The sequence below is a fragment of the Myotis nattereri genome, assembly GCF_964212035.1.
Source record: "Myotis nattereri genome assembly, chromosome: 16".
NCBI classification, from domain to species: domain Eukaryota; kingdom Metazoa; phylum Chordata; class Mammalia; order Chiroptera; family Vespertilionidae; genus Myotis; species Myotis nattereri.
In genome coordinates, this window is record NC_138091.1 from 26,234,839 (window position 1) to 26,306,456 (window position 71,618).

General features: G+C 44.1%; 2 protein-coding genes across 6 annotated transcripts; both read right to left on the reverse strand.

Annotated features, from left to right (window-relative positions):
* Nucleotides 1–13,314: 13,314 nt before the first annotated feature.
* Nucleotides 13,315–22,273, reverse strand: COPRS (coordinator of PRMT5 and differentiation stimulator). 4 transcript variants are annotated; one of them, XR_013996984.1, is made up of 5 exons: nt 22,107–22,273; nt 18,732–18,798; nt 16,417–16,638; nt 15,224–15,460; nt 13,315–14,588 (listed from the first exon to the last, which is right to left on the reverse strand). XR_013996984.1 is itself a non-coding variant. In XM_081109985.1 (5 exons), the coding sequence occupies exons 1-5, from the start codon at nt 22,203–22,205 to the stop codon at nt 15,291–15,293; spliced, it is 609 nt and encodes a 202-aa protein (XP_080966111.1). In that variant the 5' UTR covers nt 22,206–22,273; the 3' UTR covers nt 14,617–15,290. The 4 variants fall into 4 exon arrangements, 2 of the variants coding, with proteins under 2 accessions (XP_080966111.1, XP_080966112.1); XR_013996985.1 differs by having other exon boundaries at nt 13,478–14,249; XM_081109985.1 differs by lacking the exon at nt 13,315–14,588 and adding an exon at nt 16,725–16,775 and having other exon boundaries at nt 14,617–15,460.
* A 2,177-nt stretch (nt 22,274–24,450) lies between these two features.
* On the reverse strand, nt 24,451–51,485 carry UTP6 (UTP6 small subunit processome component). Of its 2 annotated transcripts, XM_081109602.1 has the most exons (20): nt 51,275–51,485; nt 49,699–49,783; nt 46,557–46,598; nt 46,225–46,317; nt 44,197–44,244; nt 43,520–43,583; nt 41,707–41,825; nt 36,740–36,817; nt 35,715–35,796; nt 35,156–35,237; nt 33,875–34,059; nt 33,251–33,330; nt 32,816–32,893; nt 29,870–30,049; nt 28,662–28,742; nt 28,357–28,466; nt 27,520–27,586; nt 26,547–26,619; nt 25,441–25,623; nt 25,067–25,331 (listed from the first exon to the last, which is right to left on the reverse strand). In XM_081109602.1, exons 1-19 carry the CDS (start codon nt 51,364–51,366, stop codon nt 25,466–25,468), a joined length of 1,797 nt encoding a protein of 598 aa, XP_080965728.1. In that variant the 5' UTR covers nt 51,367–51,485; the 3' UTR covers nt 25,067–25,331; nt 25,441–25,465. The 2 variants fall into 2 exon arrangements, with proteins under 2 accessions (XP_080965727.1, XP_080965728.1); XM_081109601.1 differs by having other exon boundaries at nt 24,451–25,623.
* Nucleotides 51,486–71,618: the final 20,133 nt, after the last annotated feature.

Genomic DNA, 71,618 nt, shown 5'->3' on the forward strand with positions numbered 1-71,618 from the left:
TTAACACTCTGTGTTAGAAATGATATAGGGCAGTGGTCGGCAAACTCATTAGTCAACAGGGCCAAATATCAACAGTACAACGATTGAAATTTCTTTTGAGAGCCAAATTTTTTAAACTTAAACTATATAGGTAGGTACATTGTTATTAACTTAATTAGGGTACTCCTAAGGCTTAGGAAGAGCCACACTCAAGGGGCCAAAGAGCCGCATGTGGCTCGCGAGCCGCAGTTTGCTGACCGCGGGTATAGGGAAACAGGTACTTTTATGTTATTGAGTTTAAATCCGTACAACTCCTATGGAATGCAATCTGACAAAATCTATCAAAATTTAAAGTGTACTATTTTATTTTTTTAATGTTTTTATTGATTTTAGAGAGAGAGGGAGAGAGAGCATGCCTCCTACGGGGATTGACACAACATGTGCCCTGACCCAGAATTGAACCAACAACTTCTCAGTACATGGGCTGACACCCAACTAACTGAGCCACACCAGCCAGGGCTCAAGTGTACATTTTCAAATGCATCTGTTGACCGAGCACAATTTCACTGCTAGGGATTTATCCTCCAGATATTACTAACACGTGTGCACGAAGGGCAAGCCTGTTGCCTGACACACTGTCTACAGAAAAAAAAGAAAGGAATTGTCTTCCCTAGGAGTCTGGAAAACACATTATGGTACATGCATGCAATATATACTGTTAGCTGTTAAAAAGAGGAAAGACCATGTCAAAAGCACATGTGCTTCTGTGGGATGATTTCCAAGACATAGTAAGTGAAAAGGACAAGAGAGCAAGGTGCAAAACAATATGTCTGCTATTCTAGTATTGGTGTAGAAGAGCTTATTTATGTTTAATATGCACAGAAGTTCTCTGAATACATAAAATATTGACAGTGGCTCCTCTGGGGGGGAGACTGAGGTCAAGGGTTGGAACACCACCCTTCATTGTATATGCTGCACTATTTGAATTTTTTAAAATCATGAGTATGTGTTTTCTTTTAAAAAAAGGCCAATAAAAATAAAATGCATGGGCTATAAAAGCATTTATTTACAGTAATATGAATAAATACCCATATTATACTCTTAAGAGAAAAATGTAACTTTAAAATTGCTCAGACAGTACTATATTCACAATTACATAAGATGAAAAAAAAAGTGAAACATCTACCAAAATATTAACCTTGGGACTAAGAGTGGTTTGTCTTTCAATTTTTTCTGTCATTTCCAAAATGACTTTAATAATCACATTTTATCCTAGTGACAGAAAAAATAAGCTTCTGTTAAAATAAAAATTTTAAATTATATTAAATTATGTGCAGAAGGGGAGACAAGAAGTTAATACACCACTCAAGTTCTTTTCAGCTCCATGATTCTGCATTAATGAAATTTGTTACGGTTTCTGAACTCCTTTTTACTTTTTTCCGGCTTGGCAACTGATGCGATCAGGACAAGCCCAGGTCATAAATCAGCCGAGAGAAAACTGCATTCATCATACCCAACCCCAATGAATACGCTGTTGGATGAGCTTTATCAGACATTTCTGCATTGCAAATTGACACACCTTTTTGGAAAGCAGTCTGGCTGTACAATCTGATGCTATAAAAAGTGTTTATGCCCTATGACCCAGTTACTTGCCTTCCGGAATCCTAAGGGGAAAACCTGAAATACTGGAGAACTTTCTGCATAAAGGTCTTAATTAAGAGTGGTATGCGGTCATAAAAATTACAATTATGAGTAGCGCGCAGCGACCTGGGAAAATGTTTACGATGCAGTGCTAGGCAAAGGAAGACGAATACAGAGATGTGTGTGTCCCACAATCACAACCATTTAAATGCTGTGGGAAAAACCAACATGTTCACAGTGCTTGTGTTCAGGCGGTGGGATCTTAGGGGAGTTTTGGGGTTTCTTTTCTCCTTTTCTCTTCTCCAAAGTAATTTTTTAATTTATCTTTATTGTTGAAAGTATTACAGATGTCCCCTTTGTGTTTTTTCCCCATTGACCCCCTCCACCCCGTACCCGCTCCCAGGCCTTCACTGTGTCCATGGGTTAATCACTCCCCGCCCACTCCAACCCAACCCACCCACCCCCGCCTTCCCTCTGAAATTCCTCAGTCTGTTCCATGTTTCTACATCTCTGGTTCTATTTTATTCATCAGTTTGTTTTGTTCATTCAATTCCACATATGAGTGAGATCATGTGATACTTGTCTTTCTCTGACTGGCTTATTTCACTTAGCATCATACTCTCCAGGTCCATCCATGCTGTTGCAAATGGTAAGAGTTTCCAAAACATTTATAATACATTCCTTTTTAAAATAAGTGTATAAATACTTGAAAATCTGACACCTGGGCGGTTGTGCAGGAAATTATTACTTTCTATGTCAATATTTCCCTTTGGTGAAAGTAAGTCCCCTTCATCTCATGTAATAACAGTCACTGATACTTACTGAGCAATCATTTTGTGCCAAGCTCTTTACTTCCCTTATTTTAACGAAGCCAATGAAGGAGAAATTCCTATCACCATTTTGCAGAGGGGGAAAGCTGAGGCTCAAACAGGCTAAATGACCCAACTAAGAGGTGACAGCGTCGGGATTCGAAGCCAGATCCTTCTAGCTTCAAGCCCAGTTCTCTCCACCGTATCACAATGACTTCCCATGACAAGGAAAATCCAGACACTCTGAGCCTGGGAAGCTGGGCAACGTTTCTGGCACTGCCACTGTCAGAAAAGAAGCCTCTGGCGAGAAGGTGAATGCAATAGGAAGTGGGCTCCCAGAGCTGCCCGGGCTGGATGGGGTCAGCTCCGTGCACTCTCACACACCTGAGGCCCCGGCTGGATGAGCTAGCTGGCTCTGTGCTCAGAGATGTCCACGGGGCCTGGCCTACGGCCAGCACAGATGTCACGTCCTCCTGCCAGCGCTGACAGTGCTGGTGTTAACCTGCCAAAAGGCCTTTTTAAAAAAGCCATTAAAGCTCTCTTTAAGGATTCCTGGTTCTGGGGTGTGGGGCACAACACTGCCTCCAATGCCACCTGGCTTGGCAAGAGAAGGGGATATCTAACCACACTGACCCGCCCCCTCCCCCCGCCCGAGCCCCAGGGCCCCAGGGAACAAATCTGGAGCTACGGCTGAAGCTCTGTGCCGAGAGCTCCCAGAGGCTGCGCCAACAACACGAGCAACAGCTCAAACTCTCAGGAAAGCAGGAAGTCCAGGTCAGCCTGGCGGTGACCAAGCCAGAGACTCAGGCCAGAGGTCAAGTGAGACCTGAGTACAGCCAAGGGGCCCCTGAGATGTGGACACAGCTGAGTGGAAGACAAACCAGCACCAAAGAGAGCTTAGGATGTGAAGTGTTGGGGACCCCCACGCACTGTTGACAAGAGTGTCAATGGGCCCACGCCTTCAGGAAACATGTTGGCATTATCTGGTCCACACACAGTCCGTGACCCGGCAGTTCTACTCATCATCACGTTTACCTAGAGAAACCCTGCCACCTCGTGGGCCCCAGGTGTTCACAAAAACAAGAACTGCAGCCCTGGACCGTGCGGCTCAGTCGGTTGAGTGCTGCCCCATGCACCAAAAGGTCGCCAGTTTGATTCCTGGTCAGGGCACATGCCCGGGTTGCAGGCTCAATCTCTAATAGGGGATGTGCAGGAGGCAGCCGATCAATGATTCTTTCCCATCACTGATGTTTCTCTCTCTCTCCGAGGAAAAAAAAAACAAAAACAAAACAAAACAAAAAAACTGCCAACAGCCCAAACACTCATGGACATGAGAATGGATCAGAAAATATACCATCATTCGATGGAATACTATCTAGCCATGAAAATAAATAAGCTATAACTTCATGAAAGAATCCCATAAACACAATGTTGAATGGATAAAGCAAATCGCAATTTAATGTATACAGTGTGGTTTCACTTCATAGAAATCCAAAAACTCTCCAGACTAAACAGTGTATTGACCAGGAACATGCGCCTCTGTGGTAAAACTGTACAAGCCAGAGAATGAAGAACACAAAATTCAGGATGATGATTATTTAAAGGGGTGAGGAGGACGGGTGGGATTTGAAGGGAGCACGTGGGAGAGGAGAGTGAAAAGTACTGAAACGTTGGAAACATTGTCTTTGTTAAGTTAGGTGCTGGGTCCCAGGGTTTTATTTGTATTATTACTCTGACCCCATCCATGCATTATATACACTCCTATGTATATAAAAAATATTTCAACTTGGAAAAACACTTAAGAGAATCTGAGTGGGGGGCTGCTGCTTGCTCAGTGGAGGAGGCCCAGCAGCTGGCAGCCTGCCCAGCTCTGAGCAGCCCCTCTGATGCCAATGCCCAGGGAAAAGGGTAGGGGCACAGACTCCGCTTGGCCTAGAGAAAGGATATGTGACTTAGAGAGCACAGGTCTGAAGTCAGGGGGATGAATTCAGATCCCATCTTTGCCTTTGACCGACTGCATGACTCTGGGCAACTAATTAAAATTCTCTGAGATCAAATGGCTGGCATCTGTAAAATGAGCATAAACTAAGCCTCTAGGCTTTTATTACTGAAGCCTCAGCACCCGGCATCTTGTTTGACAGAGAGTGATAAATACACATCAAAGACCAAATTTTATCATAAAAAAAAAAATCAGATAAATTCCAACAGCAGGCCATCCTACAAAATACCTGACCAGTAACTCACTCCTCAAAACTGCCAAGGTCAACGAAAAAAAAGAAAAGTCACAAAAGGACAAATACTGTACGATTCCACTTCTATGAGGAACCTAGGATAGTCGAATTCCTAGAGAAAGTGGAGGCTATCAAGGCCTGGGGGAAGATCCTGAGCAATGGAACGTCCCACACTCCTGGGAAGTGAAAACTGGCACCACCTCGGAAACCCTTTGGTGGTAAAGCTCAGCATGTGCATCATCTATGACCCCGACATCCCCTTTCTAGGTCTACGTCTAACAGCAATCGGTGTTTTCACCAAAAGATATAAACAACAACGTTCAGCCCAGCCATGGGAGCTCCATGGTTGAGCATCGACCTATGAACCAGGAGGTCACGGTTCGACTCCTGGTCAGGGCACATGGCCGGGTTGCAGGCTCGATCCCCGATCGTGCAGGAGGCAGCCGAGCAATGATTCTCTCTCATCACTGATGTTTCTCTCTCTCCCTCTCCCTTCCTCTCTGAAATCAATAAAAATACTTTTTTTAAAAAGAACTTTCAGAGCAGCATTCTTTTTTTTATTTTTTAGCAGCATTCTTCATAATAACCTCAAACTGGACATAAGCCGTCAACAATAGATAAGTGGTGGTATATTCACACAATGACACACTATTCAGCAATGTAAATGAGCAAAGTTACTGCTATGTAGTAATGTGGATGGATGTCACGTTATAGAACATAACCTGCCTAGAGTATAAAGTCAGACGGAAAAACAATATAAATCATGTGGCCAACTTAAAGTTCAGAAACAGGTAAAACTGGTGTGCAAGCAAGACTTGCGTGCGGTTTTTCATAGCAGCAGCATTCGTGATAGCCCAGAGGTGGAGACAACCCAACGTCCATCAGCTGATGGATGGATGAAGAAACGTGGTATGGCAATACAATGGAAGGTCATTCAGCCATATAGAGGAATGAAGTTCTGATACGTGCTACCACGTGAATGAACCCTGAGAACATCATGATGCGTAAAAGATGTCAGGCACCAAAGGCCACATCCTGTCCGATTCCATCCGTCTGAAATATCCACAACAGGCAAGTCCACAGAAACAACAAGCAGACTGCTGATTGCCAGGGACCGAGGAGAAGGGGGATGGGGAGTGACTGCGAATGGGATGGGTTCCCTTTGCAGTGATGAAAATATTCTGGAGCCGGGTCATGGTTACGGTTGCACAACACTGTGCGCGTACTCAATGCCACTCAACTGTACGCTTTCAGACGCTTCAAATGAATTTTATGTGACATGTATTTTAGCATGATAAAGGCAAAAACATAAAACTAATTGGTGGTGTTGTCAGGACAGGGGTTACCCTGGAGTGTGGAGAGGGGTGAGTGGCTGGGCGGAGCACGGGCTTCTGGGGTGCTGGCGATACTCCCTTTCTTTGTCCACCTGGTGGCGGTTTCATGAGTGACTTCATTTTGTAAAGATTCACTGAACTAGGAGAGACAAGTATAGACAATTCTTACAGCGAGTTTTGCTACACGGTGCAGCTGTGAGAGTGGATAGGAGCTAGAGGGGGAAGTGAAATCTAGAGAGGGTTGTCTTTAGATGGGAGGAGTGATAGTGGTTTTCATGCACATGACAATGATCGGGTGGAGAGGGGGAAACAGGCAATGAAGAAGTAGGAGAGAATTGCTTGCGTGGTCCTTGAGTGAGGGAGAGGTGACGAGATGCCATGCGTGGGGGGAATCTGCAGTTCATCCGTCCACAGTAACAAGCAGGCAGCTGATCACATGGGTGTCAGTGCTGCTGGGCGGGTGGGTGGACAGTGGTTAGTCTGTGGAAGTTTGCTCCTGGTTTAGTACCAGGCTTCCTGTTCCGTTTCCCGATGAGCAATCTGAGATCCAGGGAGAAGAGAGGAGCGGAGCCTAGGTCTTCCCGACTCCAGGGGCACGACCCGAGCTGCCCAGGAGCCTCGAGTCCACCTCTGCACTGCACAAAAGAGCACTTTCCGTTCTTTACCCTGAAACAGCTTCTCCAGCTTTCGGGAGTAGCTCCCTAGGCTTCTAAGGATTCTGGGATTTGATGAGCAAGTCTGTCCCACCTCACCGATAACGCCTTTCACATAAAGGTCTTTAATTACGTCCCTCCTCAGCCTCTATCTTCCCAGGCTGAAGAATCCTCACTGGGGAGCCTGCCCTGATGGTAAAAGCCCTTCCTCACTCCACCATCTGGCTCTTTTCCAGCTCTATTGCGTCTTTCTTGGAATGCAGAGGCCATAGCAGCACAAACCATAGTGGCTTCCATTTTGAAAAGCGTTCTGCAGGGACAAGGGCCCCATTTATATATTCAAACTGATGGTCCGCAGGCTGCGTCTTGCCCAAGGTCACAGTGACAACAATAGAGCCCAGCAGAGGAGAGTTCCAACTGCCACGATCTCTGCCCCCACCCAACGGCCTGCCTGCGCAGGGCTCCAGATGGGCACACGCATCAGGCAGGGCACATTCCGCAGCAAGAGGCAGGGGAACAGTCACGTCAAACCGGCTTAAACCAACAAGGGGATTGGCTGAGTTAAATAACTGGAGGTCCCCACGCAGGCAGGCTTCCAGGTTGGCAGGCAGGAGTCCAACGATGTCATCATGGTCCCCATTTCATTGTCTTGCCATCCACAGAAGCGGTAGTGCAGGGGTGGGGAACCTCTTCCCTGCCCAGGGCCACTTGGCTATGTATAACATCATTCAAGGGCCATGAAAATCATCACCTTAAAAATTATCCTGCTATATCTGGTCAAACATTTAATTAACTCACCCTTAGTGCCTTGGCAGGGCCAAACCAAAGGATTTCTCAAGCCTTATATGGCCCAAGGGCCAGACGTTCCCCACCCCTGCTATGGTGGGTTGAACGGCAGCCTCAAAAAAGATATGTTTCCCTCCTAACCCTCTGAACCTGTGAATGTGACCTTATTTGGAAAAAGAGTCTTTGTAGATGCAATTAAGTTAAGGATCTGGAGATGAGATCATCCTGACTTCCCCGGATGAGCCCTAAACCCAATGACAAGTATCCTTCTAAGAGAGAGAAGGTGGACGTGGAAAGGAGAGGCTGTGGAGACAGGCAGTGACTCGTGTGAGCAGCCACAAGGTAAGGTCGGCCGGGCGTCACCAGAAGCTGAAGTAGTCAAGGCACGGACTCCCCCCACCCCAACCCCCGCCTCGGGAGGGAGCAGAGCCTGGCTGATAATAAGATTTTGCACTTCTAGACTTCAGAACTGTGAGAAAACAACTGTTGTCTTAAGTTCATGGTAATTTGTTAGGCAGACCCAGGAGACTAACACAGAGGACAAGACATACAATTATTCAGGTCGCCTCAGGCTTGAACCTCATGCCCTGCCCGTGCGTCCAGGCCAGGGTTAGCTTTCCCCAAGGTCCACCAGCTGCACAAGAGGCGGAGAGGCTCCCCGAGTGTCCACAGCAGATACCTGCCTGGAAAGGTTCCATGCCCCGAGCATCCGCTGAGAGAGAGCAAAGGAAAGATGAAGGCTGCCCTAAAGGTGTGACCTGCACATGTTCAAGGTGCAGGGCTAACACCACCCAGGGGCGTCCTCCAAACCCTGGAAACACAGTTGAACTGGAAGATGAAGCACCTTCCTCTTAAAACAGCGGGTGTGGAAGTGTTCATGGATCGTAAAGATCACTCTGACTGAAGAAACCATTCCATCCACCTGGCTGCCCAAGCCAGGACGGACCTCAAGGTTACCCAGACTCTTTCTCTCACCCTTCCCTCACAGGCAATCTGCCCCCACTCCTGTCAGCTCTCCCTTCTATAAATAGTTCCAGCTCGCTCCATCTCCATAGCTATAATGCCAGTTTAGGTCACCAGCCTCTCTTATTACAACCCTCAACTGGCCTCCCTGGCCTCAGTCTCAGCCTCCTCCCACCACTCTCCACCAGGAACTGGGCGGATCTTCTAAAAATGTCACATTCCTGCCAAAACCTCTTCAAGCCTCTTCATAGCTTCCAAGGCCCCTTGCTTACCTGACTTCATCCCTCACCTTGAACCTCGTCAGTTCCCCAAATATACAAATCCTGTCACATGAGGGGAGGAGGGGCTGGGGGGGGGGCGCTTTGCAAGAGGCAGGGGAAGTAGCTCACTTGTGAATAGGATTTGCTTCTGACTCTATAGATGAATTTTCTCAGAAAAGGTTACTATGAGATCTGGGGTCAGGGCTGTCATTGTGACCACTCAGTGTGTACCCCAGAGTCTGACACATAGTAAGTGCTTAATAGACGCTTGCTGACTTCCACCAAAGTGTGCGTACGTCCAAAGGAAAGTAATGCATTGTGTTGCACCTCTGCCAGGTGATATGTTAGGTGACTTTTCTTATGAAGTAAGGCTTCTCTGCCTGGAATATCCTCCCCCACCTCTTGCCTGGCCAAGTCCTCCAGGACGCAGCTTTGAGCTTGTCTCCTTTGAGGGATTTCCTTGGCCTCCCACCCCTTCTTTGGGGTTCCCATGGCACCCCGAGCTTGTGCAGTTCTCCTGCGGTGCTCCGCACGTGTGCCATCACCTCCCCCCTAACAGGAACCAGGTCCTCCACCTCTCCCGCCTGAGTACACAGTACACAGCAGATATTCAGAAACAAACTGATGAATAAACATCAAAGCTGCACTGGCCCAGCCGGCACGGCTCAGTGCTTGAACGTCGAACTATGAACGAGGAGACTGCAGTTTGATTCCCAGTCAGGGCACATGCCCGGGTTGCAGGCTCGATTCCCAGCATGGGGGACATGAGGGGGCAGCCCATCAATAATCCTCTATCATCATTGATGTTTCTGTCTCTTCCCACCTCTCCCTTCCTCTCTGAAATCAATAAAAATATACTCTTTAAAAGCTATACTGGATTCCCTTACTTTTTCTGAAACCAAATTCATCCTGGACTTTTGCTAAATCTAGATCTCTCCCACCCCAATAGAGCAAACCTGCAAGCCCAAAAGCTTCAGTCAGATGACCTGGGTCACATCTGTGTGAACTTTGGCCAATTATCTTACTTCCCTGGGCCTCAATTTCTCTTTCTGTAAAATGAGAGTTAGAAGCCTTATTTCATAAGAAAAGTCACCTAACATATCACCTGGCAGAGGTGCAACACAATGCATTTACTTTCCTTTGGACGTACGCACACTTTGGTGGAAGTCAGCAAGCATCTATTAGCACTGACTATGTGTCAGACTCTGGGGTACACACTGAGTGGTCACAATGACAGCCCTGACCCCAGATCTCATAGTAACCTTTTCTGAGAAAATTCATCTATAGAGTCAGAAGCAAATCCTATTCACAAGTGTGCCAACCGGCAGGAAGTCCACTAACAAGAAGGTCACCCTGAGCCAGCTCTACTTCTCCTGGAGTGCCCCCCCCCACCCCCGCCCCCGCCCCATGCCCCAGCTCATGCAAAAGAGAGCAGAATCACTAGGTCTTTACTGCCACCTGCTGGAGGAACAGAAGAAGGCCACAGGCCGCAGCCAGAAATTCAGATGCCTGCCTGGAGTTGCCAAACATATGGCCCTAACTTATATCTGCCACATTTGTTCAATAGCTAACGAGAAGCTGTCAGAGGAAATTGCTTTTGAAATCGAAATCACCTCACCAGGAAAAAAGGAAATCCAACAGCACCTGTAATGGTCAGAAAGTGGAAGCAGGCCTCCTGGGGAAGTTAACTCAAAGGGAGGCCCAGACAACCCTGTACGGTGGAGAGAAATATCACCTTCTGAAACCACGGTTGTGTTTTACCTCCCAGGACATCATCGAGCACAAATCCTGCTAGAGTTCTCCAAACCCTGGTGCCCTGGAACCCCACTGAACTGCCCTCCTGCCCACAAACACCTGCAGAATCTCGCTCAGTCCCTCAGTCCCGCAACAGCTCGGTGGAAACGGCCGGAAGCAGGGAGGCCATTCTTTCCAAAGGCCTTGGCTTTGCAGCCAGGCTCACTAAGTCAACAAAGCAGGAGCCAGCCCTGCCACTTGCCTTCCTGTTACACCCTCCAACTTCTTCTCCCTGGCCTGCCACACTCACACACGTGTGTTCTCGTTCTCTCTCTCTCTCTCTCTCTCTCTCTCTCTCTCTCTCACACACACACACACACACACACACACACACACACAGTCCTCCAGCTCCAGCATCCTCGGTTATTTGGGTGGGAGTCTGTTCTGGGAGAACTGGGAAGCAGAAGCCAGACGGGCTGCAGCCAGGGTTGGGTTTGTTTTTGTTTTCCCTCTTCTCCATGTTCCAACCACTCTGTGAGAAGTTGGGCCCCAGAAAGCAAACTCTGGGACGCCAAGGGCGGCAGTGCCAAGGCATTTCCTTCGCCAGTGAGTGTGCTTCCGGCGCTGGAAGACGGGCTCAGTGCCCACAGCGCCTGGCTGAGTCCAGCCACTTGCTCCTGGACATGGAGACAGTGAGTGGTCTCTGCAGACCCTACACTCAACCCACCAGCCATGCTAGCGTCTGAGAGCGAAGTCTGAGGAAGCGCTGCCCACCAGACCGCCTCAGGTCTCACGATGACCAAGCTACCCCATCAACAGCACCAAGCGAATTGGGGGGGAGGGGGGTAAAAAGGTTTGTTCCCCACAATTTCCCAAAGGGAAGAAAGTCCTAACAGACAGAAACATGCTAGAGCCATCAAAAACACACAAAACTGCCCACAGGAACTTGAATGGCAATTCTGCCACAGAACAAAAACTGCAAGTTTTTTGTCCAGATAGAAAAGCAAAAGAAAAAATCAGCAACCATGATGATACTTAAAACACACCATCGGCCGAAACCGGTTTGGCTCAGTGGATAGAGCGTCGGCCTGCGGACTGAAAGGTCCCAGGTTCGATTCCGGTCAAGGGCATGTACCTGGGTTGCGGGCACATCCCCAGTGGGGGATGTGCAGGAGGCAGCTGGTCGATGTTTCTCTCTCATCGATGTTTCTAACTCTCTATCTCTCTCCCTTCCTCTCTGTGGAAAATCAATAAAATATATTTAAAAAAAAAAAAACAACACACCATCGTTACCTAGCTGATCTGGCCCCGGCAGGAACTGGTTCCCATCCTTGCTGTTAACGGGGCATCTCTTCTATCTTGGAGGTTCAAGAAACAGAAGTGTGTTTCTCTCTGACCATCCTAGTTCCTGACCCCACACTTCCATCCGGGCGGCCTTCGGGGTTCTCCTCGCTTCCGCATGCAGAGCCAAGGCAGGTGGGGTGGACACCAGGTCGCCCAGTGTCCATCTTCAGGGTCTGCCAGGCTCTCTGCAGGCTCAGGGCTTGGACATCTTTTGCAAGACGGTCCCGACTGCCTGGAAGCTCCAACTTCTATCCGTCTTAGGACTCCACCCCCAGGACACACCAGGAAGCAGGGCTCACACTGGTTCTGCTCTTAGCATCCCCAGGTGTCTCCTTCAAATCTTTCTTCTCCCACCGGGTTTTGTGTGTTTGTTTGTTTGGGGGGGGGGGGGGGGGGGGATGGGGAGTTGACCTGGGGAACTTTCTTTCCCTCCAAATGTCTTCAAGACACATAATCTGATGGCATAAAACTCACTGCTTCCTTATTTAAAAAATGTATATATATATTTTTAAACAAAAGCTAGAAAGACTTCTTAACTGTTTTCGACCCTGTCGCTTGCCTCCACGAATGCAATGAGCAGAGGGCCCCAGCCACACTGGATAAACACATTTTTAATCTTTTACAGTCACCCAAGATTTTTGCTGTGGTCTGTTGTGACCTCCTGGTTCATAGGTTGATGCTCAACCACTGAGCCATGCTGGCTAGGCTACACACTCTCTATTTTGTAGAGAACAATCCACTTGGTCATTGAATAAAGGCTTTCAGATTAAAGCACGGTTGCAAAGCTCACTGCTTCCAGACATTTCTTCCTCTTCTATTCCTACACAATTTTCAAAAATAATAACCTAATAGAAAAGAAATCCTAAATAAATCCCAGTCAGATGTAACAGAGACTTCTTAAAGGTTCTTCAAATACTTTATTCATCACCGGCCTGGGATGTTCAACCGAAAATATGAGGGTGTGCAAAAGTAGGCTTATAGTTCTTCGTACGGAAAATACAATAATTACTAATACAGGAATAAACTCTGTGTTTCGAGTCCTCACCACTGTAAACCTACTTTTGCTCACCCCGTGCAGCCAAGGCAAATGGTGCACCATTACTGCAGGTTTGTGCCAGCAGTTACCGAACAGTGTCCTGCTGGGCTCCATCCATGTCCTGAAACAGGGATGCTGAGGAGTAAGACGTGGCCCTACGTGCAGAGCTCTTGCCCTGAAGAGGGAGGCAGACGCTTAAACCGTGACAGCAGCAGAGTGGGAAGGCGAGTGGGATGCCTGTCAGAGAGCAGGGAAGACCAGGCAGAGGAGGCAGCTCTATGGCTGACTAACATCTTGCCTTTATTTTAAATACCTCCTTGCAAAATCTGTATTAAAATAACAAAAATATAAAAGCAAACTGCCTCCACCTCCACCATTTAACCAAATTGTTTCATCTGTCCGTATCTGCAACATTATCAGAGTTCTACGATCTGTATTTTCATTTATCATGTCATTAATATTTTCCCATTTCACCGCCTTTTCTCCTTACTCCTACATTACCCCCTTCAGATAACCAATGTTCACAGCCTGGGCAATTATTTTTCTATATATTTCTCTATGCTTGATTAATTCTACTGGGGACACTAGAACAATAGCGATATCAGAATAATTGACTAACCTCCCCCCTCTCCCACCTTTTCTTGTTCTCCTGACATACTCAATGTTCTGCCATAAAAGCCCTTGTTTTTATTATTTTATTATTTTTTAATCTTCACTCAAGGATATATTTCCACTTATTCTTAGAGATGGGTGAAGGCAGAGAGAGAGAAAAAACATTGATCAGTTTCCTCTCGCATATGCCCTGACAAATCAAACACACAACCTAGGCATGTGCCTTGACCAGGAATCGAACCACTACCTTTTGGTGTGCGGACAACACTACAACCAACGGAGCCACCCAGTCAGGGTTGCTTTTATTTTTAACTCTTAAAAGAATAGTTTCCTAGGTCCTTGCTCCAGTAGACCCCACTTCCCTCCCACTTGCTTTGCTGAAAATAACCAGGAGAGAAACCACAAAGACTCATTTCTAAAAAGGAAGAGAGTTCTAGACCCACATCTGCTCCGTGGACCAGCAGCAGCAGCTTGTGCACACTCTCTGCCGTTACTTACGCACGAGCGATTTTCAGACTATTTTCTTCCCTCCCTCTTCTCCTCACCGCGTGACTCCTGCTTTTTTACTGTTTCAGTTTACACATGGGCCAAAGGAACCCGTCAATAACACAACCTTTCCATTCAGCAATTCTATCAGTTTCTCAAGGTCACCTTGTCACGCCAGACATCCTCCTATTCACACCCGTCTCGCCAGCTCGGCACTGGGAGGAGACAGCAGAGTGGGGACAGGGTCTGCGATGGTCCCTTCAGCAAGGCCAGTGGGAGGAACGCTTCGTCTCCCTGGGACAGCCTTGGCCGTGAGTCCCCTCAGTCAAAACCACTGCCTTTCCTCATAAGGTCCTGCTCTGTTCGTACTTTGTGGCGCCTCTGAAAAAAATAGGTGAAATGGTTGAATGTTCATTTGACTGCTGTGGAGTTGACTCAGACTTCAGATCCGAAACTTTTTCTTGATTCAGCTTCAGTAGGAAGGCAGGGAGGTGAGAAGCAATCCCTCAGCCTGCCAAAAAGGCAAAGGTGCCTTAGTCCCATGCATCGCGGACCGGCCACGGCATGGCCCAGGCCCCGCCCCTGGGCTCTCACACACACAGGGCCACCCAGAGAACAGGCTTCCCGTCACGTCACCCGTGGGGTTAGGTCCCAGCTCCGCCGGTTCCTGCTTGTGTGATAATGATGAGGTCAACATTTTGAGTCTTATTTTCTTCATCTCTAAAAGGAAGTGAATTTTTTTTTTTTTAAATAGTGACTTCGTTTAGTAATTGTAAGCAATGAACATGACATGGAAAACAATTTTAAAATCCTTTAGGCCAATTGAGGGTTATCCAAGTGCTGGTTTAATTTGCCATTTAATTTTCCAGCCTACAGAAAGTCCTTGTTGACTAAGTAAATGGTCAATTTTCCATCTGGAGGAAAAGAAATCAGCCACAAAGTCACCAATGTTGCTTGGATTCCAATCCCTGGCCAATGTGCCAGATCTACAGAAGCAAACCTGGAAGAATATTTTCTTTCACAGAGTAGTTTTAAGACTCCAAGTACTCCCATCCTTAAATGTAAGTCAGGGGTTTACATGAAGGAATAAGACTTTTCTCAGAAGTATCTAATTAAATGGGGGGTTGCGAGGGGCGAAAAGTAGACAAAAGCACATTGATTTTTTTTTTCTACCTTTATTTATAAAGAACACAACTCCTCCTCCTAACGCAGAAACAAACACACATCTAAAGAGGTAGCACACTCATGAAAAACAACAACAACAGAACGAGGGGGCAGTGGGACCTTGTTTAACACCAGTCTGTGTGCCTGGCTCAGGAATCACTGGGAATGTCTCCTCAGATATGACATCTCACCTCAAAGAAAAGAAGAAAGACCTTCATCTTGAAGACCCATGTACTTGGCAGGCAAAAAGCTGTACCCTCAGTCTTCAGCGTCATCGAACTGTCCAGTTTCAAAGACCATCTTGGAATAATGGGGTATCAGTGGAGGTGGATGATGCCAACTGGGGTCATAGATCATGTCTCCTTGCGGGGCACAGCACACCCAAGGTTTGACCTCTTGAGAAATGCAGCCCTGGATGTCATCAGCATCTGCAGGCAGTTTTAAAAGACAGATTAAAGCAGTGGTTCCCAACTGCTTTTGGCCATGCCCCACCTAAGCATCTCTTAAAATCCTGATGCCCGCCTCCCCAGGACATATAATTCTTATCATTCAAAAAGTGAACGCCTATTCACATGGAGGAAGCCTAAAAGGTCATTAACTTGGTCTAAAAAGGCTTCCCAAGAACATGGCATCCATGAAAGAGAAAAATAAAAGAACAAAAGGACAATTGAAGTACTGAGGAAAAAATCACTAAGTTGTTAAAAATAATAATAATAATATGAAATGATATGAAAAAAAGCAAATAAAGTTTCAAAAAACTGAAATGCATAAATGTCAAAATATCTATTTCTATACTGTATAGGAGGCCCCCTATAACCATAAGAAATGCAAAAAAATTCACATTAATAACTCATTCTCGAATTGCCCCCCTGTGGGGCATGTGCCCCATTTTGGGAACCACCGGATTAAAGGAAGAAGGGAAGGAAAAAAGAACAGCCAAGAAATGTCTAGGAGAACCATACTTGCACTCTGTTTAAACACACACACACAGTCCTCCTTTCCTGAGGAATTGCAAGCATGTTCTTTCTGAGGCAACCCATGGTTGTGCTGTTCAGCTAAGAGTTCTTGACAGTGCCGAGGAAGCAAATGGATAAGGCACTTCTGTCTGCAGCTGCTCAGTACATACTAGGATATTTGGAGAGAGTAACATTGCTTCAATGTTAAAGGTAAATGACCATTATGGAATCAAATGTAAAATTTGCATGTGTGTGGGGTTTTTTCCCAATATGAAAAAGGAGCTGTCACAGAAACTGTAGATCTGTAACAGGTTATCAGGCTAAGCTAGCCAATGTGAGTCCCCCTTCCAAACTCTGCCTGCCTTTAAGGGTACTCTGGTAGGAGGGTCTCAAACCCTGGCCTAGGACCCCAGACACTCCACACCTACCATATGGATTCCCTTGATCCGATTTCAACTCCAAGTCCCAGTCCTCACTGAAAAGATCAGCAGCCTGTTCCCTAGGCAGGCGGCTGGACACCCCTTCTGGCAGCTCCCAGGTATTCAGTTCCCCATCAGAATCTTCATCCTCCATAGCAAAGCCTTCCTCTTCAGAATGGGTGCCCCCATCACTGGCAGGACCACCATTAGGGATGCTCTGTGCTCCACTGGCTAAGAAATCAACAAAAGGAAGGTCTTAAAACAACCGGCAAACCAGAGCACCTACTCCTGTGCTTGGAAATTTTTGGCAGACTTACTAAGAAGGCAGCAGTAAAACAAGTGTGCAGAGTTCTTTAGCCACCTGAGCACTTAAAAAAAAAAAAAAAAGAAAATGTTCTATTGACATTTTTAGAAGTAGGGCTGATCAATTATTTACAATAGGATGTTTTGCCTTAAACCAGGCCATTAATTGCCTGGTCTGGCAATTCACACAGGGAATCGGGCACAATTTACATTGTAGGTAACTTACATGTCATTAAAACAAATGATCAACTTTCACAATACAGGTGCGAATTGAGTTTTTGCTCCTCTATTCCTCGTCCCTTCATCCTCAAAGAGCATGTGAGAAGTGAGCACAGGACAAGGGGGATGAGAATAAAGGCTGACAGCAGGGCAGAACCCATCTGGTCACAATGGACCGCCACCACGTCTCCTCCCCCCAACATGAGAGGGCTGGAAGGTACATTTTCAAAAGGTCTCAACATAATGGAGGGACGTTTGGGAAGGATAATGAACCTCCAAGCATACAGGGCTATGGTGATGCCAGGTCAGAGCTAGTGTTAATCAGCCGATTAACACTGCACAATAATGACAGCTATAAGCAACAAAGTCGTACTTTCAGGTTATGGGCTCTGAAGGTAAACTGCCTGAGTCCAAATCCCAGTTCTGCCAATTACTAAATGTGTTACTGAGCTGAAATGTACTCAACTGATTCCCTCAATAGCTTAAATATAGAATTAACATACAGCCCACTCCTCAATGGATACCCAAAAGAATTAAAAACAGGTGTTCAAACAAAACTTGTACAAAAATGTTCACAGCAGGACTACTCACAATCACGAAGAGGTGGAAACCACCCGAATGCCTATCAACTGATGAATGGGTAAGCAAAATTGGGTTTATACGAATGAGGGGATTTATTCAGCCATCAAAAGTAATGAAGTATAGGCATACTTCATTTTATGGCATTTTGCTTTATTGCACTTCACAGATGTGGTGTGTTTTGTAATGAAGGCAAAACCCTCTATCAGCACAAAGATTACAACTAGCTTTATTGCAATAGTAGCTTTATTGCCATGGTCTGGAACTAAACCTGTAACGTCTCCGAGGTATGCCTGTCCAAGGTATACAGGCTACGTGAATTAATCTTGAAAATATTATGCTGAAAGAAGCCAGACAGAGAAGGCCACATAGCGGATGATTCATTTGCATGCAACTCACATCTGCCTGCTGAGCAGAGGTCAATCCAGAGACAGAAAGCAGACTAGTGGTCGCCAAGGGCACAAGGAAGGGGAGGCTGGGGAGTGGCTCCTCACTGGGTACAGCATTTCCTTTTGGGGTGATGAAAATGTTCTGGAACTAAATAGCGGTGGTGGTCACTAACACTGTGACTGTGCCGAATGCCACTGAGCTGCATGCTTCAAATTTGTAAATGGTAAATTTTATGTTGTGTCTTTTACCAGAACCAATTTTTTTTTTTACTCTGTGCCTCAGTTTCCTCACCTGCAAAATGGAGATATGATTGTTGTGAGAGTTTTTAAAAACAAAAAAAGGAGCTCAGCCTGCATGGCTCAGTGGTGGAGCGTTGACCTACGAACCAGGAGGTCGAGGTTCGATTCCTGGTCAGAGTACGTACCCGGATTGCGGGCTTGATCCCAAATGGGGGGGCGCACAGGAGGCAGCCATCCATGATTCTCCCTCATCATTCATGTTTCTATCTTTCTCCCTCTCCTTTCATCTCTGAAATCAGTAAAAACATATTGAAAGTGGAAACAATTTTACCTCCAAAGCCTATATTCTTCCTGCTTCCCTAAGCTGTCTTTCTCAGTAGAAGGGACGGGTTTGGACACAAGTTCAGAACTTCCCTTAAGAAAGCTCGAGTAGGGCTTCCAAACAGGGCACTATGGAAACACCCGCAGAAAAAAGGTGACGTGGCAGCCAAGAGGAGGACCGGCTGGAAGGAGAAGGTAAACAAGACAGAGCGACTGTCCTGTCGCTCCCCCAGTCTCTCCCAACGTTCGCCCCAGCCTCTGCCGTCTACTTGCCTAGTCGACCCGTGGCTTTCTCCGTCTCTCTCACCTGACCGGAGTGGTCATGCAGGGCAAAGCCAGCCTGCCAGGAGAAGAAACAATTATTCAGGACTTGGACACCTGGGGCATCCCGTTGTCAGCTTTCTCTCAGCTGAAACCCCCCATCCCTCCTCCCCTTTGTGTGGGGGGCTGAGACTCTGCAACCCCCACGTCTGCTCTGCCTGGTTAGACTCAGCAAGGATGGAGGGGGAAGAGCTTTGCTCCTCCTTACTCCTGAGGCATCATTCCAGCGACACTTCACCCTGGAAGCAGGAGCAACCTTCCTATAGCGGCCTAGGAACCCAGCTTACAGCTTGCCAACACTCGCAAAGCCAGCCTCATCACCCTGCCCTACCTACAGAGGTCTGACTCCCAGGCCCTCAGGACCCCCCAAGCTCAGAGACCCTTGCCCTAACTGGAGCCACGCCCCCTCCTCTGAGGCTGAAATTCCAGCTCTGCAAAGTCTCTCCTCTGAGCTTGTAAATTTTAACCATTCCAACCGCATCCCTTTGTTCCCTCAGCCAGAGGGCTGGTAGCTGTTTCCTGCAGCTGCCACCACCAAGTTCATTTTTAACTTTTTGGTTACTTAACAACTTCTTATCTAGTTTACATATGTTGATTTCAGAGAGAGAGCAAGAGATAGATAGAAACATCAATGAGAGAGAATCATTGATCAGCTGCCTCATACACACCCCCTACTGGGGACTGAGCCCGCAACCCAGGCATGTGCCCTGACCGGGACTTGAAACGTGACCTCCTGGTTCATAGGTCAACACTCAACTACTGAGTCACACAGGCTGGGCAGCTAACAACTTTTTCTATCAAATTCTTTCTCCTGACTGATACACGGGTGCAATGCTAAGGGAAATCTTTCCCCACAGCCAACCACATGCCTCTCTGCTCTCACCACTCAAAAGTTCCTGAAGTCTTGCCCTGGCCAGACGCCTGTTGAATGGAGCATCATTGCATACATCAAAAGGCTGAGGGTTGGCCCGGCTGGTGTGGCTCAGTGGTTGGGCTTCAACTTATAAACCAGGAGGTCACAGTTCGATTCCTGGCCAGGGCACATGCCCGGGTTGCAGGCTTGATCCCCAGTAGAGGGTGCACAGTGGGAAGGAGATCATGATTCTCTCTCATCATTGATGTTACTATCCCTCTCTCCCTCTCCCTTCCTCTCTCTGAAATCAATAAAAAAACATTTTAAACAGGGTTGTAGGTTTGATTCCCATCAGGGCACATACCTAGGTCGTAGGTTCAGTCCCAGTTTGGGGCGTACCAGAGGCAATGGATCAATGTCTCTCTCTCGCATCAACATTTCTTCTTTCTTCCCCCCTCCCCCATCTTCCTCTCTCTCTAAAATCAATAAAAACATACCCTTGGTGAGGATTTTTAAAAAGTTCCTAAAGTCCTACCACCTCTAAAACCTCTTTCTCACTGGAACAAGAAACGTGAAGCCTGCTGAAGACCTCATTTCAATCCCAATTCTGCCATTCAGTGTGAACACTCCGCCTGGGTTTCCTTCTCTGGAAACTGAGGGTGATGGTTCTGACCCTGCCGGGGACTTATAATGACCTAACATTTATGAAAACACCTAGCATACCAGGAATATAACATTTGTTGACTCTAAGCCCAACCTTCTTTGCCCTTGGCACCTGCCCCACATAGCTCACGATCTAGTCACACCTGGATTTAAAGCATCAATTCCACCTCCTGTGGTCAGTGACAACCCTTGGTCACCAGTATGGGCCAGCTGGTGGGACCTCTCACTTCGACCACTGCCCTGACTCCAGAGCTGCCTCCCCATTCACCCACCCTGCCCACCGTACGCTATGAATCACTCCTCTCCTCAAAAATCTTCAACTCGCCCTAGCCAGTTTGGCTCACTGAATAGAGCATCCGCCTGCAGACTGAAGGGTCCTGGGTTCGATTCCAGTCAAGGGCACGCTCCTCAGTAGCAGGCTCCTCCCTTGGCTGGACCCTGGTCAGGGCTTATGCAGGAGGCAACCAATCGATGTGTCTCTCTCACATCGATATTTCTGTCCTTCCCTCTCTCTTCCACTCTCTAAAAATCAATGGAAAAAATCAATGAGTGAGGATTAAAAAAATAATCTTCAACTCCACAAGGGAAGCATAACATTACCCATGGCATTCACAACCCTCCCCCAGCCCCTCAACCTGTTGGGCATAGTTCTCTCCCAGTTCTGCGACCCAGGCTCACAGGGGTCTGCCCTGCATTTCGGCACCTCCACACCTCTGCAGGCAGCGCCTCCCCTCACCTTGGAGAGGAAGCACACAGCCCTTGCTGCTACGCCCTGACAAAATTAATCTCATCCCACCTGCCCTCTAAAGTAATTTTCTTTGTAAGTCTTAACACTACATTTTTCTTACTTTGGTTACGTACTACCTTTCATGCTTAAACACGCCATGCCATTCCTCCAACCAATTAATAAATGTGTCTATCGTGTCGGGCACCATGCTAGACGCCAGGCTTAACAGCAGTTAACAAAGTTTCTATCCTCCAGGAGGTCGCCATCTCGCAGAGGTTACTGACTGCAAACAAGGGCAGGTTGTGGCTGTAATAACGGCCTTGGGAAAACCAGGAGCTGTCGCGCGCGCCAATGGAAACAAGTTTCTGGAAACCCTGCGTCAAAACAAGCCTTTGCTTTTCGTTGAATAGGAGAGCGAGCGCATGAGACATCACCTGGTGCTGTCGGCGGAGCATCCCCACCAGTGGACGCAGGTCCTTCGGGAAAAGTCTCTTCCCCTCGCCACCCTCACCTGGCCCCGCGCAGGCCCCGCCACCCTCACCTGGCCCCGGGCAGGCCCCGCCACCCTCACCTGGCCCCCTGCGGGCCCCGCCACCCTCATCTGGCCCCTGCGCAGGCCCCGCCACACTCACCTGCCCCCTGCGGGCCCCGCCACCCTCACCTGGCCCCCTGCGGGCCCCGCCACCCTCACCTGGCCCCCTGCGGGCCCCGTCACCCTCATCTGGCCTCCGTGCAGGCCCCGTCACCCTCATCTGGCCCCCGTGCAGGCCCTCCACGGCCGCCCCCAGCTCTCGGCCATCAGCATCACCTCCCATATAGCGAGGACGCGGGGGCGACTAGGAGACCGAGGCCTTGCTTCCCCGCCCCGCGCGCCCACCCAGGCATTCGGGGTGCCTCCAGCCTCGCACGCCCACCCACGCATTGGGGTGTCTCCAGCCCCGCGGCCCGCCGGCCCAGCCGTTTCCAGCTCGAGCGCGCGCTCAACGTTCGCGCGGCGGCCCGAGGCGCTTCCCCCGCTCCGCGGCCCCGCAGCTCCCGCCCCGGGCGCAGGTGGTGGCCGCGCCCGGCCCGGCGGCGCGCTCACCTCGGGGCTGGGGGGCGACTCCCGCGCGCTCGCCAGCGGCAGACCCCGAGGCGGCTCCGCGGCCCCCAGCGCCAGGGCCCGGGCGGTCTGAGGGTCCATGCCCGGCGGCCCGCGGCTCCGCGCCCTGGACGCCGCGCGGCCACGTGACGCGCCAGCCCGGCTGCGAGCCCGAGGATACGCCGCGGAGGGCCAATCAGCCGGGGGTGCTCCCGGCCAAGGGGGCGGGACCCGGGGTCACGAGGGACCCGGGGGCGGGGCGGCGCGGGAGGGGCGGGGCGCGCCCGGGGCGAAAGCCCACCTACCGGCCCCAAGTCTGATTTTGGAAGCTCGGCCCATGGGGATCCCAGGACTGAGTCTGGAATATCAAGGGTCATCCCTACCAGCTTCCCAACCTCCCATCCCTGCCACCCGGGGCCACTCGGCAACTGTAGCTCCAACCGCATTTCACTTCTGATCTTACAGACTTCTCGGAGCTCAGGCTGGATTGGGCTGTCACTCGCCTACAGATGGGGGAGACCACTGAGCAGCCCTGTGGTGATGCTCCACCTTGAGTTAATGACAGTTAAAGTTAGGCCATTAGAAACCGGGACAAATGATAAAAACAAACTCCGACAATGCACTGGACACAGCCTATGGGCTACGGCAGTCACAGTAACCCTAAACATTCAGGGCTGACGCTAGTCTAACCTGAGAGCAGCTCTTTTTAACGCTCCGGCCTGGCCCTGCACACCCCGAAGGCTGCAGAAGACAGGCAAGGTCAGCCTTCAGTGCCCTTCCCCACCCACACTGCTAAACTCTGACAGACCGGCTCAGGGTGGGCCAATCCCGTTAACATCTAGGTGGCAGGAAAGCTATCAACTGGGATTCCTTCCTTACCAGGACACCTAATCAATCTTTGAGAGATCAGAGAGCCCATTCCCTCATCTCCTTCAAAGTAGGTACTGTTTGCAAACGCGCAAGGCATCTGAATTAGTGTAACGGCTGATGTGTATTTTTCTTTCCCACAGGGAGAGAATGTGGCAGATTAATATGTGCTCTGTTCTGGCCCATGACTCAGTTTCCTCAAATCTAACTGGATTTATTTACCTCAACTCTATCCCAAAGAACCTGCTGTGATGGTGGGAATGAAAAAGTTCTATTGTCCATGCTGTCCAATATGGTAAACATATGGCTATTAAGCACTTGAAATGTTGCCAGTGTGAGAAACTGAATTAAATTTAATAAATTTAAAGTGCCATCTGTAGCTAGAAACTGCCATATCTAACAGTACAACTCCATGTGAACTAGCTAAATGCATTTCCATAACCTGCAATGGTGAGAACCAGACATAGGGCTATGATAACCCCGGGGAAACCACCTTCATAGCCTTGCTATAAGAAGCCAACCACCACCCTCTTACATGCAACATATATCTCTTTCCTAAAGTAAAACTGCCACGCAAGGATTTAGAATGATAAACATCCCCAAACTTAATAAGAGGGAAAAAGAAATTTTTTCTTATTTTAAAACAAATGACAAGTAAACATATACAGTGCAAAAGCTCAAAATGAAAATGCCCTAAAACAGATGCTAATATTCATAGGAATTTAATACATGATAAAGGTATTACCACACATCAACAGAGAAAAATGGCCCCAAATAAAAAGGGTTATCACCCTAGCCAGTTTGGCTCAATGGATAGAGCACCAGCCCACAGACTGAAGGGTCCTGGATTCTACTCCAGTCAAGGGCACATACCTCGGCTGCAGGCTCAATCCCCAGCCCTGGTCAGGGCTTGTGCAGGAGGCAACCAATCATTGTGTTTCTCTCACATCAATGTTTCTCTCTGTCTCTCCCTCTCCCTTCCACTCTCTCTAAAAATCAATGGAAAAATATCCTCTCATGAGGATTAACAAAACAAAAAAGTTAACAGAAATCACACACTTAAAAACACATCTCTGGATGTCAAAAAAACAAAAACACCACACACACACACACACACTAAAAAAAACAGCTGGGGTAAATTATTTGCAATAAAGGAGAAACAAACTAAAGGTTAATGTTCTTAATATATAAATAACTCTTACAGATTAGGAAGAAAAAAGTTCAAAAAACTGTCAAAGACTGTAAGATGAGAACCAGAAAAAACACACTTTCATTAATGTCAAAGAAATGCACATGTCATTTTTCACCTACTAAAATAAAAAATATAAAATATCCACTGCAGCCAAAAGTGCTGACATTTTCATACATTGCTTGAAGTATTTTCATAAATTGCAAATTGGCAATTCATAATATTCCTTTAAAAAGTTATATCCTTTAATAATTCTGTCAGATGTCAATCTACTAAATAAATAACCAGAGATATAAAAAGATAAGAATCTTTATTAACAGCATTTATAATTTAAAAAAATTGCAAATGACAAGGGCCAACCACAGGGGATTAATAAAATAAGTAATGGCTCATCTATTTGAAGGAATACTATAAATTCAATGTTTTTAAGGCTATTTTAAAACCATTAAGTGAAACAAGTAAACTATACTGAATGCTTTTCCCAGTGACATTATGATAAAAATATAAAATACCAACTGCCTCCCCTGCTCCCAGAATGCCCTTCTCTGCTCCAAGCCATCCTCCATCATCGCCTTTGAAGTCCTTCTGAAGCTCTAATCTACTCCCTTTGGCCTGCCCTTTGGTTGCCAGGCCTTCCCCACAGTAAACATTTCTCTGCAGATCAGCCCCAGTGATAGAAGACACTTTTATAATGTCTTAATCTTCTTAAAGGACTTTTCCCCAATACCCAGCATCCTTCTCTGCTACTTCAGCCAGCTCTCAGGACATCCAGCTCTGTTCCTCCAACCCCTACCTCCATCCCAAAGAGCTTCCCTTCTTTCCTGCTTATGAATGACTGAATGAGTGATCTAAGAGAATAAATCCAATTCTGATCAAAGAAATCAAATTACTAAGTTTAACTCCAAATGATATGGCAGGATACTTTTATTTTCTTTCCATTATTCTATTCTCACCATATTTTCTGCAAGAGATGCATACCATGCATACTTTTATAAAAGGAGAGAATAAACAAACAGAACTGAACTTTCTCCAAATTTCAACCCACCCCAAGGTTGAGATTAGAGATACTCTAAACAGTGTGTGATTTCCACATATTTTGGAAAACATTCAGAACCTACAGTAGATTCAGCCTCAACAAGTAGCCTCTGACCACGAAACAGCAGTTCTCTTTCCTGGAATTAAAGATTAACACAAAATTAAAACATATCTCAAAATCCTGTCTGCAAATTGCAGACGAATTCCTAACAAAACCTGCCCAGAGGGCTCACAATACTATTTTACAAGGTTGGCTGTGGTCTTCCTCTTTTCACAAATGGCCAGCTTGATGCATAGCATGTTTAGCTACAAACGCCTCTGCTGATTCTCCCTGCAACATTTTCATGGCTCGCCAATAGATCTGTCCGCAGTTCTCAGGTCTACCAAGGGGGTGGTTCAATTCTTCTTTGATGTAATCCATCCAAAGATCTTGAAAGGGAACCAAAAACTTACTATAAACATATAATTAGATAAAGGACGCGGCTCTATTAGGTAAACTTAATTATTTAATATCAATGTACCACAAGATTTCTAAGAAACTTAACTTCTTGTGATTTCCATAGAACCCTATGTGAAACAATACCTCATCATCTTTACACTAGATATAACAAAACTATTTTTTTAAGTAGAAAACTTCACTTTTATCATAGTAATCTATATATTTTACAAACTCAAATAGACTAAATATTTTGGAGGCAGAATTTTGTTGAGTCTCTTTCAAGGTGAAACTGACCTCAATGAGTTCACTATAACCCTGTTACCATGCTTAACAAAACTTGTTTGGGTTAGTAAACAAGTTTTTTCATGCACTCCATCAGAAGGTCTGTTGAAACCTCTTAAGAACTAATGCATTTTTTAAAATGTGGATTTAACAACTACACATGTCAGTTTTTGAGTGCGAATTTACATGCCATACCTACACCCAGAAGTATGGTTTGCAAGTCCTATACATGAGGACAATGCGGCAACAGTCATTGACAACTAACGTCAATTAGCGTGCCACCACCCCTTTACTGTAACTCCCATTCCTTTTTGTTCTGACCACATTATTAACCTTTCCCCTACAAATGCCACATTTTTAAAAGAAAACAAACCAATCAAATCTCCCTCTATTCAAGAATTAATAGAAGACCTATGGACTCTTGAGCTTGTGAACTTGAATTAATAAGTAAAGTTTTATCTGCAGTACTTATGTAGCAAGTGAGGGAACAGGCAGGGCAAGGATGCAAGTTTTATTCTCAAAGAGGGCCATGACCCAAAAGTTAAAAAACACTGTTTGTTCTAACCACACTGATAGGTTACAGATCACACATGCAAACAGACTTTTGTGTCTATAGCTAAAGTTTACTTACCAGAATCTACAGATCCAAACTCTCTCAAAGCCCTCTCATAATATTCTCTCAAGTTCGCCATTTTGCAGGATTCCTAACAAAAATAATCAGACAGTCTTGCCTCAAAACCTTAACTTATGATGTCACAAATTCATTTCAAACACATTGTTAAACTGCTACCATCTATTAGGTACTTGAAGAAGAGGAGGGTTGGGGCTTAAGATGAGCATAGCCTGGCTTTCAACTTATTCAGAGAAAAGTCATATGCATTTACCTCCAGAGTGAAGTAAAAGTTAGTGATAGAAAGCACTTTGCTATGGTAGCATGGAAAAAGCCTTAGTTCTCAGTGAGAGGAATATGGAAGCTTCACAGGAAAGTATATTTGAAAGCCCTGAGGGAGGAGTAGGATTGAAATAAATAAATGCAGAAGGTTCTACTCCCTATGGCTAGGGATGTCTTCCTTTTGAATACCTGGCCTCTAGCACAGTGGTTCTCAACCTTGGCTGCACATTAGAATCACCTGGGAATCTTGTTAAAATCCTGATTTCTGGGCCTCATCCTCCGGAAATTCTGTTTCTTTGTTATGGGGTGGGGCCACAACATTAGTAACAAATACGTGTGTGTGTGTGTGTGTACATATGTATGTATGTATATATGTATCAGAAGCAGTTACTGGGTGCCTACTCTTTACCTCATAACCCAATACAAGAGACAAACAGGATGCTGTGGAGGCAGAAACAGTGCCTCGCCCAGCCTGGTAGGGAGGGCTTCCTATAAGCGGTGACATCTAAGTATTCAATTTCCCGAGAGGTACTTTCTCTTCTTTGCCTGATTACCATTTCTAAACCATCTCTATGAAAAAAAGGGATTAGACAAAGGGACCAGAAATTTATATTGTATTATAATGAGCTTTTTAAATATTAAAATGCTGCCATAAATTAGTAACCACTAATCCATTTTCCCAGACAAGAAATGAATAGATAAGAACACTTACTTGCTCTTTTTCAAATTGGATTACTTTCCTGAAAAAAGCAACTGAAAATGGACGGCTTTCCTGTAAACTAAAAAGTAGAGGGGACACCGTTATCCTCCATAATGATAGCCACCGCCACCACAAAACGTGGTTCAATAAGAATCTGCCCACAATTCAATGCAAGGACTGGACTTAACCACCAGTCACTCAATGCTTCAATCTCCAATGATACTCTTCACCATCACCAAATTCTTTCCTCTCCAGCTTTCTTCCTGTTCTTTCTCACTTTCAGAGTCTTAAGTTCCCTCTTCTACTACATCCCAAGGTCTTTTGAAAGAGACCGATAATTCTACTTCTAAGAATATCTTCCAGGGTAATGGTTTCCAACATGGATATATTTGTGCAGAAATGTTCATCAAAGCAGTATTATTGTGCCAAATAACTTACGGCACATCTACAGAGTGGAATATCATATAGCTATTTTTAATAAATAATGTCTATGAAGAATTATTAATGACAGGGAAAAGGCCAGGCTTAATGTTCACCAATAAAAGTGATAAATAAAATGTAATTATAGTATAATTTCAAATTTGTGACAAATTTTAAGATGATATAGCAACATGAGTTTTTCTCTTGATGGAGGGATTAGAATGAATACTTAGTTATCTCTTTTTTCTTCTTCTTTTTCATAATAGGTATGACTTGCTTTTTTACTGTTCAAAAAAATAAATAAATAAAACTTGTTGAAAAGCCTCTGGGATTACTTCCTCAGATACTATTTGTGACACATGTAATCCGTGTATGAGGAGCTGCGTGTGGAGTGGAGAAACTAGTACAGCTATGGACATCTGTGAGTACCTTTTAAACACAGCTCTGGCCTTTTTGTTGCCACCGCTTCGATAAGCCCAATCCAGGTACTTTTCCTTCAAAGTGACTGAGTCAGCACCCGTGACAGCTAAGATAGCTTTCTACAATTCAAAAAAAAGACACAGCTGTGTGAGGAAATTTATAAATATCAAAACCCATTTTCCCAGAGCCATCCCAGGTTGCTCAATAAATAGTGCTTTAGGAAGAGCTGCTATAGAAATAACCCTAAAGCTAGCCAACCAGTAATCCTATCTGCTCATTCCCTACCCACTACAAAACTCAGAGCGGGCCTATACCTTATAGATGGCTTCAGTGTCTTCTTGGCTTTTGGCACCTTCACTCCACTCTGCCCAAGAAATCCACAATGGCAGACAAACCTGCTCATAATAAAAAAAAAGTTAGGAAATGAGAGCTTAGCACTACACTCTGAAAACTAGTCACTATAAAGACACGTTCCTCCTAAGACAATCATGGATTCATTCCCACTCTGTCCTCGCTTTGACAGAAGCCTCTGTGACCAGGAATGACATGCCAGAATACAGCCTTCTAAACAAGTCACCCAAAGCAATACTCTCCTGTTAACTCTAGTTCCCTTATGTTGGGGAATGTTGCCTATCTAGATATATAAAAGCCTAAGCTGCCGAACAACCAGTTGACCAATCGCTATGATGCACACTGACCACCAGGGGGCAGATGCTCAGCAGCTGCCCCCTGGTGGTCAATGTGCTCCCACAGCCAACCTCCCGCAGCTGGCCAACCTCCCATGGACCCCTTCCCCTGGCCAGCCGGCCCTGATCAGCCCTGATTGGGACTGGGCCAGATGGCCTCTATCCGCCCAATCACTGGTCAGGCCGAAGGTCCCTACCTGTGCACTAATTCGTGCACTGGGCCTCTAGTAGTTATTATAATTGATTATCTGTTAGTTAATTAACAGCCGATAGCTAGTCATACCTATACCTACGGAGGTCTCTGCTCTTTAGGGCCCACAACACAAGTACTAATTATCTAGGCTGAACTATTTAACCTTCACTCATGTCTCAGAGGCACACGCATATGAGCAATAAAATAAGTAAGATTTTTTTTCCCACTTTAACTTCTGGAATACTTTTTTCCTACTAATATAAAAGATTCACTGCAAAGCTTTAAGGTTTAGTCCGTTAACCTTTAAAGTTTAGAAATATACACGTGTTTTAAAAATCAGGCTTAAGCTCAGCTTTTGTAGCAAGTGAGAATATACTATTAATATTTCTCACTTGTAGGGTATCTAGATGGAATATAAAATTTTACATAGTCAATTTCCAAATAAAGAATTAGAAATAGGCCATTAAATGGAAGTAAATTTTTCTACTCTTGACCCTTAAATCACAAACGTACTCTAGGGCCAGCCCTCATGAGACAAGTACAAACATACTCTAGGGCCAGCTCTCACGAGACAAGTACACTCCAACTATGCTTTGGCTGAAATCTTGTAAGGTTTCCCAAACAGAATGAAACACTCACAGACCTGGGGTTTCAGGGACGCAAAGGCTTCTTTAAAAAGACTGGCTATGTCAGGGCTCCTGGAATCAATCAGCACCTGCAGCTTCATCTGCCACATCATCACAGAGTCTCTAAACAATTCAATCCCGGCCACTGCCACCTGCAGGGCTTCCTTAAGGAAGTCATGCTGCCGCAACAACTCAATCTGGATAAAACAAAGGATCAGTGGAAAATTAATACTGAGAGCTAAATTATCTATGTAGTGGGGGGGAAAGGAGGCAATAGTTTCAACAGCCTTGCCACTAAGCCTTTTACTATGGCTGCCAAACACGCACAAAGTGAACAATTTGCAAGTCCTCCTCCATTCCCTGCTCCTACTCCCAAGTGGTATCCAAAAATAGGGAAGAGGTGAAAATTAGAAGGCCTAAATAATTTAGATTGAAAGTTAAGTTTTTAATAAAATAGTTCACTATAATAAAACCCATATCCACCAAACAGAATATAAAAATCAATAAAGAGCTGGGCTGGTATGGCTTAGTGGTTGAGTGTCAACCCATGAACCAGTAGGTCACCCCTCCATTCCCCCGTCAGGGTACATGCCCAGATTGTGGGCTGGTCCCCAGTAGGGGGCATGCAGGAGGCAGCCGATCAATGATTCTCTGTCATCATTGAAGTTTCTCTCTCTCTCTCTCTCTCTCTCCCTTTTCTTTCCTCTCTGAAATCAATAAAAATATATATTTTTAAAAATCAGGAAAGATAAAACCAGTATTTGTGGGTTGGTAAGGAAACTAAAAGTTTATTCATTCAACCAGAGCTGAGCACACTATAAACTGGTACAATTTTTCTAAAACATAATTTGGCATTATGTAGCAAGAGTCATAAACATGTTTGTAACTTATACTTGGGAATTATATTTTAACAAATATGGCCCAAAAGTATATCAATAGAAGGAAATCTAATCTGTTCAAAAATGCTTGTATCCACACTATTTTATTTTTTAAAATATATTTTTATTGATTTCAGAGAGGAAGGGAGAGGGAGACAGAGATAGAAACATCAATGATGAGAGAGAATCATTGATCAGCTGCCTCCTGCAAACCCCACAATGGGGATTGAGCCCACAATCAGGGCATGTGCCCTGACCAGGAATCGAACCATCACCTCCTGACTCATAGGTCGACGCTCAACCACTGAGCCACGCCAGCCAGGCAACACACTATTTTAACAAGGGGGAAAAACCTAAATCCAATTCAATTTTATAAAATTGTGAAACAGCAAATAAAAGGGGAGTATATAATCCATTCACTCAGCAAGATTTTTATTGCATGCTGTATTTGCTAAATTCAATCATGAGAATATCAGGTGCATTCTCTACCACCCACAGAGCCTCTAGTCTAGCAGTTTGATATGTGCCATGACAGAAAAAGCATCATTGCTATCGAAGTATAAAGCATGGTTTACGGCAGTGATGAGAAAGGCCTCCAACCAATAAAGAAGCACCATTTAGACTTAAGAAAAAGCAGGCATTAGTCAAGTGAAAGCAGAGATTCCAGGCAGCATATGCAAGAGGCTGAAGGTGAGAGACAGCTTGGATACAAAAGGAAATCCAAGTTTAGAATGGCTGGAGGAGTGGGATGTAAACTGCAGGGCTGGCAAAAGAGGCTGGAAATACAGGCAGGGGCCAAATTAATGACACTGAGCAGCTTTACCCAAAGGACAGTGGCAAGCCACAGAATAATCTGATAATCAATTTTAAAAGAACATTCGGTGGGGATTCATCTGGACAAAGGATGGATGTAGAAATCAGCAAAGCATTTTAAGTTCAGCGGCAGTATGTTGAGGCACTCTCATTAAAGGCAAGGTCACTGAATGAGCGATGAAGTGATAGGGTTAGGAAGAACAAAATGAGAGATTTGGAGAGCAGAGGATGTTTAAAATAGCCAGAGTGGTGAATGGCAAAATAAGCAATAAGGACAGAGTGTGACTGCCAAGACAATACTCAAAGCAAAGCCCATCTGGATATACAGGGTGGGACTGTCGTCCAGCATTCAATAACTCGAATTGGGGCGGCTGAACTCACCCAGGTCTGGGCTTTTTGCCAGATAGATGCTATAGCGGGAGAAGGGCACCTCAGTAGTGGTATAATATAATAGTCTACTGTACAGGATATGCACCATGTAAGTATACGTAGGAAGTATTTTTGAATGTTAATGTAAAAATAATAGAATACAAAATAGCAAAACATTAGTTGTAATTATATAAAAATTGTATACTGATATGAAACAGGAGTTATACAAATCAAAGGCACTAAACAAATATAAAGATTTTGGTCCTTTTTTTCCCTCCAAAGGTATTTAAATACACTAACACGTTCATTATCTCATGTTATGCTCGCAACAACTCTGTGACATGGCAAAAACAAGGAATGCTATCACTATTTTAAAATCAAACTCAGAAAGGTTAAGTGATTTGCCCAAGTCACCTCGCTCTTCAGTGGCAAAACCTGATCTAGAACTATGTACTCCTAAGCACATGACTCTGGTCTCTGCAATAATCCTTACCCACCCGGGGGTAGGAATGGGTTAATATGCCTCCTACTAGAATGTCAGCTTCTGAAACAGAGGGAACACATCGAATGTGTTTTAATTGCACCAAAGGTTAACCTGGGCCAGGCATTTAGACTAAAGCTAGGAAAGGCATGTTCAGTAAAAGATGGAAGTGTGGACAAACCAACCCAAACAGTGACTCCTGGTTCTGAGTGTTTCCCGCTCTATAACATTCTTCCCTTTACTGGTACAGGTTTCATTTTGTCATACAACTAACACTGAGAGCCAAATGTAAATACTCTCTACATCCACATACCAAACTTCCAAATGGCCTTAGTCACATACCATGTGTATCACAATGACACCAGCACGAACCCACTGGAACTGAATACATATAATTGCAGGGAATGTGTTGGTGTCCTTACCCACTGCTTGTAGAGGAATTCTGGTAGAAGTCTGAGTTCATGTGCCTTCTTGAATGCAGTCATGGTCCTTTCCAGCCTCTGGAACCAGAAAAATGCCTCACTTCATCACAAAGATCCCAGCAGAGGCTGCTGGCCTCTGATAGGAACAAATGCAGTTTCGCACATTTATGAGAGCTGGGAGAAGGGACTGAGGTGGTTTCACTTATGATCAGATGAGCTGGACAGCTGCCCCAAGCACAGCCCAGCAAGAGAGCACCTCCCGACCCAGGGACCAGGATAAGGGCAAAGCAGACTCAGACCTTCAGAATGACAGGTCACTCAAGGAGAAAGAGCAATAAGCATGAGCTTCTTGGAAACTGTCCCAGGCCCCAAAACAGTCTGTCCTTCTTTCAAAAGGTAGTCACTTTCTCCTCAGCCCTGTGACCACGTCCTTACCTGACCTCTGAGGGACCGATTACTTGTCTTCTTAGCAAATCTTTCCAAGCAAAAGCTGATGTAACACTTCCACATGGCCTCTGAAAACGTCAGAAAGATTCCACTGATCAATCACCAATTCTTAGTTTAACAATCATCATACATCTTTCCTTTGAAGGGAAAACTCCTCTGAAGAAGGGATTAAACTAATCTCATGGAGGAGTGGAGGGGAATAGCTATTCTGATTACAGCCAATAAACCATCTCAAACACTGGGGAAAAAACAACTGAGTAATGACATAAATATAAAAATCGAAAACCATGTTATATATGCCCTCTTAATACTTCAATATTACAAAATTAGGAAGTAATCTATATTAAAAGATAATTAAGGAATTATAATTAAACAATCTTCCTAATATCACTTCCCCAAATAAGTGAATACATACATATATATATCACTACTGTCAAGGAAGGTCATAAAACCTTCATCTTTCACCACCAGAGAAAGAACAGGCTGGAAAGCCAAGTACACTGTGGACTACCGGAGATTCCTGAAAGCGACCTGGTCACGGGAACGGGAGCTTCGGTCTCCCGTCATGAACACCACCGCTCCCACACCGCACCGTGGTTTGGTGCAGCTCACCTGTAGGGAGAGTCTGGACTGCCTCTTCGTACACAGCGCAGCAGCGCTCCTCCCTCCGGCCCATCTCCAGTGCTCGGGCTTGCTTTGTCGCAGGCTGCTCTTCTCCTGGCTGTGGCTGGATCTCTAATTCTCGCCGTGCCACGTAATCCCAAGTGAGAGGGTCATCTGTGTGCAGAGCCTGAAGGCTGGAAAACAGCTTACTGGCATGAATCCTATGGCAGGAGACTGATTCAGATATCCAAAAGACAGTTCCCTATGCTCTATAAATGTATCCAAGGCAGCCCTTTAACAATCCGATACCATAAACAGGCTCTTCAGGTTACCTTCACACTCACGGTATAAATTTTGTCTATGGATGATCAGAGTTGTCGCCATTTATTAGGTTTCAGTGTTAACGTTCAAGTTAGCTCTCAAAGTCAAATCAGCAGGGAGGTACGAGGACACAATCCTCCTTGAGCCCTGGAGAACCTTAGTATATCCAGGCTCTTGCATTTTTAAAATAAAGGCAGAGAAAAAGCAATACCTAATCCTTTACCAAAACCCTGAAGCTGTCTAAAGAGAAAACAGATCCACATTCTGCTTTATCTCCTGTAAAGGAAGGGGTACTACCTCAGAGTGGAGTACCCACAGGTAGGCTCCAAGTAATTCACAACCATATAACTAGAATTAAAGAATAAAGTGCCCTAGCTGTTTTGACTCAGTGGATAGAGCGTTGGCCTGTGGACCAAAGGGTACTGGGCTCGATTCTGGTCAAGAGCACATATCTTGGTTGCAGGCTCCTCCCCGGCCCGGGCCCTGGTCTGGGCTTGTGCAAGAGGCAACCAACCAATGTGTTTCTCTCACATCAATATTTCTCTGTCTTCCCCTCTCTCTTCTACTCTCTCTAAAAATCAATGGAAAAATATTCTCAGGTGAGGATTAAAAATAAATAAATAAAGTCACCTGCAGAACTCAACAATAAACATTCATGAGTACAACTCTCATTTTACACACACAAGACATGCCAGGAAAGCAGAAATACAGATTTTTATAAAAATTATAGGATTTACTTATTTTTGAATAAAGGCAAAGTATTTTCCAAGGGAAGCCAGTAGTGAGTCAAACAACTTCTTCAGGAATATATATTTTTAATATGATTTACTATGGTACAATGGTCCTACAACGAGGATTCCCTCCAAGGATTTAGTGTGGTATCTTCTTCCCCACTTTGTAAATATCCAACCACAAACCCTTACCACAAAATAAGAACAACCATATCCACCTTTCCACTATTTTACTTACTCATCATAAATTTCCTTTTGCAGATTTTTAGCAAAATCGAATAGCTGTGCAATTGAAAGCAGTGACACATGAAATTCTGCACCTAAAATTTAAAAAGTGGGAGAGAAATTAAGACTCTGAAGTATCACCTTACTCTAAAAGTACCACCTTCCTGATGTATTGAAGTTAGTTTGTTTTAAATTGAGAAATAGGACAAAGCAGAAAAAAAAGATCACCCATAGTATCATTACACAAGCAAAGCCATTATTTATATTTTGGAGTATTTATAAGTACTTGTAGCTTTATTCTAAACTTCTTAAGGGCATAAAGAAATGTATTAAATCATCTATTTCAACTCCCCACATGAATTAAGTACTAAATAAAAACTTATTGAAATGTTCAAGTATATCCTAGGGGCAATAAGTTTTCTGAAAGAAATAGGACACTATTCCTACAATCAGAGTTTTATACATATTCTAATAGAATTTTTAACAAATTTTCAAAATTAGCTAAAGGTCTTCCTCATTATAAGTAAACTGTTTCACTTTCCATCATAAATAGATTTTCAAAACATACCTACCTTTAATTATGTTTATGGAATTTTTGTAGATGATCCGTGCCAACTCACCCGTAAGGATTTCTTCAGGATAATCAAGATTTCCCTAAAGAGTGTTATATTGAATGTAACTTAACAGGTAGTTGAAGTAAGTAGAAAAAGAATAGGATAAAAATGAACTGTCCTAGACTACCTGTGCCATATAATCTCTGGCAAATCACATCACTCTCTGACAATTCCCTCACTTAGAAAATGTGTAGTTGAATAAGACCGCTAATCTTCGAACTCCTGGAGTGGTGTGGAATCATTTGGCTTAAGGCCTCACTCCCCATTTAGACCAGAATAGGTCAAATTTTACAGGCCCTATTGACCCTTCTATGTACAACTCTATTTGTATGAAAAATTTCAGAACCCTGGCCAAGTAGCTCAATTGGTTAGAGCATCGTCCCAATACACCAAGTTTGTTGGTTCGATCCCTGGTCAGGGCACATACAAGAATCAACCAATGAATATATAAATAAGTGGAACAACAAATGGATGTTTCTCTCGCTCTCTTTCTCCCTTCCTCTCTCTCTCTCTAAAAATCAATTAATTTTTTTTTAATTTCAGAGTTCAAAACCACAACAATAGATGATAGCAAAGTTCCTTTTTCAGTTCTAACATTCTGAAACTTCTTTCTTTAAAACTATTCTGTCACATAAAAAATTATATAAAAAAGGAGACTGGAAACCACACATTTCATAACCTTTTTCAAGCTCCATTAATACATCACTTCATGAAATCATAAAGTATTAAAGAGTAGCATTTGGCCATTCCATCAGTAATAATTTTGAGGATCACTACATTAGTCCAAATGTCTATTTTTATAGCATAAAATTCCATTTTTATTACTAAGCCCACTTTACCAGGTCAACTCCAGACTCATCTCAAAGTTTCCAAATATGACATTAAATTGGAAAGAAAAATACATTCCAAAGATTTTTCTCTTACACCTAAGCAGCTCAAAACACTATACATTTTTAATAAGTTACAACACATTAGGCTCTTACCAAATCCATTTTGGCTTTCTCAAATTCTTCCTTTTCCTTCCCCAATTTCTCAGCATGCATCAGCTCCATCCTGAAGTACTACGGAAGGGAAATGATGAACTGAAAAGCTTTGGAGATAACTTTTTTTTAATTAGAAACATAGAAGACGCCCTTTTTTTAGCCATAATAACTGGATCTGGGAAAGCCTGGGGGAGTGGTATATCTGCTATGAAACTAGCTGGCACTGACAAGGAGGGAGATTCTGTGATGGTGGAACAGTTCTGTATCTTGATTGCAATGGCTACACAAATCTACACAGGCGAGGAGAAAAAGAAATATGTGCACATTATACCAATAATAATTTCTTGGCTTTGATGTTATACTACTTTGCTATTATAAAATGTAACCATCAGGGAAAAATGAGTAGTATATGGTACACAGGACCTCACTGTATTATCTTTGTAACTTGCTGAGAATCTGTAATTATTTTGAAGTAAAAATCAATGGCAAACATATAATATCAGGTATACAAAGAGAAACTAATGCATGATTAACATGATTTGCTAATGATGTACTACAATCCTAATGTAGGGGTTCTCCATACCCTTTTAGGTGGTCTGCAAGATGTAAATTACTTTCATAATAATACTAACATATTCCTTGCCTTTTACTCTTACTATATTAAGAGTTTAAAGTTTTTCAGAGACTATACAATGGGCCCTATCACCTAGACCAGTGGTCGGCAAAGTGCAGCTGGGCAAACCGCGGCTCACGAGCCACACGCGGCTCTTTGGCCCCTTCAGTGTGGCTCTTCCACAAAATACTGGCACTTCCACAAAATACCGACTTCTGTGCATGGGCCACAAAGTTTCAATCGCACTGTACGTGCGCACCCGCACGTGGTATTTTGTGCAAGAGCCACACTGAAGGGGCCAAAGAGCTGCATGTGGCTCGTGAGCCGTGGTTTGCAGACCACAGACCTAGACCAGTGGTTCTCAACCTTGGCTGCACATTAGAATCACCTGGGAATCTTGTTAAAATCCTGATTTCTGGGCCTCATCATTAGTAACAAAGAAACAGAAGTTCTGGAGGATGAGGCCCAGAAATCAGGATTTTAACAAGATTCCCAGGTGATTCTAATGTGCAGCCAAGGCTGAGAACCACTGCCCTAGGCTGAATGCCAAAGGCGATCTGAGAATCCAGCTGTCCTCTATAAGTCAGGTATCCGAGGCATTACCAAAAATGTGTAATGCCATTCTTCTTTTTCAACTTTGTTTTAGAAGAGCTTTCATCTAAAAAGAATTAATTTGTATTAACATATCATGCATTTATTTTTAAATAACTATTGTTAGGTTTCTTGGTTTTAATTTTCAATGAAGTAAAAACTGATAGCTATAACCCATATAAACAAAGACCTTTGAGGTCCTCAGTAATTTAAGATTGAAAGAAGACCAAAATGTTTGAACACCACTACTTATAGATCAATATAGACTAACATGGAACTATATTCATTATATCCTCCTATATAATAAAAGGCTAATATGCAAATTGTCCCCTTGGGAGTTCAACCAACTGGGAGTTCGACCTCTCACTATGATGGGCGCTGACCACCAGGGGGCGGCACAGAATGAAGAAAGGCCCTGGCCAGCGGCCAGCAGCCAGGGGAAGGAAGGCCTCAGCCGGCAGCCAGCAGCTGGCAGCCTGGGGAAGGAAGGCCCCGATCTACCCTGATCACCGGCCAGGCTTAGGGACCCTACCCATGCACAAATTTTGTGCACCGGGCCTCTAGTATTTGATAAAAATACAGAACACAAGAATGTTATAGTCCTACTTTTCAGAAATAAAACCTGTTTTAAATATCTGTAATTGGCATAAAGTATGGGTGATAAGAATACTTTTCCTGTTACTTTTTCATAGAATTGTTTTCTATGAAATAATAAATTCTAATTATTTTTGATAAGAATAAACAATAAATCTATTCCCATTTTAGAAAATACAAGTATGAACATTTATTGAAAGCCTCCAAAAAACATGTAAAATAATAACATGGGGGTGGGGGTGGGGGTGGGATAGAGGCGGAAGAGAGGGGAAATAAATGGTGATGGGGAAAAAATAAAAATACCATACAATAACCCTCTAACAGCAGGGAAGACTGATTCTTACAAATAGTTTTTCAATAAAAATAATCAAGGCAGCAAAGGAATGTCTAGTAGAATATGAAAAACAAAGGAAATCAAGAGTACAATATAAGCCCTAACCAGTTTGGCTCAGTGGATAGAGCGCCGGCCTACGGACTCAGGGGCAGGTTCGATTCCGGTCAAGGGCATGTACCTTGGTTTCAGGCACATTCCCAGTAGGGAGTGTGCAGGAGGCAGCTGATCGATGTTTCTCTCTCATCGATGTTTCTAACTCTCTATCCCTCTCCCTCTCTGTAAAAAAAAAAATCAATGAAATGTATTTAAAAAAAAAGAGTACAATATAAAACATCATTAAATTACTGTAAGACAAAAAAAAATATGGTTGGGACAGCTACAATACCTATTAGCATGAAAACCCATTATCTTTTTCCCCTCAGCATGGAGGTCTAATTTTCATTTGAAGACTAAATACCTCAGAAAACGGTGCAAAGTTTCCAATAATGCACCATTTCCAACATTTGTTTGGTTTTCTCTCATCAAAAGTACAGCCATCATTGTCCCAGTGTACCTCTCCAAGGGGAAGTAAGTCTACCAAGGAGGGAAGAAAGTACCTACCTCAAGAAAAAGAGACAAAGAGAATGAGAAGAAAATGGAAAAGGAAGGGGAAGAGAAGGCAAAAGGGGGTAAGTGGGTGGAGGTGGAAGAGAAGTGGAAGAAAAGGACAGGAAGGAGGGAGAGAGGCTAAGAGAAGTGAATGGGAGGAAGGGCAGGAGGGAAGGAGGGAGAGAGGGAAGAAAAAAATAAGAACAAAGGTATAAACATGGCTGAACCCCTGCCCCCCGACTGAAAAAGGTAAGGTCCAGTTCCCTACCCCTCCCAACCATAATGGGCAGGTAGGAGCTTTAATGTCTCACTAACAACCTAGAACAGCGGTTCTCAACCTGTGGGTCGCAACCCCTTTGGCGGACGCATAACCCTTTCACAGGGATCGCCTAAGACAGCCGTGGGCAAAGTACGGCCCGCAGGCCAGATCCGGCCTGTTTGAAATGAATAAAACTAAAAAAAAAAAAAAAAAAAAAAAAGACCGTACCCTTTTATGTAATGACTAGGGGCCCGGTGCACGAAATTCGTGCACTGGGTGTGGGGGGGGGAGAGGGGGGGGGAGAGTGTCCCTCAGCCCAGCCTGCCCCCTCTCACATACTGGAAGCCCTCAGGCGTTGACCCCCATCACCCTCCGATCGCCTGATCGGCCCCTTGCCCAGGCCTGACACCTCCGCCAGAGGCGTCAGGCTTGGACAGGGGACCCCCATCTCCCCCGGATCACTGGCTCTGGCCCCCGCCCAGGCCTGAGGCCTCTGGCCCAGGAATCATGCCTGGGCAGGGGACCCCCATCTCCCTCTGATCGCTTGCTCCACCCCCCGCCCAATCCTGACGCCTCTGACCCAGGCTTCAGGCCTGGGCAAGGGGACTATCATATCCCCCCAATCCCCGGCTCTGCCCCCCACCCAGGCCTGATGCCTCAGCCAGAGGAGTTGACCCTCATCACCCTCCGATCACCAATCACTGGATCGGCCCCTTGACCAGGCCTGAGGCCTCCGGCAGAGGTGTCAGGCCTGGGCAGGGGACCCCCAGCTCCCTGCGGTTGCAGGCTCCGCCCCTGCCCAGGCCTAATGCCTCTAGCCTAGGCGTCCGGCCCAGGCAGCGGGGACCTGCAGTGGCAGCGGGGGGCGCCGCGATCGTGGGCTTCGCTTTAGGCCCAGGCAAGGGACCCCTAGCTCCCGGGACTGCCAGCTTCGACCGTGCCCAGCTCGTATCGCTGGCTCCACCCCTACTTCCTGCTATCACTGGCCAGGGCGGCAAAGGCGCCTGATTCTCCGATCATGGCTGGGGGGCAGGGCAAAGGCGGCCCCAGGGTTTGCCCTGCCCCTCAGCTCTTACCTCCCCCCTGGGTTTCTGATCACTGTCAGTGGCAGGGGGCTTCTTCCTGCTTTCCCTTTCGCCTCCCTGCATTGTGCCTACATATGCAAATTAGCCGCCATCTTGTTGGCAGTTAACTGCCAATCTTAGTTGGCAGTTAATTTGCATATAGCCCTGATTAGCCAATGAAAACGGTATCGCCGTACGCCAATTACCATTTTTTTCTTTTATTAGTGTAGATGTTTACTTTGAATTTATATTAGTTCACACAAACACTCCATCCATGCTTTTGTTCCGGCCCTCGGGTCCAGTTTAAGAACCCATTGTGGCCCTCGAGTCAAAAAGTTTGCCCACCCCTGGCCTAAGACCATCCTGCATATCAGATATTAACATTACGATGCATAACAGTAGCAACATTACAGTTATGTAGCAATGAAAATAATTATATGGTTGGGTCACAACATGAGGAACTGTATTTAAAGGGCCAGAAGGTTGAGAACCACTGACCTAGAAGATGCACAGGGTCAAAACCTACTACTGGCCGAAACCGGTTTGGCTCAGTGGATAGAGCGTCGGCCTGCGGACTGAAAGGTCCCAGGTTCGATTCCGGTCAAGGGCATGTACCTTGGTTGAGGGCACATCCCCGGTGGGAGAAGTGCAGGAGGCAGCTGATTGATGTTTCTCTCTCATCGATGTTTCTAACTCTCTATCTCTCTCCATTCCTCTCTGTAAAAAATCAATAAAATATATTTAAAAAAAAAAAACAAAAAAACCTACTACTGGCCAAAATATACCCTCCTAGCCCCCTTTCTCCAGCAACTCCCTACTAACCACTAGCCTCTGTAATTCCAAGTTTTTTTTAACTTAAAGAATGTGTGTCTCCAGAGGACCAAAGTGAGACATCACTCTCATGGAATGAACACACACACTCACTTCTTGATAAAGTTTTGCAGACTGGGGATGAAAGCGCAGAGCTCGAAGAAAGAGTTGTCTTGCACTTTCTGAAGACAAGCGATCTTCCATTTCCCATTTGGCCGCCATAATCCACAAAGCTATAAATGAAAACATCAGACTTCATTTTAATAAAGTAACTAACTTAGGCACACACACAAAAAATGAATGCTCCAATTTTAATACTGAAAGAATTTTTTAATCCTATCAAAAGAGGAAGGAAAAGGAGAGAGGGAGTTTGTAATGGTTATCTGTATTGTTGCTTTATCTAAAATTACAAAGAATAAAATTACAAAGAATATCCTAAAGAAAACAGGTAAATATTAACATCTAAAAGTAGTTATTATCGCCAAAACCGGTTTGGCTAAGTGGATAGAGCGTCGGCCTGCGGACTGAAAGGTCCCGGGTTCGATTCCGGTCAAGGGCATGTACCTTGGTTGCAGGCACATCCCCAGTGGGAGATGTGCAAGAGGCAGCTGATCGATGTTTCTCTCTCATCGATGTTTCTAACTCTCTATCTCTCTTCCTCTCTGTGAAAAATCAATAAAATATATTTTTAAAAATAAATAAATAAATAAATAAATAAAAGTAGTTATTATGGTTCTATTACTATTTCATCAGATCTAATGTCAACATCATTTGAAGTCACATAGAAATTTTAAAAGTGATAAAATGCTGGAAAAAAATTGTGCATCTTAGAATCAATGAAATAAAATTATTTTCCTCTTTTCTCTAATTAAAATAGTCCATAATTTTTTTAAATGGCTCATAATTTTTAAAATAAATTTTTATCATACCTGCTGGGAATAAAGGCTTAAAAAACAAAACTTTGTCCTTCTAGATGGGAAATTAAACTTGAGTTTGCATTCTAACCATTTCCCTATAAACTTAATAAAGGTTAGCAAGATTACCTTTGGTAAAAGTGACCTATGGCCCTAACCGGTTTGGCTCAGTGGCTAGAGCATCAGCCTGTGGACTGAAGGGTCCCAGGTTCGATTCCAGTCAAGGGCATGTACCTTGGTTGTGGGCACATCCCCAGTAGGGGGTGTGCAGGAGGCAGCTGATCGATGTTTCTCTCTATCCCTCTCCCTTCCTCTGTGTAGAAAATCAATAAAATACATTTAAAAAAAAAAAAAGTGACCTATGGTTGGTAACCACATCTGGACTAGGCTAGGGTCCTGAAGCTATGCCCATCCATGGGTCTTCTAAGCCAGAGTGGCTCCTCTACCCACTTATCCCCTCACACCTGAACCGTTACTAGCCTCTGAAGTGCCAGCAGCACTCTACTGAAGAAAGGCACCTACGCTGTCCTGCTGTATTCTTCTGAATAAACTCGTGCCAAATGTAGCCTAATTGAGACTCATGTGTTGTAAAATATCTAGGGGAGCCTAATACTTGAGAACAGGCACAGGAGCAGCTCCACTGTAAAATAATGTGCCATCACACAGTATACACAAGAGAAGTGTTTCTCTTACAAAACATGAGCACCTACTCTGTGCCAGTCATTCTTATAAATCTGTATTAATCTTTTCCCCTGGAAGTTTCTTAAAACCTTAAATAATACTGCCTTCAAACAGAATGTCCCTCAAAGGACCAAAGAGTTTCTTTTACAGATGTAACGCCTGACACAGTACACAGCAGGCAGAGGTGAACGAAGAAGCAGTTACTCAGGAACCAAGTCTCCTGAGGCGAGTACCTAAGCTCACGTCCTCAAAGTAAGTTTTTAGATTTATCAGGAAAATAGTATGCATCTACATAAAAGGTAGAAAAAGAACTGACAAGGATTTCACCATACCTGGTTTGTTTGAATGAATGGCCAACATGGCAGAGAATACCTTGCTAAGTTGAGCTTTGGTAGCCTGAAATGAGGAAGAAAAATTATACTTCCTACACAGCAAAATCACTGCTACTAATCTCTAAGTGATCTGTCCTGTACCCCTACCATCTATAAAATCCAGTAGGGCTATCATTAGGGGCATGTAAGCATACAAAGGCACTCACAGTTTTCTTCTACTTAAACCACTGTACCTAAATATCCTAAATATAAAATAAATTTAAAAAAATTCAGACCCCGGCTGGGTAGCTCAGTTGGTTGGAGAGTTGTCCCGATGCACTCGGGTTGTGGGTTCGATCTCCAAGCAGGACACATACAAGACTCTCTCTCACTCTCTCTCTTTCTCTCTCTTTCCCCTTCCCTCCCTCCCTCTCTCAAAAATAAATAAAATTTAAAAAATTTGTTTTCAACTTTAATGAACATAAAGATCATTTTCTTTTCAACTGAATTGAAAGCCACTGAATCATTCAGATATGCAAATATTACACTAAAGTTCAGCCTTCTTGGGTTCTTTTCCCATTTGTTCACCCTAACACCTTTGGAGACAACATGGAATTCAGTAGTCAAGTATGGGGCTTAAAAGGCCAACTAACTAAAAGAAGGAAGGAGGGAGCAAGACACGCTGTCCAAATACTCACCCATTTCTTACAGAAGACTACATAGGATAGCCAAAGTTGAACATCATCCTGCAAGAAAAGCAATGTAATAAGCTGCCTGAATTTGAACTTTATATTTAAAACAACTTTGAAACAATGGCAGATTTCAGAAAATCTCATCAGTTATGACACCCTTTAGTGCAGTGGTCGGCAAACTGCAGCCCCTTGAGTGTGGCTCTTCCACAAAATACCACGTGCGGGCGCGCACGTACACTGCAATTGAAACTTCGCCGCCACACTGAAGGGGCCAAAGAGCCCCATGTGGCTCGCGAGTTTAGTATATTAGGCTCTTCCTCATCAAGGCCTTAGATCTCTTAACCACAACAACTCAATCTGTTTCCTACTCCCACCTACCATGCTCCAAGACAAAATTTGTTGTCCATCCAATTTGTTCAATGCAGTTTTTAAATGGTCTCAATCAAGAATAGCAACCCAGCCCAAGCTGGTTTGGCTCAGTGGATAGAGCGTCAGCCCAAGGACTAAAGGGTCTCAGGTTCAATTCCGGTCAAGGGCACATTCCTCGGTTGGAGGCTCAATCCCAAGCCTGGGGTGCGAGCAGCCGGTCGGGGCATGTGTGGGAGGCGACCAATCTATGTGTTTCTCTCACATAGATGTTTCTCTCTCTGTCTCTCCCCCTTCCTTCCACACTCTAAAAATCAATGGAGCCCTGGCTAGTTTGGCTCTGCAGATAGAGGATAGGAAAGAGGACTGAAGGTCCCTGGGTTCAATTCCAGTCAAGGGTACATGCCTGGATTGTGGGCCCGATCCCCAGTGGGGGGGCGTGCAGGAGGCAGTCAATCAATGATTCCCTCTCATCACTGATGTTTCTCTCTCTCCCTTCCATCTCTGAAATCAATAAAAATGTACATATTAAAAAAAAATGTATATATTAAAAAATAATAATAAAATAAAAATCAATGGAAAAATAGCCCTGGGTTTGGATTACCAAAAAAATTAAAAAGAATAGCAACCCAAAATTTGTCATTCCAAGGAATCCAAAGTACTTCCCATGTAACCTATAATAAAAGCGTACTATGCTAATTAGACCAGACAGCAAAATGACCTTCTGGGCGACCTTCCGGACAAAGCCAGGGCCGAGGTCAGCCGCCGCAGCTGTGAGGGCCAAGCCCCTTTGCACAAATTTCATGCATCGGGCCTCTAGTGTATATAATATGTCCCAGTCCCAGAGCTGAACTTGAAGAAAATCAAGTTACTGAGATACTGTCCCTACTCTAAGCATTTATCTTCCCACATCTAAGTCTTTCCTTAGAGATATCAAAACAACTTTCTGAACCTTAATTATGTATCAAATCCACTGCTTTAAGCACCATCCTCACAGAATAACTATAAAGTAATGAGATCAATTTTTTTTATACATATATATTTCTTTATTGATTTCAGAGAGGAAGGGAGAGGGAGAGATAGAAACATCAATGATGAGAGAGAATCATTGATCAGCTGCCCACTACACACCTCCTACTGGGGATCGAGCCCACAACCCGGGCACATGCCCTTGGCCGGAATCTAACCTGGAACCCTTCAGTCTGCTGGCCGACACTCTATCCACTGAGCCAAACCAGCTAGGGTGAGATCAATTTTCTTAATGGTTTAATAAGTGGTTTCAAGTAATGATACCATCATTAGAATAAGTACTGAGACACCCAAGGTAAGAATAGAAATAGACAATACACTGGAATATCCACGTCATAATATGTATAATACATATCTTCACATCTCTTTTTTTTTTTTTTAATATATATTTTAATGATTTTTTACAGAGAGGAAGGGAGAAAGATAGAGAGTTAGAAACATCGATGAGAGAGAATCATCGATCAGCTGCCTCCTGCACATCTCCTACTGGGGATATACCCGCACCGCAACCCAGGTACATGCCCTTGACTGGAATCGAACCTGGGACCTCTCAGTCCGCAGGCCGACGCTCTATGCACTGAGCCAAACCGGTTTCGGCTCTTCACATCTCTTACAGTTAAGCAAGCTCTGATCACTTACTTTCCACTTTGCTGAAGCTCGTCGGAATATGCCTTGTACCCGGTGTACAATAGAATTCTCAATCTCATCCTTCTTAAATGAATACCCGATGCGCTAAAAAGAACATAAAGAAAAAACCAAAGCCTCAGTTTAATTACATTTATCCAAAGCTGCATTCCTACTTGGTCATTCAACAGTACTGACAGAGAAAGCAAATAGTTACAAACATCCATTATGAGTACATCATCATGCAACTTACCAATGCCAACTGCTTCCCAAACCCAAGTTCTAGCTATAGAGCCACCCTATTTCATTCGATATTTTTGCAAACTTCCAGAAAATCATCTACTTACAGCTCTTCTTCTCTGGATCAGCTCCAGAAAATTAATTTCATACTGTGGAAGAAAAACATACCAAAAAAAGACAAAAATAAGAAAAATTATAACATTTTATATATGTAGGAAATATCATTTAGCTAAAATCAGGAATAGAAAGTGGAAGGTAATTTGCTATCAAAAAGCATCATCTACAGTAAATGTCTAGCATTCACTGAAAATTCACCTTACTTCTACAAAACTGAAAAACACACATATGCCCTAGCTGATATGGCTCAGGTGGACAGAGCACAGACCCTCAAACTCAAGGGTCTCAGGCTCGATTCCAGGCAAGGGCATGTACCTCGGTTGCAGGGAGCATGTGGGAGGCAACCAATTGATGTGTCTCTCACATCAGTGTTTCTTTCTCCCCCCGCCGCCCCCCCACTTTCTCCTTCCTTTCCACTCTCTCTAGCAATCAGTGGAAAAAATATCCTCAGGTGAGGATTAAAAAATACTAAAAATAAAATGCCTCTTATACCTCATAGCAAGTTTATATGATTGTGTACAAATGGGGGATGTGGAAATATATGTAAGTGTGTGTTTATATATGTTTTTAATCTACTTATTTCAGTCATACTCTCTTGTAAAACTAAACAAATCAATCTAATCCACACACAATTCTTTTTATTCATATTCCTCTATTTGTACTGCCTTTATTATTTTTTTTATTAAGTTATTACACATATGTCCTTATCCCCACATTACCCCCCAACCCCTTACCCCCCTGACATCTGTGTCCGTTGGTTAGGCCTATATGCTAGCATATAAGTCCTTTGGTTGATCTCTCCCCCTTGCCCCCACCCTCCCCTACCTTCCCTCTGAGGTTTGACGGTCTGACTGATGCTTCTCTGTCTCTGGATCTGTTTTTGTTCATCAGTTTATGTTGTTCTCACCCAATTCTTAAATATTTGAAGAGTGAAGTGATTTGCCACTTCTTAAGTCTCCTGACAGTTAAACACCTCTACTTCCTTCAATAAATCGTCCTAGAACGAGGTTTCCATCCTGGCTGCCTTCCAATCAACCTTTCAAAGTCCTTCTTAAATGTAGTCTTGAGCTTAACACACTGCTTGCTTCACACTTTTTTTCAAACCAACATCTTCTGAGTGCCTACTACTTGCAATATCCTCTGTTCAACTTACCCAACACCCTACTTTCATTAACATAATCCATTAAATTCTGTTTTTTGACATAATATGCTCATGGCTGATTTTAAGTTAGCAACTTACTATGAGCCCTAGAACCTCTTTCAAATACAAGACTCTTAGCCAGGTTGTATATATCGTTAGGATTTTGTTGTGATTTTTTAATATGTTTATGATTTTAGAAAACGAGAGGGAGAAAAACATCAATAAGCGAGACACATCAATCAGATACCTTCTGCACACTCCCTCCTGGGAATCAAGCCCACAACCTGGGCATGTGCCCTGACCAGGAATCGACCCTGCAACCCCTTGGTGCACAGGATGATGTTCAACCAACTGAGCCACACCAGCCAGGGCCCATTAGTTTTGTTTAATTCAAGCTCAGAACCTTTAGTCTTATAACATTTCATCTTGTTATTGGGTTCTTTCTGAATCCTGATTTTGTCATCCAACATATTAGCTATTCTCCCCCATCTGAAAATTAGTCTACATGTATATATATATACTTTTTAAATATATTTTTATTCATTTCAGAAAGGAAGGGAGAGGGAGACATAGAAACATCAATGATGAAAGATTCATTGATTGGCTGCTTCCTGCACACCACCTACTGGGGATCGAGCCCACAAACCAGGCATGTGCCCTTGACTGGGAATCGAACCATGATCTCCTGGTTCATAGGTCAACACGCAACCACTGAGCCACTCCAGCCGGGCTAGCATATATATTTTATCTTCACTCAAATCTTCTATTCATTTACAGGACTGAAGAATCTTGTGGCAACCTCTTTCTAAATTGACAGACTTACAGACACATAAGCATAAACTTTCCAGCCAGCTACTATCATCAAACTCACTCTTCTTTTTTTCCCCCATAAGAGATAGTCTATCAGAAATTAATGAAAGATCTTATACGCATCAGAGGCCTGGTGCACGGATTCTTGCAAGAGTGGGGTCCCTCGGCCTGGCCTGCACTCTCTCACAATCCAGGACCCCTTGGGAGATATCGGATAGCCAGTTTCGGCCCGATCCCCGCAGGCCCGATCCAGACAGGAGGGAGCCCGATCCTGTGCGTTGAGCTTCTGTCCCCTGATGGTCAGTGAACATCATAGCAACCGGTCGACCGGTCATTTGGTCATTTAAGCTTTTATATGTATAGATACTAGAGGCCCGGCGCACAACATTGGTGCAGGGCGGGGGGGGGGGGGGGGAGGGAAGAAGGGGGTCCTTTAGCCCGGCCTATGTCCTCTCACAGTCCGGGACCCCTCGGGGTATGTCTGACTGCTGGCTTAGGCCCCTAAGTCAGACATACCTCTCACAGTCCGGGCCTCTTGCAGTCCAGCACCCCTCACTCCTTACCGCCCATCTGCTGTGGAGGCGAGAGAAGGCTCCCACCACCGCCACTGTGCTCGCCAGCCATTAGCCCAGCTTCTGGCTCAGCAGCACTCCCCCACTTTGGGAGCACACTGACCACCAGGGGGCAGCTCCCGCATTGAGCGTCTGCCCCCTGGTGGTCATAGCATGTCATAGCAACCGGTCATTCCACCATTCAGTCAACTTGCATATTCCGGTTTCATTATATAGGATGCAATACCTATGGATACAGATAACAGGTGGTAAAGGCCTGGGGTGGGGCGGGAATAGGTGGAAGGGAGTAATGGGGACGGGGGACATCTGTAATACTCTCAACAATAAAGACTTTTTTAAAAGAGTCTGTCAAGTCGCTTGCTGAAATCCTGATACACAATGTGGTGTCTTTGGCAGTCTCTGATCTACTAACTCCATAAAAAACAAATAAAGGTTGTTTGCCAAGAACTAAAGCTTTAGTGGAGCAATGCTGTTCTCAAACCACCTTTTTTGTTCATAAATTACCTGTCTAATCATCAGTTCTAGAACTTCATTGAAAATTGACATCAAGCTGGCCGTTCAATTAATTTAAAATGTGTGAGATTAAAAGTCATGAAATTATTCACTTACTTGAACATAATTGATAAAGTCTTCCTTACAAAGAGCTCTTCGCTGTATTTTGTATTCTAGATCTGAAGCCTTCTTAATGATAGCCCTGAGGAGAAAGCCATTTAAAATGTAACACTTGAAAAGAGCAAAGCTTAGCCCTAGCCAGTTTCGATCAATGGATAGAGGGTCAGCCTGTGGACTGAAGGGTCCCAGGTTCGATTCCAGTCAAGAGCACATGCCTGGTTGCCAGCTCGATCCCCAGTGGGGGGCATGCAGGAGGCAGCGAATCAATGATTCTCTCTCATCGTTGATGTTTCAATCTTTCTCTCCCTCTCCCTTCCTCTCTCTGCAATCAATAAAAAAGTATTTTTTTAAAAAGCAAAGCTTAAATAACTATGAGTTTTATTAAGTCTCTTATTTTTTATATATTTAAAACATATTTACCAAAACATATAATTCCCAATTATCCTTCATAAGCAAGTATTCTCTTACATGATTACTTCTGTGTTCTTAAGGGCATCAGGATATATTTTTAAACTTTCATGAAAATCATCTTAATTGCCAGAACCACTAACATTCCCACCAGCAAAAAACTAAAACAAAAAAAACCAATCTTAAATATTTTGCATTATTTATATTTGGCATTAATAAAGATTCCTTTTACTCCAAATTCAGGTCACTTAAATTTTAATAATAATCAACTATCTTTCCTAAATTCCTCTTACTTCTGAGTTCCCAACATGCAGACTAAACACACACACACACACACACACACACACACACACACCAAAACCTAGATTGTCTCAACATAGAAAGGTTTATTATTTCTACAAGGACTTACGAGAGAAGACTCTGTATTCAGCTAAGGAATACACACACAAAATGTGCATTTTGGGAGAATACAAGATATGCAAGACCAATAATTGTCTCTAGTTAATAACAACATTCACTGAGCCCTTATTCAGAGTCCACACTGATACGTTACATTTCATTAACGATGTTTACTTTAAGGGTTCCCCTAATCACATTAATACATTCACAGTCATTGTAAAATGAAGAAACAGTGGCAGAAAACCATTTAAAACTATTAGACTTAATGTTAACCAATGACTGAGTGCCCATTTTATGCCAGACATTGTTGGCTAAGCCCTGGGGCAGGACAGGAAATTGAATTAAATGGGCCCCGTCCTCAAGTCTTGTTGGAAAGACTTATCTGCTCCTCCGGGGTGCCCTCGTGCCCTCTCCGCATCCCCAGAGCATCTCGGGTCACCGCACAGTACACACCGCACTGCGATCCGAGCGCGTCTCCCCCACCACCCGCAGGGCAGCCGGCGCCTGATGGGCAGAGATCCTGGTCTTATCACCTTTACAGCCCCAAGACCCGGCTCCCTGAAGGGCTGTCAGTATGCGGGACGGGTCCCCTTGCAGTAAAATGAGAAGTTAATTCTAGGCATCGTCAACATCTAGAGACGGGCTTCCGCCACGTTAGGAAAATAAACACCAGTCAGGTGCTCCCATCCCTGGCCCCGGCACACAGGCACGCTCGCGCCGCAACCTCCCCTCGGCCCGCCCCAGCGCTTCTCCGTCCTCAGCTCACTTTATCTCCGCATGACTGAACAGTCCGATGCGCTCCAGCTGCTCCAACTCCGGGAGCCGGTCCTCTATGCGTTCCTGGATGATCTCCGCCATGAGGTCCGAACCCTAGAACCCCACCAAGCGCCTCTCAACTTCCGGCACGCGCTGGAAGGGCCCACCTATTCCGGAGACCCGGCCCAGACGCTCGCACGTGCTGACGTAACGTGCGCTCTAGGTCCCGCCTTTTCCGTTTCCGCCGCCTCCGCCGTCGGAGGGGCCCTGGGCACTTGCGGCCGCTGTCTCCTCCCTGTGGCTGACTGTGGTATTGCAGCGAGGGCCCCTCCTTCGAAGGACGGCCCCAGGGGACTGGCGTGGAGGGGCGGGGCTAGCGTGGGGCGGGGTTTAGAAAAAGCGCCTCCCGGTCTGTAGGAGTTAGCTACCTGAAAGAGAGGTGAGATGCATTTTCTACAGAATATTGTCTCCTTTAATTCTGCTCTCATCCCACGTCCTTGCTTTCCAACACCAAGAAAAATAACAACAACAAAACAAAGGATAAAGCGTATTGTACAGGGTGAGACAAAAATAATACGATAAATAATAATACAAGAGTGAACTGTTTCGAGTAAACATTTCAAAAAGTTAGTAATGAGCCCTAGCTGGTTTGGCTCAGTGGATAGAGCATTGGCCTTCGGACCAGAGGGTCCTGGGTTTCATTCCGGTCAAGGGCACATGCCCTGGTTGTGGGCTCGATCCCCAATAGGGGGCATGCAGGAGACAGCCAATCAATGATTCTCTCTCATCGATGTTTTTATCTCTCTCTCTCTCCCTCTCCCTTCCTCTCTGAAATCAATAAAAATATACGTAAAACAAAACAAAACAAAAGTTAGTAATGAAAATCGTAGGGGCGCTAAAGCTGATCAGGCTATCCAAAGCACTATGTCTTTTTCAGCTAGATTTAGAAACCAGTGTGATAACACTGGTTGTTCACGTGCCAATTAGAATCAATAATTGGCTGATTACCTTTTTAATGGGGAGAGATTTTTATTATTTAAATAATGATCCTGGCTGTGTAGGACAAGGTCTTTCAAAAACTTATGGCCATGGGTGGACATCAGAAACATTTTTTAGAAGACGAGATCTTGGTATTGAAAAGTTTGTGTGCTATCGAATAAAATCAGTAAGATATAGACACTCCTAAACCATAAAGCAACTTGGCATTTCTAAGAAAACCATCAGACAACCCAGCTGGGATGCGACATTGTTGGTGTAATTACTAAACTCAAAATAACTATACAGCTCAGTTCTTTTTTAGGAGGATACAGAACCAAAGCAGGAGTTCTTGCTAGACCTGTTTATTTCAACATTCACATGAGCACCTTGATCCTCTGTGTGATTTATGGAAGAGGAATAGGGTTAGCACTCACCATGCTCCCACCTCTGTGCTTTTCTTTATTCCTTTCACATTTTACCCCTCTGGTTTTGTCTGTTCTTGTCTCCTTGAAGGAAAGATTACAATCAAGAGACAAAGTGTAGAAAAACAAGCAAGAATGTATTGACTGCAGCAAAGAATATACTTAGGACTGTGAAACAAGGAAGAACTTAGAACAGCAGTTCTCAACCTGTGGGTCGAGACCCCTTTGGGGGTCGAACGACCCTTTCACAGGGGTCGCCTAAGACCATTGGAAAACACATATATAATTACATATTGTTTTTGTGATTAATCACTATGCTTTAATTATGTTCAATTTGTAACAATGAAAAGACATCCTGCCTATCAGATATTTACATTATGATTCATAACAGTAGCAAAATTACAGTTACGAAGTAGCAACGAAAATAATCTTATGGTTGGGGGTCACCACAACATGAGGAACTGTATTAAAGGGTCGCGGCATTAGGAAGGTTAAGAATCACTGACTTAGAAGAAGCAACAGGAAAACCTAGGTTGTGCTGCTTTGGCTCACTGAGAAGTGAGCGAAAAGGGGGCCTCGGAGACAAGTTCAGGGGGTTAGCTTGGGACAAGCTGCCACTGCCCATTGCTCCCCTGGTTACAAGTCTTGTGGGGTCCCGAGGAGTTTAGGAGATGCATGCCTTGGGCGGGGGGGGGGGGGGGGTGGGAGAGGAAGGGAATGGCAAGGGCATGCTCCCTGGAGGGAGAGGGTGTGCTGGGACCTTTATTTTGAGGGGTTTTAAGGCTGGGTGTTTAGGGGAGGTCTTAGGAGAGGATCTCAATAGAATATTCACCAACTTTATGCTGCTGTAACCAAAACGAGGTTTATTCTCTTAACTTCATCTGTCCAAGGATGTGGTTGGCAAATTACACTAATTGAATTTCTGCTGTGTCTCCCTGAGTAGGGTGATTTAAGCCACTTACCCTCGGTTTGGGGAGAAGTGCAACCTATTTACTCTTAAGTGTCCTTGGTTGAGGGAAAATAGGATTTACTAGGGGCCTGCAAACGGCTGTCTAACTTAGTTTCCCTATTCTGCTTGTCCTGGAATTTTCCTAGCTTCTTACTATTCTGTAACAGTTGTACACATATGCAAAAATCCATCCATTGAGGTTCAAACTTTAGATTTGTGCACTTCATGAAAGTTATACTTTAATTTAAAAGAGAAAAGTAATGACCAGACTCTCTCTTTGAGGGTACCATTCCTTTCAAGAGAAAAATATTGAAACACAAATGGCCAAAGCCTTCTCCCTCTCCAAAAGAGTTCATGTGAATTTTGCATCCGAGCCCACAATGTATTCCTTTTAAAATAAATTATTGGCCTGGTCCGGCTGGTGTTGCTCAGTGGTTGAGCGTCGACCCCTGAACCAGGAGGTCACAGTTCGATTCCCGGTCAGGGCACATGCCAGGGTTTTGGGCTCTACCTTTAGTAGGGGTGTGCAGGAGGCAGCCAATAGATGATGTTTCTCTCTCATCTCATCGATGTTTCTATCTCTTTATCCCTCTCCCTTCCTCTCTCTGAAATCAAATTAAAAGACATATTTAATATAAATTATTGTGTGTGTGTTTCAAATCATCATGTAAGATTAATCCCAGAAAGATGTATCCTGCCCACCCCATGTTGGAGAAACACTGGCCCCATTGAACCCAGTTTGGAAAACAGGGATGAGGGTCTAAGGGCCCTTAGACAATCTCTTAGGGAGTCGGACAGATGAACGATAGCAGATATTTGCAAATCAAGTCAAAACTTCTGTTCTTGCCTTTAGAATACATAAGTGTAAACTTCAAAATAGCTTGAGCTTTTCTTTAATTATTCATTGTCACATCTGAAGATTAAGTTCTCAGATAACTCAGTGTTTAAAAACAGCAGGCAAAGAAATGCTTATCTTTTATTATTATTATTATTACTAGAGGCCTGATGCACGAAATACTTGCAAGAGTAGGCCTTCCCTCCCCGGGCTGCCAGCACCGGCTTCCCTCTGGCATCCGGGACCCGGGCTTCCCTCGCAGCCCTGGCTTCATCCGGAAGGTCATCCGGAAGAATGACTAGAAGGACGTCTGGTCTAATTAGCATATTATGCTTTTATTATTATAGATTATTATTATTATTATTATTATTATTATTATTTGGTAAAGGAACGCACCTAACTTCAATGCTAAAGCACCTGGAATCCCATCCCCCTACCTTGCTGAAGTCCCCTGCCCGCTTCTCCCACACAGAGAGCTCCGGTCCACTTCAAAGTCAGAGCAGCAGTGATAGACACGGATTGGTCTTTGATGCCTAAGAACACCAGAGCCCGCTGTTTGATGCGAATGCAAAGCATCTGTACTTTTCAAACCTTTCATGTTATCTCACACTGCTACAACAAAAGCTGAAGAGTTTGAGGTGACACACATTATACACATTAAAATATTTGGAACCGGGGACTTTTCATTTCTTTTTCTATTATGTATAGCTTCTTTTACTTTGCAAACCACACGGGATAGTAAATTAATTCTGGCACTCAGCCCTTGTCCTCTTGCCAAATTTCAACTGAGGCAAGTTTTTACAGCCAGGCTAATAAGCCCTGGAAATGAGGAGGTAAGTAGAATGGAAATGATGGCATGGTCTTTAACTGCGGGAGCCTCGGATGACAACGTGAGATTCGAATAGATCCTACTTTTTAAAGTTTTTTTTTTTATTCTAATGAAATCTTTAAAAACTCTTTCAGGTTATTCCAGTTCAAGCACATGTACATGGAAAGACTTTCTTTTAATTGGCAAAAGCATTTTTGTGGGTTGTTTTCCCGTGGCTTACATTATTGCTTTTTGAAAACTCACAAAAAAAAAAAAAAAAAAGGAGACGAAGAAAAGAAATGGTAGTTTGGGGATAACAACCTACTATTAAAACAAACTGACATCTTGAAAAAAACATGCTCTGAAATGATTGGCCTGCCAATTGTTTGTGTGTGAATACATTTCATCAAAGCCATCGCTGATTAGCTACGTCAACTTCTTTTTCAGTTTGCCTCCAACCCATATAGAAACCCAATCCTGCTTAAGTACGTTGCGGGTCTTTCTTGAACAAAACTTCAAAAAATTGAAAATAAATATCATATGTCATTTTCATCACTGAAAGAAGCAGGTAGGATCTGTTGTGAGGTAACACCCATTTCTCTAAATTGAATTCCAACGTCTATTCCCAGGCACAAGTGACAAGGAAAAATTCTTTTTTCTCTTCTCATTTTACCCTCCAATTAGACGTGGACTGATTAGCCTCAGCATCACATGCTCATCCCAACTTGTTTCGGCCAAAGAAGAGGTTTGGGGTGTGTGTGTGTGTGTGTGTGTGTGTGTGTGTGTGTGTGTGTGTGAATAATATGACCTTCCTCCAGAAATGCCAGCTTTCTGGTCGTTCACCAGCCATTCCATGCTATTTGCACACACTATTCCCAGTGCCTGAAATATCTTTTGTCCCTTTATTCATTTGGGAAGTGGCTTGGGCCTGCTCCCTGGAGGGGGAGCACCCCAGAACCTTTATTTTCAGGAGTTTTAAAGGCTGCACATTTAGGGGAAGTCATAAGGCAGAATCAATAGAATATTCATCAGCTTTATACTGATGTACCAAAATGAGATATAAGAATATCTCATTTGTCTGTCCTTGGGTGTGGTTGGTAAATGGCACTTAATTGGATACCTAATATCTGTCTCCCTGAATAGGGTGATTTTTAAAAAAAATATATTTTATTGATTTTTTACAGAGAGAAAAGGAGAGGGATAGAGAGTTAGAAACATCGATGAGAGAGAAACAACATCGATCAGCTGCCTCCTGCACACCTCCCACTGGGGATGTGCCCACAACCAAGGTACATGCCCTTGACTGGAATCAAACCTGGGACCCTTGAGTCCGCAGGCTGATGCTCTATCCACTGAGCCAAACCGATTAGGGCAGTTTTTTGAAAATTTTTATAAGAATTTATTTGGACAGAACCTACACAGAACCTAGAGACAGAAGAACTTCTCTGGAGAGAACATGGCAAAAGATCCTGGACAGAAACTCGAGACAGAACCTAGAGACAGAACATGGCAAAAGATCCTGGACAGAAACTGGCAACAGAACCTAGAGACAGAACCTAGCGAGAGAACCTGGCTGAAGAACCTAGAGACAGAACCTGGCTACAGAACCTGGATAGAACATGGCAAGAGAACCTGACTAGAACCTGGTGACTGAACCTGGCTGGAAAACCTGGACAGAACCTGGCTGGAGAACCTAGCAAGGAAACATGGCTACAGAACCTGGCTGGAGAACCTGGAGAACCTGGCTGGAGAACATGGACACAGAACCTGGCTGGAGATCCTGAACAGAACTTCACTGGAGATCCAGACCAGAACTTGGCTGGAGATCCTGGCTGGAGATCCTGGCTAGGCTGCTGATCAACTGAACGCTGTCTCCGTGTAATTCCTTCTTCGCCGACTCCGTCCACACCTTTGGGGACCCCTGGACCGGCTGGGGTTGGACCCCAGCACATGATTACTGTAGAGGTTACAGAACTGTATACAATTATCAATACTCAACAAATTTTACACTTAAAAAAAAAAAGAATTTATTTGAGTCCTAGCTGGTGCTCAGTGGTTAGAGCATCAGCCCAAGGACTGAAGAGTCCTGGGTTTGATTCCAGTCAAGACTCCATCCATCTCTCTATCTCTCCCCCTCCCTTCTACTCTCTCTAAAACTCAATAGGGAAAAAATATTGTCGGGTGAGGATCAACAACAACAAAAGAATCTATTTGAGCCAAACTGAGGGCATATGCTGGGAAGCAAGATTTCAATTGCTCCTGAGTAGGGTGATTTAATCTATTTTCCCTCTGATTGGGGGGGGAGAAGTGCAACCCATTTACTCTTAAGTCCTTGGTTTAGGGAAGATAAGATTTGTTAGGTGACTGCAAACTGCAGTTGAACTATCTGTCTCAGTTTCCCTATTCCTCTTGTCCTGGATTTTCCTAGCTTCTTACTATTCTATAACCATCATATACTTTACAAAGTATTCCCCTGATATTTCCTGGCAACAATATACTCTTGGTGGCGGGGGGGTAAAAACAATATTAGTGACTATATTTCCTATGCTATCCTTTACATCCCCATGACTACGTAACTACCAATTTGTACTTCTAACTCTTTTCATCATTTTCACCCAGTCTCCCAAGCCTCCTCCCCTCTGGCAACCGTTAGTCTGTTCTTTGTGTCTATAAGTCTTGTTTCAGTTTTATTTGTTTGTTTATTTTGTTCATTAGATTCCACATATAAACAGGCATCTATTCTTAACAGCAGCCAACATTATTCTGTTACAGTCTGGTAGACCACATCACATTCTCCTCAAAGCCCTGCAGCGGCTTCTTGACTCAGAGTAAGAACTAAAATATTTCACTTGCCTACAAAGCCCCATACTAAGAGAGGCCAGTAAGCCAAGGCAAGTAGAACAGGGATACGGAGACAGCTAAACAAAATGACAGAGCGATTTACAGCAGACACAGGTCACCTCCCTAGAGATAACATCGAGGCCTCAGTTGTATTTCAGCTTCAGGCCCAGAAATGCAGCAAAACCGGGTGGGCCACACCAGGACGCTCTGCGATGACTGAGGACTCCCTGCCCTGATACTGACCAGTCCGTGGAGACCATGGCCTGGAGGAGCATACCGAGAAAACAGAATAATACTCTGCTGAAACCCTCCCCTGAGACCTCCCCTAACATTCCAGCTTGTGAGAAAGAGATAAAAGCCTTCAGACAGCCTGGCTGGTGCTGCTCAGTGCGTGAGCATCAACCTATGAACCAGGAGGTCACGGTTGAATTCCCAGCCAGGGCACATGCCCAGAGTTGTGGGCTCAATCCCCAGTGGGGGCCAGGTAGGAGGCAGCCAGCTGATCAATGGTCCTCTCTCATCATTGATGTTTCTGTCTCTCTCTCCCTCTCCCTTCCTCTCTGAAATCAATAAAAATATATGTTTTCTAAAAGCCTCAAGACATAGGACCCAGTGCGTGTTCTCCCACTGGGGAGCAGCCCCTGCCATTCCCTTCCCCTCTTCTTCCTCCAGTTCTTCCCCCACAGGCATGCATCTCCTAATCTCTAAAGGACCCCATGAGGCTTGCAACCAGGGGAGCAATGGGCAGCAGCGGCTCGTCCCAGGTTTACCCCTGAACCTGATCCCTTTCTTTGACTTCCCAGAGAGCTAGGGCAGCCCAGCCTAGGTTCTTCTGTTGCTTCTTCTATGCCAAGCCCTTTCTTGTTTTACGTCCCCAGCATTAACAAATGTTTTCTCAGAGTCATCTGTTTTGAAATTTTTTCTGCATGAAGTCAAGAATCCACACACTACCAGCTGGCCCCAGGCTGACTGCCCTTTTCCGGTAACAATGCCATTTGGTGTCCTGCCACTGCCTTTCCCCTCTGACCTTATCTCCCACTCCTCCCTAGTTTCCAGATACATTAGCCTCCCTGTTCCCCGCCTCAATATCGCAGTGCAGGGCCTTTGCACTGGCTAGTCTCCCTGCCTGGAATTCTTTTCCCCAGATAAACTCACGGCTCATTCCCTCACCTACTTCAAATCCTTCTCAAATGTCACTCCTTCTGGGAGGCCTTTTATGTTTACCCTCCCTCTACAGCCCTTATTCTACATTCTTGCTTTTTCTTCCCTGATCACTATCTAACATAGTGCTGTCTTTCCACACAAGCTCCACGGAGCTGAAATCGTTTGCTGCTCAACTTCCAGAGCTAGGCACGTAGTAAGGGCCCATTACCTACTGGTTGACTAGATGAATGACTATTTGTACAGTTGTACTGTACTATGTCGTTTGCACTGTAACATTTCTTTAATCTATATGTCTATCCTTCATAATGCTGTGACTTCCATGAAAGAGAGAATGAATATTTTCTTTATTTTTGTAGTTCTTAGAACCTAACATTGAAAAGCACTAGGCACTCAATAAACATTCACTGAAAAACAACAACTCTGTATCATGCATGCCACCTGTTATAAGAGTCACTCACAATGTTTAATATGCTCAAAACCCTTCCTAAAGGAAAATGGTCTACCCACAGCTACTTTTTCTTACCACCTGACCTGGGCAATTTGTCACTACGAATCAGGTCACAGTAAGCAAAATTCTGACTCAAGGACAACCAATCCATTGGCTGGCAAAAAAACCTGTAATATACCCTGGCATGAAAAGATAAACTGAAGTGCCCTAGCCAGTTTGGCTCAGTGAATAAAGTGTCAGCCTGTGACCCAAAGGGTCCCAGGTTGGATTGCGGTCAAGGGCACGTACCTTGGTTGTAGGGTCCTCCCTGGCCCAGGCCCTGGTCAGGGCGCATGCAGGAGGCAACCAATTGATGTGTTTCTCTCACATCGATGTTTCTGTCTTTCCCTCTCTCTTCCACTCTCCCTAAAAATCAATGGAAAAATATCCTTGGGTAAGGATTCACCAAAAAAAAAAAAAAAGAAAGAAAGAAAAGAAAAAGAAAGAAAAGGTGAACTGAACTAACTTAACTCTCCCTCTTTGGACTCTGCATGAAGAAGAAAGAGAGAATTTCATGATGGGGACATATGAGTTAAAACTAAAGAGAATCCATGAGTTAGAGATATGAGCTTGAAGAGCTTGGCCAGCCAAAATTGTAAGGAAGCAGACATTATGAGTAAGTAGAGATTGAAATATGGAAAAAGTATACAGAGTAACGGTGTGGGGGGAGGAACATAGTAGTCAGGAGAAAATGGAGAGTCACTGAGTCACATGAATAAGAGCCCCCTGGAGTAAGGGTCCACAAATTCCTGCAGTTAGGTCTCATTTTGAACTGTCTTTAATTCCGTTCTCTTGAAGCTCTGTGCCCCATTCTTGCTCTCTGTGTCAATTTGCAATGATGCCCAATTGCTTGAGTGTCTCAGAAGAGACTGTGTCAGTTCTCACTAAAATACCATTCTTGGTTCATAAAGTTGCCATCACATGGAAAAGAGTGAGGGTATTGCATTTTCTACCAAATGAAACGTTTGTGATGTTCTTCAAAGCCGCAGCCCGTTGACCCTGGGAGCTTTGATCATTTATTAGGAAGCACAGGGAGGAATGTTCTCTTGGGGGCCATTTGGTTTCTCTTAAAGTCACACTCCTCAGGCAAGCTGGAATCCACTTACAGGGTTAAGGATGGTCTTGCTGAAGCAAAATGGAAACTCTGGATTTACAACAATAGATTATTATTTGGTCACTTTTAACAATCTTCCATTTATTTGTTTTATTACCAAACGAGTGTACTGTTAGAAATTCAAATGTCATGTTCTTTTAAATAGTGAAGCTTTGTGAACCACAAGAGAGCCACAAACCTGAAGTTCCCCCACTACATTTCAGTGAATAACATTGGCTTGAGTTAACACAAAGCACCCAAGAGAAGGAGCTTTCTGCTTCAAAATTTGGTCACAGTCTTTCTCCTCCATTTGTAGCCCTTCCCTATGGGTCCACACAGCTGCCACTAGCACAGAGGAAGCCAACTATTTTATTTTAAATATATTTTTATTGATTTCAGAGAGGAAGGGAGAGGGAGAGAGAGAGAGAGAAATATCAATGATGAGAGAATCATTGATTCGCTGCCTCCTGCGGGCCCCACACTGTGGATTGAGCCCGCAACCTGGGAATTGAACCATGACCTCCTGGTTCATAGGTCGATGCTCAACCACTGAGCCACACCAGCAGGCCGGGAAGCCAGCTATTTTAAAATGCACTCACTCATTTGCTGAAGGGCAGTGGGCCATAACGATTAAAACCACCATCTTTATTGTGAGTACATTTTGGCAGTATCTACCAACATTTTAAACCAGTGGTTCTCAACCTTCTGGCCCTTTAAATGCAGTTCCTCATGTTGTGACCCAACCATAAAATTATTGCTACTTCATAACTGTAATGTTGCTACTGATAGGAATCATAATGTAAATATCTGATATGCAGGATGGTCTTAGGCGACCCCTGTGAAAGGGTCGTTCGACCGCCAAAGGGGTCGCGACCCACAGGTTGAGAACCACTGTTTTAAACATACATGAGTTAAGGCCCAGTTATTCTGACATATACAAATCTACAGAAATATTAACGAAAGTGCACAAACATATATGTATAAGGATGGTCACTGAAGTGAAGCAATGTTTGTAATAGCAAAACATTGTAAAGATCCTAAATTGTCTATCAAGGAAGTAGTTAAATAAATTAAAGTACATCCAGGCAATGGTATAATATGCAACTATTAAAAAGATGGAGGAGTGTATGTATATGAGATGGAAATAGGCCAACAATATGTTGTTAAATCTAAAAAAGGCAAGTTAGCCCTAGCTGTTTTGGCTCAGTAGATAGAGCATCGGCCTGCAGACTGAAGGGTCCCAGGTTCAATTCTAGTCAAAGGCATATGCCCGGGTTACAGGCTCGATCCCCAGTAGGGGTAGTGCAGGAAGCAGCCAATCAGTGATTCTCTTTCATCATTGATGTTTCCATCTCTCTCCCCCTCTCCCTTCCTTTCTGAAATCAATAAAAATATATATTTAAAAAATAAATAAATAAAAAAGGTAAGTTATAGAACAGTAGTTACTGTATAATACATTTAAAATATGTATATGTTGCCCTAACCTGTTTGGCTCAGTGGATAGAGCGTCGGCCTGTGGACCAAATGGTCCCAGGTTCGATTCCGGTCAAGGACATGTACCTTGGTTGCGGGCACATCCCCAGTAGGGGGGTTGCAGGAGGCAGCTGATCGATGTTTCTCTCTCATCAATGTTTCTAACTCTCTATTCCTCTCCCTTCCTCTCTGTAAAAAATCAATAAAATATATATTTAAAAAGAAACATGTATATGTTTGTGTTGTGAGAGAAAAAAAAAAAAAAAAAAGCTTGGAGGATTGCCCACCCAACCATTCACACATTTAGAAGTGAAATAAAAATATTTAAATGAAACATTTTAATAGAAAAGAAAAATGAGAGACTTCAGAATCAAACTCTAGTTCAAATCCCAGCTGCAGCATCTTTTTAGGGTTAGTTGGGCTATTAAAATAAAAATTTGCTTTATCTGAACTTCTGATTGACACTACAGCCAACTGCTGGAAACACCACCGCTTTTATTTAACACGTTGTTGTTTTTAAACACCAGAGAAGATCCTGCCTTAAGAGACTTGTGATCTGTTTTTCCTGTGAGGAACACTTAACTTTGTAAAGTGAATAATTCCACTCCCTAACCTATCTGTTTGCTAATAAGATACTCATAATAAGTAGGGCATATTGTCTCTTTGGCAAATCCTGCTCCCTTTTCTCCCCATCTTACCCTAAGCCTCCATAACCTGGGAGCTGTCCAGGTACAAATTGACATTTAAAAAGACCTCAAGTTGTTCACACAAGCAGCGCTATTATTGCTCTCTCCTTTACAGCCTCGGTCTGCTCAAGAACCCACGTTCAAATTGGATCACAGCCACTGCAGCCAGCCCTTCAGCACACGGGTATTGTGGGCGAGAGGCTGCTTTGGGCTGCAAAATCCTTTATTCCTCCTGAAATCACTTCATTCATAAGGCTCACTGAACAACTAGTTTGTGCTCGTCACAGGCTCTGGCAAAGCACTTGGCCTGCCTTGTCACTAAACCTTACAGAGGCTCTGCAGGAGGGTGAAGGTTCCTTGAACAAAGGAGCGACCCCCCTTCCAAAGGGTGAGGTGACTCGCCCAAGGACCTGCTGGGAAATCTAGGCTTTGGGGTTCCTCGAGGCCGCTAACGGTTCTTTTATTGATTTTAGAAATAAAGGGAGAGAGAGGGAGAGAGACAGAGAGAGAGAAACCTCAGTGACAGAGGAACATCTATCGGCTGCCTCCTGCACGCCCCCTGCTGGCGGTTGAGCCCACAACCCCCGCATGTGCCTTGATCGGGATTCAAACCGTGACCTGGTGGTTCATGGGACTGGGACAGCACTCAATCCACTGAGCAACACCAGCCGGGCTCTTCTTCCTTTTTAAAATTACCTAATTTTAAAAGCCACGCAGTACTCTAAAGCTTGTAAAGGAATACACATTCCGCCCTAGCCGGTTTGGGGTTTGCTCGGTGGATAGAGGTCGACCCTGGCACTGAAGGGTCGCGGGCTCAATGCCGGTCCAGGGGTTGCAGGTTCTATCCCGGGTGCGCGCGGGAGGCGACCGATCCTGTGTCCCACGTGTGACCGGTGTGTTGCGCGGATTGAACCATGGCACGTCCCAAACGCCACGCTACCGTCAACGCCCTCTGCTCCTTTGTACTTCACTCACCCGCCACCTCCCTGCCCAGGCGGACACTGGGTCGGATGCCCTCCCTTTGCCCACTCCCAGTGAGTCTCCCGCACCCGGGCTGCGGCCGCTATCCTGGCCGGGCTGAGAGCGCCCCACGCGGGACTCCGGGACCCGCTCCACACGGCCTCGGCTCCACCTCGCGGGCTGCAGGTCGGAGAGCGAGAATCCGCCGAGGACGAGGGTCGGGTGGGCGGTCAGGTTTGGGGTCTCCGGCAAGGGTCGGAATCGGGGTGGGTGGCGAGGGTCGAGGTCGGGACAAGGGTCAGAGTCGGGGGTCGGAGGCCAGGGTCCGAGGCCGGGCCGGGGTCGGAGCGGCGGTGCGGCGGGTCCTGGTGTAGCCGGGAGACCAGGGCTCGGGGCGGCAGGGCACGGGAGCGGGCGCCCCCCACCCGGCGGCGGTGGCTGGTGGAGGCGCCCCGCGGGCCCTCGACAGGCGGCCGCAGCTCCCGGGGGAAGGGCGCCCACCTCCGCTCCAGCCCGGTCCCCGCGGCAGCTCGGCGCCTGCAGCCCCCGCCCGACTCCACAGCCTTCCCCCGCCCCCAGCAGCCGCCGGCCCCCCGGGCACCGAGTCCCTGCGGGAAGCAAGCCAGGACGCAGCACCGTCCGAAGGCGGGGGCTGGGGGTAGCAGCCCCTGCCCCTTTCCCCGGGGCGCTGGCGGGTCGGGGTGGACAATACCGCAACCTCGCTGCCTAGAGACCGCTCCACCAAGCCCCTCCAATTTCCTCTGACCACCTTTCAATGTCCTCTATCAGGCTGAGGATGTTCAGGACTTGAGCAGCCTCAGAGGGAAATGTCCTTTGTTTAGCGGGTGGGAGTCTCTTTCCCACTAAGTGTAGGATCCCATTTTGGCCTTGGATCATCAGCTCTGTCTCCTCCCCTCCACACTCACTCCCCCATCTTCCCCAAACTGTCATCACAGCTGTGGGTTAATGCATTTTTATTTACTTTTAGTTTTTAAAATATATTTTTATTGATTTCAGGGAGGAAGGGAGCAGGAGAGAGAGATAGAAACATCAACGATGAGAGAGAATCATTGACCGGCTGCCTCCTGCAGGCCCCACACTAAGGCAGAGTCCACAACCCGGGCATGTGCCCTGACCTGGGATCAAACCATGACCACCTGGTTCATAGGTCCAACCAGTGAGCCACACCAGCCTGGCCAATTTTTAATTTATGTTATGAATTTGAAAAGACTTTTCAGGGTGAGTCTGTGTAATATACTATGATCATATTTCCTTTTTATCAGACTTTTCCCTGTGTTAATCATTGTCTCAATTATGAAGCATTCTATAATACTTATTAATTTTTCCCCAAATGTCCTGCCCAAACTGTAAATCTTATTCATTCAAGCTCATCAAGTAACACATCTATTTAGGCGCGTTTTTTTCTCAGAAACATTCCTCCCATTCCCGCCTTAACTGTTGCTCACTAAACCAATGACACAGCTGTTGTTCTGGGATTTCCCTTCATCATCATCGTCCTGGGAATTTTCCTTACTTCTTTGTGAGAGTCTGTCCCCTGTGTTCTAAATCCCATGTCTTATTTTTCTTCCTCATTTGGGTACAGTACACCTTCTAGTAGCTTCCCGAGAAAGGGGATAAAGGAGGTAAATATTTCTTGAGATCTTGCATGTCTGAAAATATCTTTATTTGACCGCCTCACTTGATCGATGTGATAATTTGGGTTTGTAATTCTAGGTTGGAATTCACTTTTCCTTAGAATTGTGGATTGTCTTCTACCATTCAATGCTATTCCTGAGAAGTCTAATGAAATTCTTACTTTTGTATATGACCCATACCCCTTTGTGTATTGCCCTATATGTATCATTGTTTCTGGAAGCTTTATCTCCTATCTGTGATGCTTTGAAATGTGCCATAATATACCTCAATGTGCATCTTTTAAAAAATATATGTTTTTATTAAGTTATTGAGAAAGAGAGAGAGAGTAATGAACATCGACGTGAGACAGACATGTCAATTGGTTGCCTCCTGAACACACCCCATCCAGGGCTGGAACAGAAATTGCAACCCAGGTATGAGCCCTTGACCAGAATCAGCCTGAGACCCATAGGTGCTCAGGTTAATGCTCTAATCACTGAGAAACACTGGTCAGGGCTATTTATCTATTTTTTATTAATTGACTTGAGAAACATTGATTTGTTATTTCACTTATTGGTTGATACTTGTATAATCCCTGACCAGGGATGGAACCCCCACCCTTGGCATATGGGGACGACATTCTAACCAACTGAGCTACCCTGTTAGGGCCCTTATTTGTTTATCAAACAAATATTGATCTATTGTGCCTTAAAAGACTGGGGATACAAACATGAATAATATAAATTTCCCTTCTATGAGGTACAGAATAGTAAGAGAAGCAAAAACTTAATACATACTGTTGAATGTGATAGGTACTGTGAAAAAGGTATGCACAAGGTACTATAGGAACGCCTAGACAATTACTAATTCAGTCTGGAGGGTCTGCCAAGGAAAAACTCAGCATGTCTTTCCTTGTTTTTTAGGTCTACTAGTGGGTTAGGTTTTTTGTTTTATTAAGCATTTTATACTTCTCTCATCACAAGCCCTTAAAGGTAAAGTATAATATTTATTTTGAAGACTACTAACCCACCTTTTTTTTTTAAGCTACAAGAGATATCCTCAGAATAAACTGCTGGTTCATTCAGTTAAGTGCAAAAACTTTAGACGGAATGAATAAAGGATTTCTTTAAGCTATTCATGTATGGGAAAGGTAGAAATATTAAAGTTATTGCAGCTAAGTTTCTGGAGTATACTTACAAGTATGAATAGAAGACATGTCATGGAAATAAAGTAAAGTACATGGAAGTAATAGAATGTGTGACAACGGATAGAATACACTTGAAAGTTGTAAGGATCCCAGAAATCATATTTCATAGGATTAGCAATCATCTTCTCAGAGGATCACAAAGGTTTGTCTGACTCAAAATATTTGAGCCTATAATTTTATTCCAGACTGAGAATAATTGATCTAGTAGAATCTTCTAATTGTGTAAAGAAATAGGCCCAGAAAGTTGAAGGGACTTTTCTAAGGCCGAGCTGAGATTGGAGAAACTAGGAGGTGAGGCTGCCACGTCAGTGCACCTTTTCCTCTAAATACTCTGTACATTTACCCAGGAGGAAGCTCAGACATCCACCAAGCAGCATCGCAGCAACTTTATGTAGGTATGTTAAGTCCTTTGTTAATTTATTCAACAAAAATTTTTTGAATGTCTATTCTTTAATAGGCTTTAGAGATGCACAGATGAATTAGACATTAGCTAATAGGGTAGACAAGCATATGCACTATGGGTAATTTTTTCTATCTGGGAAAATTGGGGGATATTTTCATGTCAGAGATGACATCTGAGTTAAAGTGATGAATCTGTAAGCCTTTGATGAGGGAATGGGGGAAGGCATTCCAAACATATTAAGAAAGTGCAGCCCTAACCGGTTTGGCTCAGTGGATAGACTAGTGTCAGCCTGTGGACTGAGGGGTCCCAGGTTCAATTCTGGTCAAGGGCGTGTACCTTGCTTGTGGGCACATCCCCAGTAGGAGGTGTGCAGAGGGCAGCTGGTCAATGTTTCTCTCTCGTCAATGTTCCTACTCTCTATCCCTCTCCCTTCCTTTCTGTAAAAAATCAATAAGATATATATATATATACACGTATATACATATATATATATATACACGTATATACATATATATATATATATTTTTTTTTAAGAAAGTGCAGAAAAGTTCATAAAATAATGCTGAAATTAGTATGACTGAAGAGCAGGGAGGATGGCCAGGAATACAAAGACATGAAATAAGAAAGTAGAAAAGACTCTGATTTTGCAAGGCTTTTACCTGAAAAATTAGAGATATTTATTAATTTTTCAAAAGGTTCTATCATAGTATTGTTTGAAACAGGAGTCAGCAGCTTAGGCACATAAGAAGTCTTCAAGATTGATGGCTTTCCAAGCTACTTGTTATATGCCATCATTTTCTCTGAAATAATCCTGAATTCACAACGTCAGGAAACACTGAGCCCAGAATAGAACAGGTTCCCCAACTCTGCTTGGGAGTTCCATGGTGAATTCATTTTCTCTGTTCACAATGCATTCTGTTCCCCTTCTTCTGCTGACACGTTAGTAGATTTCTAAGAAATGGAAAATAGCTTCTAATGAGAAAAAAGGAACCCTGCTTTAATTGAGTATATAAGCAACATGATTAGAATTATAAAAATAGAATTGATATTATGATTTTCCGTAAGCCAGTGAAGGGAGAAACCTGATTCATGCCCCTTATGAAGGGCGCTCACATTTAAATAGAGGAAGTCCCCCGTCTGGAGAGGGAACTCTGCTAGTCCAGAGGAGGCATCAGGGACAAGCAGACCTTCAATTCCTTGGCTACTCCCATCGCCTCTTTCTCTCACCAGCGTTTCCTGGGATGGGCAACAAAGTTTCTCATCATCTCTCTCCTCCCTAACATTTCAAAGTCCCTGTGAAAATAAAATTAGTTCTTTCTCATGAAAATGTGGTGGCACTTGGTAACCGTATAAGTAATTGTCCGAACAGCACCAACTGGGGCCCCTGGGCGTAAGTGCTCAGGAAAGCGTGAGGTAGATTGAAAAGAGTATGACTACTCTCTTTAGAAAACAAACAAACAAAAAGGATTAGAGGCGGAGACACCAGCATACACTCGTGTTTAGTTTAACCTAGGTAGAAATTGATAGGCAGAAATAATTATAGGTTTGTGTTTGTGCATGTGTTAATATACATACACATTTCCTAGCTCAGTCCAGAAACAATGGCACCTCAGAAGCAGTGAGCACACCCAGCTCCCACATCTTGGTTTCTCTTTCAAAATAAAAGGAACCATAGCGTCTTGGATAAAGGGTTGATCTAGGACCAGGGTAAGGAATATACAAGATAGCACTTCTTGTAGTAAGAGAAAGTAAGGAATTGCTAAAAGAAAAAAAAGGCTCCACAATGATGGGGCCATGTCAAGGGGACAGAGGAGCCAACTAAAAGGTCTCCCAATAAATAAATAAATAAACAAATAAATGGTCTCCCAATGGCCAAAGTAGGAACAATTTGAACAACAAAATGAAGAAGATAGTATTGACTATAGCTCAAAGTATCAAATAAATATCTATGAATCCATACAAATAAACGATTCAACAAATACAGGAATAAGGGAGAAGAGGAAGATCTCCTGTACAGAAAAATTAGAAATAATTTACGTAGATACTCCCCCATCAAGGAAGTGGAGCTTAATTCACCACCACAATCACCCATCACCACCCCTGCGTGTGGGCTACACTTGGGGACTTGCTTCCAAAAAGTAGTCCGAGAAGGGGTGAAACAGTAACTTTGCAGTGGAGAAGCTGTCAGATCTTCAATTTGTCTGGTGACGAAGTTAGCAGTGCCAGACACAATCGCGTGGCTAGCACGCGGATGTGATGTGAGGAGAATGGCACTTGCCTACTATGATCTTCCTCCCCAAAACCCATAACCCCACTCAACTGTTAGAAAAACATCAGACAAACCCAAATTAAGGAACCTTCTATGATTTTAGAGAGGAAGGGAGGGAGAAAGGGAGGGAGAGAAAAAGTGAGAGAGAGAGAAACATCAATGTGAGAGAGAAGCATCAGTTGGCTGCCCTATCCTTGACTTCCATTTCTATCTCTCTAGGTAGATGTGCCTTCAAAATACTGATATGTGGGAGACTGTCTATCTCCATAGATATATATCTACAAAGAACTTTATTTTCAGTCATTGTAGTGTAAAAACTACAAATAACTATTTTTGCTTTCCAAAAGTAAAATTATAATGTTAAATATGATATTCCAAAGTACACATCACCCACCCTCAACTTCCAGGGATTCTGTTGTAGTCAAAAATCGCTGGCCTAAATCCAAACCTTAATTTTATATTTGAGTAAACTCGAGACCAGAGACATTAAATAACTTTCTCAAACTCACACTGTGAGTTAATGACCAAGTCAAGTCTCGATTCATAGAATGACATTCTTCTAAGTCTGTTGCAAAGTGTAACGTGAGGAAAAAATAGATTTTAAAAGTAGAAATAGAGCCAAAAGCATTTGTCTCCTATTAGGAGAACTCTCTTCAAAGAGTGCTGTCTGAAGAGAGCCCCACCAAGCTAAAATTCCTTGGCCAGTGTGTATTAATTTGATCCTGATACACCAAAAGTACAGTAACTTAATTTATCTTAATATAAAATAGAAGTCCTACCCTCCAATCATTCTCTCTCTTTACAGTGCCTTTGTGTTAAAAAAGAAAAATGGTTACGGAATTCTGAATTCTATTGTTGAATGCTTTTATAATCTCAAGGAATTCCTTCCAGGCACATAGAGTACAAACTATCCTACCGGCTAGATGTAAGCCCTGTATTGTTCTATCAAAAAACAGCTGTTAAGTCATTTTGTGGTCTATTTGGGCCATCCCTCTTATTCAGCTCAACCATGAAGGTGGCAACTTCCTCAAACTAATCAAATGTATTAGTTATTGTTAGAAGCTTCTATGCCAAAAATTGTTAGGGTGCTAATAATTGCAGGGAATATGGAATGGCAATGCCTTTTAATGGATTCACAGCAAATTTCAAATCATTGCAGATTTAAGGGAAATTCTTCTTACAGGTTCAAGGTAAGAGAGAGGAAGCCATGAATATGAAGAAAAAAATTGTTCGACCAGGGAATAATAGTTGAGTTTCCCAGGAACTAGTGCCACTGACTAGCGTGCAAGCAGAATTAAAATTGTGAGTAGAGTAAGGTGGATGAGAGTATTTTTGAACAAAGTCCATGAAACATCCCAAAGAACACTGTATTTGTAAGTTAAAAGACAATTCTTCAATACACATTCATCCCTACAGATCCTCTCCCAATATATATTTAACCTCCTGTGTCATCTTGGCAAATGACTTAAAACTGTGGAGTTCAGTTTCCTCAGGTATAAAAAAGAGGCTTAAATTAGATGCTATCTGAGTTTCCTCTAGCTATACAATGTGTTTCCATGTAAAAATCGATTCCTAAACAATAATTGCTAAATATATTCTTCAAACAAAAATCCTATGAGTATCATGGAAATAGGAATCTTTTAAAAACAACTAGCTAAAAAGGAAGGCCTGGATCTATTAATTTGTTGTGATTAACAGTAATATTTAGCAATTATTAAAGTGAAATGAAGATGAACTTATAACCTTGAAATGGAAATCTAGTATTACGGAAGTGGTATAATACCGAGTTATGTTGACATGATTTATGTTGATATAGTGATGCTCTTTTTTCCTCAGAAAATGAAGGAAACATTTATTTGGGAAAAATAAGTTCACAAAGATAAGAGGTAATAACATCAAGACTAAATTTGGGGGGTGGGCAGGGCATGCATGAGATATGTAGAGACTGATTTTTTCATCTATTTTTCATTGCCATGAAACAGTAATTTTCATTACTCTCCGCATAGGTTTATTTTAATCCTCACCTGAGGAGTGAGGATAATTTTATTTTATTTATTTATTTTGGAGGATATTTTCCCATTGATTTTTAGAGAGTGTGGGAGAGACGGGGCGTGGGGGTGGGAGCGGGGGCGGGGGGGGGAGGG

What these genes read in the sequence shown, in the direction of transcription:
- COPRS (XM_081109985.1), bottom strand. Translation starts at nt 22,205, where the DNA reads ATGGACCCTCAGACCGCCCGGGCCCTGGCGCTGGGGGCCGCGGAGCCG. An exon ending in AGTCGCCCCCCAGCCCCGAG is followed by an intron (nt 18,799 to 22,106) that starts GTGAGCGCGCCG and finishes TTCTCCTGGCAG; the next exon opens with GCTGGCTTTGCCCTGCATGA. An exon ending in GAAAGCCACGGGTCGACTAG is followed by an intron (nt 16,776 to 18,731) that starts GCAAGTAGACGG and finishes TTTTTTTTTAAG; the next exon opens with TGCTCAGGTGGCTAAAGAAC.
- UTP6 (XM_081109601.1), bottom strand. Translation starts at nt 51,366, where the DNA reads ATGGCGGAGATCATCCAGGAACGCATAGAGGACCGGCTCCCGGAGTTG. An exon ending in GAGCTTCAGCAAAGTGGAAA is followed by an intron (nt 44,245 to 46,224) that starts GTAAGTGATCAG and finishes CTTTTCTTGCAG; the next exon opens with GATGATGTTCAACTTTGGCT. An exon ending in GTTTGGATCTGTAGATTCTG is followed by an intron (nt 25,624 to 26,546) that starts GTAAGTAAACTT and finishes TTCCCTTTCAAG; the next exon opens with ATCTTTGGATGGATTACATC.